Consider the following 67976-nt stretch of genomic DNA (forward strand, 5'->3'; position numbering starts at 1 on the left):
TGCAGATCTGTAGCCCCCATCTACCTAAGAAGCCCACTGGAGCCCACAAGCTTCAGCTACCCTGGGCAACACAGCAAAATTGCATCTAAAGCCAAGGCAAAATGAACAAAACCAACCCCATGGTTCCCCAATAAAGACACTGTAGCTTTGGTAGAATGGCCAAGGTGGGCTGTCCTGTTGCAGCTACACCAACAATGTTTAGGCAACCAGGCTCCCACAGGCTTCCTTTGCCTACTGAACCATCTCCCTGACCCCTTCCCACCTTCTTTGGAAACAGCACTTGTCAAAAGAGCCCTCTTTGGTTCAGTCTGTTGCCTTTGCCCCTCTCCTGGTCTTTTTAGGCACTGTCCCTGGTAGCCAAGGGTAGCCTCAAGTGTGCTGTGTAAACAAGGTTACCTTGCACTCATTTTTTATGTGTTTGCTTCTTTGAGACAGGGTCGCTGGATGTAACCCTGATTGTCTGGAAACTCCCTACATAGACCAGGCCGGCTTCAAACACACAGAGATCTGCCTGTGTCTTCTTCTCAAGTGCTGGGAATAAAGGCTTGGAGTCCTTTGAACTTCTCCCTACCTCACCATTGACAGATTTTTCTCTATGTACCCCTAGTACCCTGGAACTTGGTCCAATAAATCATGTGGCCTCTGCCTCATTGAGTGACAGTATTAAAGGCAGTTATCCACTAAATTGTTGATCCAACTGACTCCCTCTCCTGAATGCTCATTGAGCCTCTATGGCTCCTCTGTGTGTGTGTTTGTTTATCTGTCTCTCTCTGTCTGTCTCTGCCTGTCTCTGTCTCTCTGCCTCTGTCTCTACCTCTGTCTTTCTCTGTGTGTGCCTGTACTTTTATATGTGTGTGTGTCTCTCTCTCTGTCTATGTCTCTGTCTCTCTGTCTCTGTCTCTTTCCCTCTGTATGTGCATGTGTATGTGTGTGTGCATTTGCATGTGAGTGTGTATGTGTGTGTGTGTATTCACGTGTGTGGATAGAAGCTTGTCTGTATAATAATATTTACATGGAAGCCAGAGCAACTTAGGGTGACAAGATACAGGTTGGGCTCTCTTTGGGGTTTTTCCAGGTTGGACACCAGGCTCACTCTTTTGTTAGCTTCAGGGGATTTTCCTGTTTCTGGCTCTCATTTTCTCCAGGAACGCTGGGATTCATGCACTTATGCCAAGTGTATGGTTATGACATTGGTTCTGAGTCCTGAAGCTCAGTTCCCCATGCTTGCACAGCAAGTGCTTCTACACACTAAGTCATCTCCTCAGCCCTGTGCTGGCTTTCCTGGAAAGGGCATCCTTAGTGTGCACCCAAGACTGGCCCCAAACCTGACATTCTCCTGCCTCAGGCTCCAGTCCAGAGTGCTGGGATTACAGGGGTGTGACAGAAGAGCTGAAATGCTCTGTCACTGTCATATTTACTCCAAAACCCGTGATATGGGGGATCACAGGGATTGCAGAGGGTGAGAAGTACAATTATACATAATATACATAGATACATGTACACATGTATGAACACATACACATATAATACACATATGTACACATATGCACAAACACATATACACAGATATACACATACACACATACATATGCACATATGTGCATATATATTACACTTGGTGTGGCAGAAGGAGGAAGACAAAAATAATTTAAAAGTCCTAAAAGCTTTTTCTGTTTGGAGAGAGAAATGAAGTACCCTCAAACTATGCCCCAAACCAGAAGTCATGCTATTCCTGAAATTTGTACTTCTTAGGAATATTTTACCTTTTTTGGACATAAAGCCATGGTGGTGCAGTATACTTTTACTCCCAAGACTTGTGAGACTTCAAAACACAGAAGTTGGAAGGCAGTCTGGAGTTCATAATGGGTATCAGAACAGTCAGGGTTGCAGACCAAGGCCATGTCTCAAAAAAACCCAAACTCTCTCAGTTAGGGTTTTACTGCTGTGGACAGACACCATGACCAAGGCAACTATCATAAAGAACAACATGTCGTTGGAGCTGCCATACAGGTTCAGAGGTTCAGTCCAGTATCATCAAGGTAGAAGCAGGGAAGCATCCAGGCAGGCATGGTGCAGGAGAAGCTGTGAGTTCTACACCTTCATCTGAAGGCTGCTAGTGGAAGAATGGACTCTAGGCAGCTAGCATGAGGGTCTTAAGCCCCTGCCTACAGTGACAATCCTACTCCAACAAGGCCACACCTCCTAATAGTGCCACTCCCTGGACCAAGCATATACAAACATCACACAAACAAACCAACAAAGCCCCCCAAAATAAACAAAAGCAAAACCTTCAGGGTAAGCACATATAATTTAAAAACAGAACATTCACATCAAAGGGTGTGTATGCCATCCTATTGTTTATGAGAAAGCAATTTTGAAAATGGTCTTCCTGAGCAGAGATACTGACAGGTTCAAACTGGTAAATGTTTCCCTGTACTGTATTTTAGACAATAGTGTCTAGAGTATATCTTTTTTTTTTTTTTTTTTTTTTTGGGGCTGGCACAACTGGGTGGTTTTTTTTTTTTTTTTTTTTTTTTTTTTTTTTTTTTTCCATTTTTTATTAGGTATTTAGCTCATTTACATTTCCAATGCTATACCAAAAGTCCCCCTTACCCACCCACCCCCACTCCCCTACCCACCCACTCCCCCCCTTTGGCCCTGGCGTTCCCCTGTACCGGGGCACACAAAGTCTGCGTGTCCAATGGGCCTCTCTTTCCAGTGATGGCCGACTAGGCCATCTTTTGATACATATGCAGCTAGAGTCAAGAGCTCAGGGGTACTGGTTAGTTCATAATGTTGTTCCACCTATAGGGTTGAAGATCCCTTTAGCTCCTTGGGTACTTTCTCTAGCTCCTCCATTGGGAGCCCTGTGATCCATCCATTAGCTGACTGTGAGCATCCACTTCTGTGTTTGCTAGGCCCCGGCATAGTCTCACAAGAGACAGCTACATCTGGGTCCTTTCGATAAAATCTTGCTAGTATATGCAATGGTGTCAGCGTTTGGATGCTGATTATGGGGTGGATCCCTGGATATGGCAGTCTCTACATGGTCCATCCTTTCATCTCAGCTCCAAACTTTGTTTCTGTAACTCCTTCCATGGGTGTTTTGTTCCCACTTCTAAGGAGGGGCATAGTGTCCACACTTCAGTCTTCATTTTTCTTGAGTTTCATGTGTTTAGGAAATTGTATCTTATATCTTGGGTATCCTAGGTTTTGGGCTAGTATCCACTTATCAGTGAGTACATATTGTGTGAGTTCCTTTGGGATTGTGTTACCTCACTCAGGATGATGCTCTCCAGGTCCAACCATTTGGCTAGGAATTTCATAAATTCATTCTTTTTAATAGCTGAGTAGTACTCCATTGTGTAGATGTACCACATTTTCTGTATCCATTCCTCTGTTGAGGGGCATCTGGGTTCTTTCCAGTTTCTGGCTATTATAAATAAGGCTGCTATGAACATAGTGGAGCATGTGTCCTTCTTACCAGTTGGGGCTTCTTCTGGATATATGCCCAGGAGAGGTATTGCTGGATCCTCCGGTAGTACTATGTCCAATTTTCTGAGGAACCGCCAGACTGATTTCCAGAGTGGTTGTACAAGCCTGCAATTCCACCAACAATGGAGGAGTGTTCCTCTTTCTCCACATCCTCGCCAGCATCTGCTGTCACCTGAATTTTTGATCTTAGCCATTCTCACTGGTGTGAGGTGGAATCTCAGGGTTGTTTTGATTTGCATTTCCCTGATGATTAAGGATGTTGAACATTTTTTCAGGTGCTTCTCTGCCATTCGGTATTCCTCAGGTGAGAATTCTTTGTTCAGTTCTGAGCCCCATTTTTTAAGGGGGTTATTTGATTTTCTGAGGTCCACCTTCTTGAGTTCTTTATATATGTTGGATATTAGTCCCCTATCTGATTTAGGATAGGTAAAGATCCTTTCCCAGTCTGTTGGTGGTCTTTTTGTCTTATAGACAGTGTCTTTTGCCTTGCAGAAACTTTGGAGTTTCATTAGGTCCCATTTGTCAATTCTCGATCTTACAGCACAAGCCATTGCTGTTCTGTTCAGGAATTTTTCCCCTGTGCCCATATCTTCAAGGCTTTTCCCCACTTTCTCCTCTATAAGTTTCAGTGTCTCTGGTTTTATGTGAAGTTCCTTGATCCACTTAGATTTGACCTTAGTACAAGGAGATAAGTATGGATCGATTCGCATTCTTCTACATGATAACAACCAGTTGTGCCAGCACCAATTGTTGAAAATGCTGTCTTTCTTCCACTGGATGGTTTTGGCTCCCTTGTCGAAGATCAAGTGACCATAGGTGTGTGGGTTCATTTCTGGGTCTTCAATTCTATTCCATTGGTCCACTTGTCTGTCTCTATACCAGTACCATGCAGTTTTTATCACAATTGCTCTGTAGTAAAGCTTTAGGTCAGGCATGGTGATTCCACCAGAGGTTCTTTTATCCTTGAGAAGAGTTTTTGCTATCCTCGGTTTTTTGTTATTCCAGATGAATTTGCAAATTGCTCCTTCTAATTCGTTGAAGAATTGAGTTGGAATTTTAATGGGGATTGCATTGAATCTGTAGATTGCTTTTGGCAAGATAGCCATTTTTACAATGTTGGTCCTGCCAATCCATGAGCATGGGAGATCTTTCCATCTTCTGAGATCTTCTTTAATTTCTTTCTTCAGGGACTTGAAGTTTTTATCATACAGATCTTTCACTTCCTTCGTTAGAGTCACGCCGAGATATTTTATATTATTTGTGGCTATTGAGAAGGGTGTTGTTTCCCTAATTTCTTTCTCAGCCTGTTTATTCTTTGTGTAGAGAAAGGCCATTGACTTGTTTGAGTTAATTTTATATCCAGCTACTTCACCGAAGCTGTTTATCAGGTTTAGGAGTTCTCTGTTGGAATTTTTAGGGTCACTTATATATACTATCATATCATCTGCAAAAAGTGATATTTTGACTTCCTCTTTTCCAATTTGTATCCCCTTGATCTCCTTTTGTTGTCGAATTGCTCTGGCTAATACTTCAAGTACTATGTTGAAAAGGTAGGGAGAAAGTGGGCAGCCTTGTCTAGTCCCTGATTTTAGTGGGATTGCTTCCAGCTTCTCTCCATTTACTTTGATGTTGGCTACTGGTTTGCTGTAGATTGCTTTTATCATGTTTAGGTATTGGCCTTGAATTCCTGATCTTTCCAGAACTTTTATCATGAATGGGTGTTGGATCTTGTCAAATGCTTTTTCTGCATCTAACGAGATGATCATGTGGTTTTTGTCTTTGAGTTTGTTTATATAATGGATTACATTGATGGATTTTCGTATATTAAACCATCCCTGCATCCCTGGAATAAAACCTACTTGGTCAGGATGGATGATTGCTTTAATGTGTTCTTGGATTCGGTTAGCGAGAATTTTATTAAGGATTTTTGCATCGATGTTCATAAGAGAAATTGGTCTGAAGTTCTCTATCTTTGTTGGATCTTTCTGTGGTTTAGGTATCAGAGTAATAGTGGCTTCATAAAATGAGTTGGGTAGAATACCTTCTACTTCTATCTTGTGAAAAAGTTTGTGCAGAACTGGAGTTAGATCTTCTTTGAAGGTCTGATAGAACTCTGCACTAAACCCGTCTGGTCCTGGGCTTTTTTTGGCTGGGAGACTATTAATAACTGCTTCTATTTCTTTAGGGGATATGGGACTGTTTAGAAGGTCAACTTGATCCTGATTCAACTTTGGTACCTGGTATCTGTCCAGAAATTTGTCCATTTCGTCCAGGTTTTCCAGTTTTGTTGAGTATAGCCTTTTGTAGAAGGATCTGATGGTGTTTTGGATTTCTTCAGGATCTGTTGTTATGTCTCCCTTTTCATTTCTGATTTTGTTAATTAGGATTTTGTCCCTGTGCCCTTTAGTGAGTCTAGCTAAGGGTTTATCTATCTTGTTGATTTTCTCAAAGAACCAACTCCTCGTTTGGTTAATTCTTTGAATAGTTCTTCTTGTTTCCACTTGGTTGATTTCACCTCTGAGTTTGATTATTTCCTGCCGTCTACTCCTCTTGGGTGAATTTGCTTCCTTTTTTTCTAGAGCTTTTAGATGTGTTGTCAAGCTGCTAGTATGTGCTCTCTCCCGTTTTTTCTTGAAGGCACTCATAGCTATGAGTTTCCCTCTTAGAAATGCTTTCATTGTGTCCCAAAGGTTTGGGTACGTTGTGGCTTCATTTTCATTAAACTCTAAAAAGTCTTTAATTTCTTTCTTTATTCCTTCCTTGACCAAGGTATCATTGAGAAGAGTGTTGTTCAGTTTCCATGTGAATGTTGGCTTTCTGTTATTTATTTTGTTATTGAAGATCAGCCTTAGTGCATGGTGATCTGATAGGATACATGGGACAATTTCAATATTTTTGAATCTGTTGAGGGCTGATTTGTGACCTATTATGTGGTCAATTTTGGAGAAGGTACCATGAGGTGCTGAGAAGAAGGTATATCCTTTTGTTTTAGGAAAAAATGTTCTGTAGATATCTGTCAGATCCATTTGTTTCATCACTTCTGTTAGTTTCAGTGTGTCCCTGTTTAGTTTCTGTTTCCATGATCTGTCCATTGGTGAAAGTGGTGTGTTGAAGTCTCCCACTATTATTGTGTGAGGCGCAATGTGTGCTTTGAGCTTTACTAAAGTTTCTTTAGTGAATGTGGCTGCTCTTGTATTTGGAGCATAGATATTCAGAATTGAGAGTTCCTCTTGGAGGATTTTACCTTTGATGAGAATGAAGTGTCCCTCCTTGTCTTTTTTGATGACTTTGGGTTGGAAGTCAATCTTATCAGATATTAGGATGGCTACTCCTGCTTGTTTCTTCATACCATTTGCTTGGAAAATTGTTTTCCAGCCTTTCATTCTGAGGTAGTGTCTATCTTTTTCTCTGAGATGAGTTTCCTGTAAGCAGCAAAATGTTGGGTCTTGTTTGTGTAGCCAGTTTGTTAGTCTATGTCTTTTTATTGGCGAGTTGAGACCATTGATGTTAAGAGATATTAAGGAAAAGTAATTGTTGCTTCCTGTTATTTTAGTTGTTAAAGGTGGCATTCTGTTCTTGTGGCTGTCTTCTTTTAGGTTTGTTGAGGGATTACCTTCTTGTTTTTTCTAGGGCGTTGTTCCCGTTCTTGTATTGGTTTTTTTCTGTTATTATCCTTTGAAGGGCTGGATTCGTGGAGAGATAATGCGTGAATTTGGTTTTGTCGTGGAATACTTTGGTTTCTCCCTCTATGATAATTGAGAGTTTGGCTGGGTATAGTAGCCTGGGCTGCAGTTTGTGTTCTCTTAGTGTCTGTATAACATCTGTCCAGGCTCTTCTTGCTTTCATAGTCTCTGGTGAAAAATCTGGTGTAATTCTGATAGGCTTGCCTTTATATGTTACTTGACCTTTTTCCCTTACTGCTTTTAGTATTCTATCTTTATTTAATGCATTTGATGTTCTGATTATTATGTGTCGGGAGGAATTTCTTTTCTGGTCCAGTCTATTTGGAGTTCTGTAGGCTTCTTGTATGTTCATATGCATCTCATTCTTTAGATTTGGGAAGTTTTCTTCAATAATTTTGTTGAAGATGTTTGCTGGACCTTTGAGTTGAAAATCTTCATTCTCATCCACTCCTATTATCCGTACGTTTGGTCTTCTTATTGTGTCCTGGATTTCCTGGATATTTTGAGTTAGGATCTTTTTGCATTTTCCATTTTCTTTGATTGTTGTGCCGATGTTCTCTATGGAATCTTCTGCACCTGAGATTCTCTCTTCCATCTCTTGTATTCTGTTGCTGATGCTCAAATCTATGGTTCCAGATTTCTTTCCTAGGGTTTCTATCTCTAGTGTTGCCTCGCTTTGAGTTTTCTTTATTGTGTCTACTTCCCTTTTTAGGTCTAGTATGGTTTTGTTCATTTCCATCACCTGTTTGTATGTTTTTTCCTCTTTTTCTGTAAGGACTTCTACCTGTTTGATTGTGTTTTCCTGTTTTTCTTTAAGGACTTGTAACTCTTTAGCAGTGTTCTCCTGTATTTCTTTAAGTGATTTATTAAAGTCCTTCTTGATGTCCTCTACCATCATCATGAGATATGCTTTTAAATCTAGGTCTAGGTTCTCAGGTGTGTTGGGGTTCCCTGGACTGGGCGAAGTGGGTGTGCTGGGTTCTGGTGATGGTGAGTGGACTTGGTTCCTGTTAGTAAGATTCCTCCGTTTACCTTTCGCCATCTGGTAATCTCTGGAGTTAGTAGTTATAGTTGACTCTGTTTAGAGATTGTTCTTCTGGTGATTCTGTTACCGTCTATCAGCAGACCTGGGAGACAGATTCTCTCCTCTGAGTTTCAGTGCTCAGAGCACTCTCTGCTGGCAAGCTCTCTTACAGGGAAGGTGCGCAGATATCTTGTATTTGGACCTCCTCCTGGCCGAAGAAGAAGGCCCAAAACAGGACCTTTCTCAGACACTGTGTTGCTTTGGCAGTTCCCAGGTAGTACAGACTCTCACCTAAGCAGACTAAATTCCTAAGTTCCTTGGAGTCCCGGGACCAAGATGGCGACCGCTGCTGCTGTGGCTTAGGTCGCCTCCCCAGCCGGGCGGGCACCTGTCCTCTGGTCCGGAAGGTGGCTGGCTGTCCCCGGCCCACGCAGGGTGCTGCCTCAGCGCCTCTGTGCTTCCGCCTGTTCCAGAAGCTGTCAGGTTCTCTGGCGCACCCTCTCACCTGTTCAGACTAATTTCCTAAGTTCGGCGGGTCCCGGACCAAGATGGCGACCGCTGCTGCTGTGGCTTAGGTCGCCTCCCCAGCCGGGCGGGCACCTGTCCTCCGGTCCGGCAGGTGGCCGGCTGTCCCCGGCCCACGCAGGGTGCTGCCTCAGCCCCTCCGCGCTTCTGCCTGTTCCAGAGGCTGTCAGGTTCTCTGGCGCACCCTCTCACCTGTTCAGACTAATTTCCTAAGTTCGGCGGGTCCCGGACCAAGATGGCGACCGCTGCTGCTGTGGCTTCGAGTATATCTTAAGAATGTGCTTTTGTGGCTGGTTTGATGGCTCTGCTCAGATAAAGGCAGGCTCCAAGCCTGGTGACATGCTGTCAATTCCTGGAACTTACCTGGTGGAAGGAGTGAACCGACTGTCCCAAGCTCTCCTCTGATCTCCACATAAGCAGTTTGTCTTCTACACTCAACCACAGAAGAACAAATGAATGCAGAAAGGAATAATTCAACTGATGCTCAGAAGTACATAACGTAAGGTTGTCTGCATACACTGTTGATTTATTATATTCCTGTAATTATTCATTTATCTTCATGCTTGTGTGTATGCCTGTGTGTGTGTATGTGTATGTGTGTGTGTGTTTTGGGGTTGTGTACATGCCCAGCACACACGGATTTCAGAGAACAACTTTCAGGAGTCCGTTCTCTCCTCTCTATCACAAGGCCTCCCCAGATCAAACTCAGGGTGTCAGGCTTGGTGGCAAGAGCCCTTGTGCACTGCGCCATCTGACAGGCTGTGATCTGTTCTGATCATCTGCTTCTCGTGCCCATCCTTCTTCTTGTTCCTCAGTCAACTCTCATCTACATGCAGGCCTCATGTATTTCCCTAAGATGTATTACTTTCTTTCTGCTGGGATTATATGTTCCTCTGCTAAGGCTGCAGCCCCAAATCCACAGTTGTCTGTAGCCCAAATCACGAGTTGACAGACTCACCATCTGCTTATTCAACAGGCTTGTGAGAATCTGGCAGGCTTCCTTCTAATCAGGGGGAAACCTGCTGTAATGACAGAGAAACAAGCACAGCAGGCTGAGCATAAGAGCCTCCAGGCTCCTTTGGGCCTTGTGCTGTAGAGGGCAGGGGTTGTGACTGAGGAAGGCACCTGGGCATTGAGCAGAGGTCTGGCCTTGCAGTGAGACTGTTGAGCAGCCTGTGTCTGTTGACCCTGAGAGGGAGTAAGAGCTTGCACAGCAAGAGGAAGACAGAGTGAGAGAATGCAGTCACCATCTGGGAACAAAGTGTGCAGGACAGGACCCTAGTGACAGTCCAGGAGATCAGTGCTCACAGCAGCCATTCTCTTGTCCACCACACTGTCTGCTACAAGTCAGGCTTTTCTCTCCTCCCCCAAAGCCAAACCCAAGCACTTGCAGGGGCCCTGATTACTTGCCTTGGCCTCTCTGTTTATGGGCCACCATTGTTCTCACAATGATTTTACTATTTCCCCTGTTCCTACTCTTCCTTCCCTCTTTGGCGTGGCCACTTCCCAAGCTGTAAAGTATTTTGGGACCACACTAGGCTTCCATTTGACTCATTTCCTACCACTGGGTGTGTGTGAGTGCTGCTGATGTTTGTCCTTCCAGTTCCTGCATCTCTTACCTTTCACTTTAAGCTCAGGGGAGCTTAGAATGTCTAGTTGCAGTAGGTGGTCTCCAAGTCTCCTACACTAGAAAACACAGCTGTAAATCAAATACCCCTAGAGGCACCATGAGGTCATGAGATCTGTGTGCTCTCAGGGGTGGGTGTGGGGGGTGAGTGAGAGTGTGGGAGGAGGGTCTTTGTATGCAATCTCTGTCTCTGTCTCTCTGCCTCTCTCTCTTTCTCTGTGTGTTTGTTTCTCCCTCCCCTTCTCAGTCTCCCTCTCTGACTCAGTTTCTCTGTCTGGCTCTGGCTCTTTTCTGCTCTGTCCCTGCCTGCCTCTCTTGGTCTGCCTTCTCACAGGCTCCTAGGCACAAGCAGATGGTGTCCTTGTAAAGGAATGCCCTGACTTACTCAATCCCAGCCCTGAGGCTGACATTACAGGAAGAGCTGACTTTAGGCAACTGGGACTAAGGGCAGAGTTAAGCCTTTCCACAGTGTTTTTGTAGGAGTCTCCCAAGAAAAACAGGACCTAGAGAGACTGAATCATCATCAGAGCCTGCTTTGCTCCACTCTTTAAACTTCTGAGGATTTGAGGATCACACAACTTGCCTGAAAGTTTCATCAATTATAGGCCCCAGGTCACTACTTCCCTTAACCCCCAAATAGAAAATATGTTAAATTTGTTTCTGTCTTACTCTATCATCCTCCTTCCAGGTCTCACGTTTCCCTAAGCTTGTGAAGCAAGGATCCAGGTTAAAGCTTGGGTGTCTTATAGAACATAAAAGCCAAGGAAAACTGAGTGTAACAAGTACAGTAGAGACTGGATTCGTGGCTTTTCCTTTAAGAACAAGTAACCTCTGAGGACAACTGCTGCTTTTCAGGAGGAAAAGGGTTAATTCCCAGAACCCGGGTGGTATCTGTCAACCCTTTCCAACTTCAATGCCCTCTTCAGACAATAGGGACCTGTTGGAATGTGTTGAAGCCATGCAGGCAAAAATACTTGCTCACTTAAAACCACAAAGAATAGAAAGGCGTGAGGATAAGACTCTGTATCAAAGGGCAGAAAGATGTTTCTAATTATAAAAACATAATTTTTATATTGTAGAAACCTAGATTAGCAGGTAAAAGCACCCACTCCTTTCCTAAAGCAACCTGGTTCCTTCTGAGTACACACTTTGTTGCTCATAGGGGCTGTAATCCCAATTTTAGGGTGTCTGGTCCCATCCCCTGGGCTTAATGCATATTGCATGCCTATGGCTCACAGCCACACATGTTAGCAAAACACATAAAGCTTCTTAAAGTTATTCTTTGTTTGTTCCCTATTTATTGAATCGTGCTCACCTGCACCTGAATGGTTGGTGTGGAGTGTGACTCAATGCAGGATATGTTCAGAATGAGAGAAGGTTTTGGAAGAAGGGGCCAGTGTAGACTAGAACATTCTCTGACTCAGTCATTCAGGCCTAAGGAAGGGCACTCACCGCACAACTGTTGCTTCAGCTGTATTGCTGCTGAAGAGGATAGGATTGCCCAAAGGGTAGATCTGAGCCACCCCACTCAGCTCTCCAGACAGCATAGCCCTTGGTAGATCACAGGGAATAAGCCAGACTCCGACAGAGGCTTCCAAACATTTCCCAAATTCTCTAGGGGTATCTATTTAAAATTAAAAGCATGATTAAAATCACTCCTTATGACTCTTCAACAAGTTGAATGCAGGCACATATTTATTCGCCCTTGACCTGACTTAGGTTTCAGTGTTTTAGGATGCTGTATACTAGTATGTATACTAGTGCTCCACACTCTGATATTTCTAACAAGCCTGCTTTTCAAACAGCAAACAACCAACCAAACCCAGATCTTAAGAATCTGGCACAGCATAGGGTCCATTTCATGAAACACTTTGAATTCTCCATTTAATTTGAATAATACTATGTTTTATGTACATTTGAGGCAAATTTGCCAGTGGTAGCACTTCTGAGATAAATATGACATATTCTAATATAGAGTTGATGGAGATATACACCACTGCATGTGAGAATGGCCAAAGTTTCCCTGTTCCAAGGAAGGAAAGGAATAAAAAGGAAGAGATACACTACAGTATTGTGCAATCATACAGGTTCAGGAGAACCACCAAGTATATTAGAAAGAAGCAGAATACATATGATGCTGAAAGGTGACTCAAGGATTATCTGGTTGTATTGGGATACCAATTTTTTCTAGTAATATAGGAGATAGTAGATTTGTTTCAACATAATAGATTTCAAGAGTTAGCAAGGAAATATGAACAGTAGTTGCCCCTTCCCACTGGATAAAACGCCTTGTATTACACTGTGCGTAATCAATCAGATCTGGATCTAAATGAATAAGCAGTCTGGCATTCAAGTTTTCATGCCCCATAGAAGCATGTTAGCATGTATGTCCATGGTTTTATTAACACACCAGTTCAATTCAGGTGGATCTGTGAACGATGGATAACATACATTTTTAGACTTCAGTGACAAATTCGGTGGTGCTTGGTTTGACAATTAGCTATTATTATTCCTGTGTCTTCAGTATTGTTCCTATAAGGAACCATTTCAACCCAGAGATACCTTTATGACTTTTAGCCTGCAATGGGGAAAACTAGATGAAGGTCCATCTCCTGAAGGGCATAAAGGTCCACCATCTGTGACTGCCTAGTAGTAAGGCTTCCACCAGTGTGGCTACCAGGTGAATCTCATATCTGCAGTATGCTGTGAGATCGAACATCAGGCCATGAACATGTCTTTATCTAGACATCGATCCCATGTGCAGACACCTGCAGGGGTAAGGTTGTGGGGAGGGGTGGTAGGATGCTATACTAAGTAAGACTCCATTTCCTTTTAAATAGCATCTGATGTTTATTCAACGTGAGGAAAAGGCTTCTGTACAGGTAGAACAGACAAGAAGGAAAGAGCACAGGGGCTACTGTGTTGGAAAAGGCATACACATCAGAGAAAGAGCTGCAAGCTGGTTTCTCAGGAAAACCAGCTAGTCCACAAGACAAAATGGGAGACAGCAGGTTTCTGGGAGCAGGGAGGGGAAGGGTCCCGCTGAAGGTGAATCAATGTCCATGGGCCTTGGGCAGCCCAGGTACCTCCCAGGTGAGTCCAGATCATTTAAGGGCAGCAGCCAGTCCACAGATGGGTTGTGCAGGGGCTTGAAATGGCAGCGTCAGCACAGGCCTTATGGGCAGAAGCTTGCAGTCTGTCCACCAGATAGAAAGCAGTGGACAGCATGACATGTCCATCAGGTGGCAGTTGATCTGTCCATTAGGTGACAGGAGCCCATCTTGCAGCTGGAGCCTGGGACAGTGTCCAAACCTGCCAGGGATGGGCTGAGCTGTCAACAGTGGGAGGCCTTGTGCTCTCCAGAGCCAGGCCCAGCAGGGACAGCAGCAGGGGCCTGGGGAGCTATTCCTGGAACAAAGGCTAGGACACAGGAGGAGACAGGGGCGCGCGCATGCGAGATCTCCAGGCAGGGCGGGCGCGGGAGGTGGGGGAGTTCTCGGGGTAGGAGGGGGGCCCGGGGGGAGGGCGCACTCGGCGACCCCGGCTGCAGCCACAGGACAACACAGCAGCAGCCCACCCTCCCGGAGCCCCAACCCCAGGCCAGGCTTGCCAGAGGCCTAGAAGTCCTCATCCTCCTCCCACCCGAACACCCGCTTCATCTCATTCAGGAAGCCGTTGTAATCATTGAGCAGGGGGCTGTCGATCTTGATGTAGGGGATCACCCACTGCAGGGCCCGGCCCTTGAGGCGGGTGATGAGGAACGTCACCTTGAGCTCGTCGGTGTCGAAGGTCCTGTCGTCCACCAACATGTAGGAGCCGGTCTGCACGATGAACTCCGGGAGCTTGTCCATCTCGCCATCAAACAGCTCTGGAAACGGGATGGGGTTCCGCCGACGGCGCCGCCTGTTGTGCCTGAGCATGTAGGCCTTCGGCCTCTTTACCTTGCCTTGGCCTTCCATGACGCTGCGCTCTCTGGGCTGATCTAGTCGCTTGGTGGCCGGGCTGGCTGGAGGCTCTCCGGACTCTTGATGGGGTCAGCTGTGCTTTGCTGGATCCGCAGAGCACAGAGATTGTCAATTACAAGGCGTCGCCGGAAGTGCGTGGGAGAAGAGGAGGGACTTGTGCTAGGATGATTGTGGGTTGGACCCCAGTTTTTCTGTGGTGCTGCTGCTGCTGGGTCAACAATCCTTAGTGCTACCCAATGCGCAGGCGTGTTTCTGGGGCGAACCAGGAGAATGTTTAAGGGGTGGTTTGAATTGTTTTGTTTTCACATAAGCACAGCCAGGATGCAAAGCACAGGAAAGAGTCCTGATTGTACCTATGCGCTCGTGAGGAAGGCTCAGAGAGTCTAGGAGGATGCTGGACTCCTAGCGGTTTTTTTTTTTTTTTTTTTTTTTTTTTGTGCTGGTGCAATTCCCTGTCACTGCAGAATAAGAGAGAGATTATGGAGTTCGCCCATCCAAACCCCTTCCCTCTCCAGCTGCTTTCTTTTCCTTCCCAGATCCTAGGATGTGGACACCCTAGAGAGCTAGCTGCTCAGTGGCCACAGTTGCCTGCCTCTCACTGTCTGTGTGAGAAGGACTAGCTCTCATGTTGAGAGGCTGTTTTTGTAGTCAATAGCAACCCCTGATATACTAAGGAGAAGACTACAGAGCTGCCCTTTCAGAGAAGGATGCACAGTGAACGCGCAGTATCTGGAGAGTTACAGGTCAAAGAACCCCTAACTGTGATGCATTAGGGTACCAAGAGATGGAAATTTATGTAGAATGTCTACAAAGACTGGTGGGAAGAGCTTACACAGAGCTACATGATACAAGGCAGTGTACAAAAATAGAAGGGGAAAAAAGATTTTTCCAAATTTGGAGAGAAGGGGAGGTTATGTGACTGTATGCCTTTTGTATGATCCCAGTTGTCAGGGAGAATACATAATTAATATTAATTCCCCAGCGTCTTCCTTTGTACAGAAAATTACGTGGTACATGCCGTGATTTACTTAAAACCCTATCTGCCAGGCTATTGAAGCAGGGCATAGGTAGAAACCATAAGAATCATAAACTGGGAATTAATTTTGAATGCTTAAGGTCAGAGAAGATAAGAGCAGTCAAACAGATGGAAAGAGACCCCTCTGCTGAAAGAGGATGGCTCAGCCTCACAAGCCTGGTCATTTCCCTGAGGTAAGGAGAATATGGGGTTGTGAATTTCCTGACCACCTGCAGAGTTGCAAATGATACCCCAGCAGCTAATGTCCCATACCAACCAGGTGACTGCAGAAATCTTCTTCTCTCTGTAGGTGTTTCCTCCTTAGCCAGGGCCACAGTGACCTTTTAAATGCTAATGGGAAACTTCTCCTCTGCCCCTGACTCTGTCCTCTGAAGGCAAATATTTCACAGGCCATAGTAATGTGCAGTGCTCTAGATACTGCAATGCAACCTTCACCACTCTGTAGTTCAAAGGAAGCTGGCCTTTGTGCTTGTGCTTGGCTGCTTTCATGTCAGCAGGACACTCCTGGTGCTTAAAGCTCTGCTCAGTGGGAGGCAGTTAGAGGAGGACAGGAAAGTGCTACCTCAGGGTGAGCTAAGGTTCTGCCTTTATCCTAAGGAACAGCAGGGACCTTGCTCTCCTCAGAACCCTGTGAAGACATACCCTGTGACAGGGCAGGGGGTAGGGGAGTGCAAGGCAGGAAGAGGGTGTGCAGAACAACCTAGCTACCCTGGCAGGCTCCTCTCAGACATGCAGCATCAACAACTGTGAAGAATAACATCTCAGCTACCCTGTCTGGGCTAGTTTCTAGTGGCAGCCCAAGCCTACTAACACACTGTGGTTGTTTATGAGCATTTCTATTAAAATATACAAAGAGGTTGCAGGGTCTCCCTTCTGTGATTCCTGCACTGGGAATCAGAGGAGGAGCCATTGGAGGAATGAGGGCAAGGCAGGCTCCACACTCAATTCTATGGTACCTCCGGCTACATATAAAGATACTGTCAAGGGATAATACTAGTCATATTACTAACTGACCTGAGACAAACCATGTTGAGCCAGTAAGGGATCCATGGCAGGGACAGTTACAAGGAGTTCCAAGAACGAATAAGCACCCAGAGAAAGGCGAGCACATTAGTAGTATTCACTAGTAAGGTAAAACTACATGAGGGACTTGTTCAGATGACAGAGACAGTGCTTCAGTTACTGTGTAGTCCATGAGAACAGTCTGGCCCTGCTGCTGGAAGGAGGCAGAGGCAGGCAGATCTCAGAGTTCCAGGCCTTCCTCCCTGATCTACAGAATAAGTTCCAGGTCAGCCAGGGCCACTAAACAAACAAGCTCTGTTTCAAGAAGCCAAGGGGAGTGGGAAGGGAGAGAGGGAGAAGGGAGGGGAGAGAGACAGACAGACAGACAGACAGACAGACAGACACACACACACAGAGAGAGAGAGAGAGGGAGAGAGAGAGAGAGAGAGAGAGAGAGAGAGAGAGAGAGAGAGAGAGAGAGAGAGACTTGCACTCTTAGACTGGCATTGCAGGCACATATCCTAACTCCCCGGATTTGGAATCACAGACCTGTAGATCTCTGAGTTCCCACCCAGACTGTTCTACAGAACGAGTTCCAGGAGACTCAAGGCTACACAGAGAAACCTGTCTCAAAACCCAAAGGGGATTTGGGGAGTAAAGCACTCTGTAAGGACATTGTGCATCAGTCTCATAATGGTGGCTTGGCATGATCCATCATTCATTCTCATATTCTTGGGTACTAGCTGTACAAGGTCCCATGGCTATGCCAGGATCTATAATGTCTATTTGCAAAGCCTGTCAGACAGGCCACACCTGGGTGTTGCAGCCCCAAAGATTCTGATGGTATAACCTGCTTGGCCACTAAAGTGGTACATTCTGGCCACTTTTCTGTGTGTATGTATGTATGTATGTATGTATGTATGTATGTATGTATGTATGTGTGTATGAATGTTATATATGTATCCAGCGACTGTTCTATAGCATAGAATCCAACAGAACATTCTACAGCTTATACTGTAAGCCCAACGAAGTTTGTCACTGGAAGGCAGCATGTCCATCATAAAGATCAAAACAGACATGTACCAATCTAGAGGCACATACATTCTTATAATTCATGAAGAACATGCTACAGCGCAAGGGAGATAGTTTTGAAGGAGATAGTCTTGTAGGTCGGTGCCTGCTGTGCCATCAGGAGGATCTGAATCTGTCCATTTTTAACAAAATAAAGAGTGGGTTGTAGTGGTGCTCACTTGTAAGCTTCACTCTGGATAGGCAGAGATCAAGGAGGCTCAGGTAACTGGAGAGGGGTTGCCTCATGAAAAACAAAAGCTCTCATGGAATGCCTAATGAGGCACCTCATGAGAGCCACAGTTCTGTCCCCTGTATCCTCCTTAGTGTGTGACTTAAGGACTGACATCCAGGGATGGTGACAGCCTGCAGAAACAAGCACTTCCTTCCTTCTTTTGGTCCTCCCCTGCTTCCACACCACCCCAGGCAAGGGCACCTTCTGTCTGTGTTTAGAGTTCTAGATTAAAGGACTACTCTTTTAGGTTCCTTAGTTGTGTTCCCAAAAGGCTGCATCCCAGCCTCTCTCCTTCCTTCCCCAAACCACACCCCTAGTCCCCAGAGGACAGTTGCCACACCATCCTCTTTGGTAGTAGTATGAATGTGTGCCTCTAAGTTAAAAGGAAAAACGGTAAACATTTTTTAACAAAATAAAATTTTATATGTTGTATTTAAAAGGAAAACTTATATTACATTTATATAAAATTATATGAAAACATAGTATGCTTCCAAAGGGATGACATCCTACAAGCTCCTAACACATCAACACCTGTGTGTATGCCCATGTCTGCAGGCACCCAAGTACACACACAAACACACACACACACACACACACACACACACACACACACACACACACACACACATGGTACACATATACATGGTACCTACATGTAAGTGACATACCCTGGAATCACATGTAAATAAAATGATAATACATAGTTCTACAGTCTGTTTTATTACATGACTATGGTTGTAAGAGAACCTCAACTTAGAATTTCCCACTGGACCTTAGGAAAGATCCATGGGTCCCCATTGCTGCCCAGCCAATTAATGAAGACTTCACCAGAACCATTCCTCAATATGTGTCTAATTGCTGTTGCAATAATTTGCCCTCAACAATTTCATAAAAAGCTTATGAAAGAAAGAGAAGGGGGTCACTTCTCCTGTGGGTGTGGGAGGACCCAAGAGCGCTGGCATCAAAAACTCCATTCTAGTGTGTCATTTCTGGTCTCTCAGTAGCTAAGGCTCACTTTGGGTCTTACCATGGCAAATGCCACTCAGTGTAATCTTTCATTGGAAATAGACACATATGGAAATTGTTCCTACCATCTGTCTGTATATGCAAGAAAATCAATGTGACAGTGCTCCTCCACCATTCCTGGTAAGAATTCCCATGTTCACAGACCTTTTGTATTCCCAAAGGGCAGCTATGAAAATCTCTAAAGAACAAGATAAATTATGGGGAAACTCTGGAGATGTTTCCGAGGGGATGACAAACGTGTTTACTGGCCAGGAAGGGTTGTAGTTAAGCCATAGGGAGGGGTAAAATAACTCTAGAGACAGAAATGGAGTTAGAAGCCTCAGGAGGGAGGAAGATGTGACTATCTATCTACACCCAACAAAGTGCTCTATGCAGAAGAACAAAGACGATCTTCAACTGTGCTGCTTGCTGCAAAATGCAGACAAGTCAGGTGTTTGTGTGCAACCCAGAGTTGGGCATCTGAGGCAGGAGGTTCTCTGCAAGTTTGAGGTCAGCCTGGTCTCCAGGGCATGTGCCAGTGCTCAAGAATAATGACTTCAAAAGTTCATGGTCACATAAAAAATAAAGTAGAAATAAACTGAGACCTTCCAGTTTGCATTAGGCCAAAGACTAAAAAGAGTGATCTTGGACTGGAAAAATATGTAGCAAACAAGGGCAGGAAAATATATTTACAAACTCACATCAATACTAAATACCTGCCAAAATATTGCACAGCAGAAATATACAATCTCAAAATTCAATGATCTACAATAAGGCAGAGAGGTCTGTTCTTTCTACTGATAAGAAGTTGAGTTTAACAATATGAACTAACCAGTACTCTCCGGAGCTCGTGTCTCTAGTTGCATATGTATCAGAAGATGGCCTAGTCGGCCATCAGTGGAAAGAGAGGCCAATTGGTCATGCAAACTTTATATGCCCCAGTACAGGGGAACGCCAGGGCCAAGAAGTGGGAGTGGGTGGGTGGGGGAGTAGTGGGTGGGGGAGTGGGTAGGGGAGTGTGTGGGGGACTTTTGGGATAGCACTGGAAATGTAAATGAAATAAATACCTAATTTAAAAAATAAGAAGTTATGTTTAGTGTAGTGGGCAATGGTCATTAGGATAAAGACCAGGCACACAGCTTTGGGACCAGGGTCCAGGAAAGGGTTAATTAGGCAGGGTCAGGAACCAGAAAAACCAACTCTGGACCAGCATGGAGGTGCACATCTCCTGTACTTTGTGTGCACCTGCAAGCATTTTGTATGCAGCATTTTGACCATGGGAAACCCACATGACTTCTGCAATAGTTCACCCTCCCATTGTCACTTTGGGGAGTTTTCAGGCTGCCAGCATTGGAGGACACTTCAGTAAAGCCTGGGGCTGGGCAGGCGTCACCCTAATCCAGGCCACGTCAGAGCTTCCCCTGGTTAGCTAGTATCCTCTATTTCATGTCAAGCAGCCTACTAGTGGACAGGACCACTAGCACTATCATGACTGGATGGAACCCTGCCACGCATTCACTGGGCCCTACCCAAGGGCCACAGCACCCACAATTCAGGTGTAGAGAAATGTTTGGTTTCCAAGGCAGCATTTACCAGAGAGCAGCAAATGATGCCCCCCAAAGTGAGTATTCATATGACGGTAAGGGAACCCCAGTCTAGCTCACCCCACACAAGGGTAAGTTCCAGGGACCACTGCTGATCTTAGTGTAAGTAACAGAGTAGTCTAGTTCATGGCTTAAAACACATTCATGATCTGGGAATGGGATGAAGCCTTATGTAACTGTATACAACCATTATCTCCTGAAGTGTTGAGCACTGTGCCAAGGGCCTTGACGAAGCTTGTCAAGTACCACACCTGCCTGCCAAGTACAGCTCCAGCCCTAAAATGTTTTTGATGTGTTAAAAGAAAGTATTAACAACAAATGACCCCCAAAGGGTAAGAATTTGTGTTTGCTGAAAGTTATTTAAAACGAAATTTAGATGTTACTGTGAGTGCAAGTCCATGAATCTGAGAACAGAGTGGGAGACTGGGCCAAGCCAGTCACAAGTCCTGCAAGTACAGGGGGATGAAACGGAAACTAAATCTGCATTGGAAGCCACCAACAGAGATACCTATGAACAGCTTCTGCATGCTCTCCCTCATATATGAAGACGTTTCAAAGGAGAAAAGGAAAAGAACCAAACACAGCAGTAGAAGAGGCTGCAACAGTGAAGAGGATGAGAGTGAAGGTAGGAGAGAGGAGAACAACCTGGAGGCTAGCAAGCTGTAGTCACCCCATGAGCATGTGTGGAATACCTCTCACCCTTATGGCTCATCTCGATAAATCAATACAATTTAAACCCAGAAACCAATCAATGAGGAAAAGATCAAACTTAATAGAAGCAAAGAAAGGGCTCACAGAGGGCCAGAATTTGCCTCCCAGTACCAATAATACCACCAAATCAGGTGGCTTTCAGAACTACCTCCTATTAACCAGTCTAACACAGTGCATCCTCTGCCCTCTTCTGGCCATGTCCGGTACTGCACCTATGAGCTCAAAAGGAAACAAAACTGCACATCAAAGAAAGAAATCTTAACAATAAAATAGGCCAAACACTTGAAGGGGCAGCTTAAAAATCATGAAACTCAACTCCACAATGGAACTATATAAGGGATTTAGCAGCTTTTGTCTGAGAAAGATGTGAGGCAAAACCAAAATGAAGTATGTTTTTGCATACCTATCAAGACTGGCTAAAATTTAAAAATATTGACAACACAGGTGAGCAAATAAATGAGGCATTTGAAAACGTCTTTAAGATAGGACTGGGAATGTTAATAATATATGCCAAAATGTATACCCATGTCAGAAAACTGTGACTGGACTCAGGGTGTAGCCCAGATGAAGGAATGTTTGCCTCAAGCCCTGGGGTCAAGCTCAGCACAATATTGACTTCAGGCTCAATGGTCTGCACCCGTGGTTACAGCACTCAGAAGGAGAAGGAGAGGGAACCACAAGTGCCAAGTCCTCCTTGGCGCTGTGTGACAAATCTTTTTTGCCGGAGAGGCAACACGCATGCACACACACACACACACACACAAGCACACACACAAGCACACACACACACACACACACACACACACACACACACACACACACACACACCTAGTCACCTTAGATAGGAAACCCAAGGCAGACTAGAGTACAGAAACCACCAAAGTCCAGCCTAGAAAACTCAGTTTTACTGGGGTTACTTACAGGAATATGGGTGAGGTGTTACTAGCTGTAACAGAATGACGCAAAGACAGCTGCTTCACCAAAGCCCACCCCAGCATGGTGAGACAGAGCTCCCAAGGCTGGGAACCTGGAGCACACAGCCTGCAGGCAGCTCAACAGGTTGGATGGAGTTCTGGCCTAAGTGGGTCACAATGCCTTCCAGGCAGCTCAGCTGAGCTCTGCTTCTTCCAGGCAGCTGGTCTGATCTCAGAGCAGCCTTTGCAGCCTGCCTTGTCTGTGAAGGACTCTCAGCCTTTATTGCTTACTCTGACGGGGGGGGGGGGGGGAGGGGGGGGCTCATGAATCTTTTCAGTTTCAGGGACTTCCCGAAGGTCTTTTGACTTCTTTACCTTCCTGCTTAAAGGGGATTCCCTGCATGTTGGAAAGGTTCAGTCTCATGTATGTGTTATAAAACCCTTTGGTTTTGTGGTGAGTTTGCATTCGGCCTTAGCTTCTGGAGACTGTCTTAAAGGAGACTTGGAAACTAGGAGAACAACCAACAGCCCAGAAATTCTGTTAGTGTTTTATGCCTCCATAAACTGAAGGACAGCTCAAATGCTGGACTGTTTCTTCAGAGTCAGGCAATCTGCATATGCTGCCCAAATTGATACAGAAGTGGCCAGGAGACCACTGTGACCTCCATTTGTGGTGAAAATTTTTGTCAACCACACCCTCGTGGTAAAAAGTTTTAAATGTGCATTAATAAGTAGTTGTCCAAGCAAGGTGAGGCTCATGTGTATATTCAGCTTATACCCAAATAATTTAGGAGTAGATCTTTTGAACTGCAGGGTTCCAACACAAGAGTAGAAGGATCATAGTCCTTCTCTTGTTGGAATCAGGGTTTATTTGGGGACAGGTTAACGTGAAGGAACCCTAGACCAGGCTTGCATGGTCTAGGTAGGCTATGGAAGAGCTTCCTGCTCCTCCAATTCAAAGGAGCTGATGTTGGGAAAAGGTACCAAAATGCCTCATGAATGAGTCTGTTTGCAATTGATGGAGTTTTGTCTATACCTATTGTTAAGGTTACATATATCAGGTATCTCCAAGGCTACAAATGGGCTGCTGGGATGGCTGGGTCTAGGGTGAGGTTTTTGGATGCCTGAGTACACAAAACCTCCCCAGACTCTCACCAATGGAGCAATCTTTGCCACAAGCTTTGGGGACTAACGCAGACTCTGCTAGGGATTATGATGCTGCCTGTGAGGTTTTCACAGCATCCTGACGCTGCTGCAGGGAGCCTCTGGCATGTTCCCAGGTGGTCTGCTTCCTGAAATACACTAGTGTTCTGGAGGTAGCCCTGCTCTCCTCATGTTTTCAGGCTGTCCCTTCTATTGGTGCTCGTCACTGATTCTCAAGAGGCAGGACATTCACTGTTAGGTTAGAGGAATCCCCAATGTTCTGGCATCACTAACAGTTGGAGAAGCTGACATATTTACCAGGGACAAAAGGTTGCAGTCATCTTAGCAGCTTCCCAGGAAAAGTGATGCTTCTGTCCACTGCACGACGGCTACAACTGAACATTCCAAACAGCAGAGGTGTTATAGGAAATTCTCAGGCTTTAGCAATGGTAAGACAGAAAACGCAGCAGCAGAGATGCAGCCAAGGTTTTCTTCTTGACAGGAGTCCCTCATCCCCAGGGGACCGGCAAAGAAATCGGAGTGTGTGACCTGCTGCAGAACATACAGGAACCCATGGCAAGACACAAGTGGACCCATGTGGAGCTGGGGAGTGACAACTGCATAGTGATTGTCAGGGGACTGAAACACTCCCTTCTGTAATGAGACTTCAGGAGTAAATAAAGCAAGCCTCACAAGGTGGACACTTCTAGTATGCACAAGGCTACTTCACAGGGTTATACAATATGTGGAGCACTTCAGGGTGGAAGAGCCTCTCTAGCCAACTTGCTGAGTTGCCTGCAAGTCATGCAGGAGGACACAGGGTTGTAGCCCTCTGACCTGTCACTCGTGTTTAGGGGGCCTTGCGGGGAGGGAACAGCTGCTTTTGAGTCATTTATGCTCCTAGCAGTATCACGTTGCCTATGGACCTGGGTGGACCCAAACACAATCACTGGTTAACTCAGCTGGACTTGTACTGAATGTGTTTGTGGACGATGGCTGGTGTCTAGACATCTGTTTACATCTCTGGAGGAAAGGTCATACAATTTCTGGTGACTGCCAGGGGCCACTTGGGCCATGAATGTGACCCCATGCTTGCATAAAGGGCTGTTCGACCTTGAAGACAGAATTGTGGGCTCTTCCTGATAGAGAGAAATATTGGGGGCAAGGAGACATGCTTTGTTGAGCTGCATGTAAATCCATGATGCTTTAGGGTCTAGGTCAGGAAGTTTGAGAGTTCAAGCCTGCCCTGGCAAATTAATGAGACACTTTTGTTAATATAAAACAAAATAAAAAGTTGTTGGATGCATTTCCCCCCAGACCATGGTGTTAGGTCTCAAAAGGGGGGCAGATGCCTTAATGAGAGGCTTTCTGATATATCTAATCTGACTCTGGATGCCACCTTCTCCCTGCATCTCCCAGTTACTGCCTCTTACAGAGTCCTTATGGCTGCCGAACCCAGCCCCCTGTCCTAAGTTTCTTCAGAGCAGGGATTTTGCTGGCCTCCTCTTAGCCAGCTTCTCTTCCCTGTATATCCCAGACATCTTGTCTATGACTGCCTTTCTTGCCTATTGGGGCCCTTGACCTCCCGGATCATCCCTCAGTCCTCTCCTCATGGGTCCCAACTCAGTCTGATGTTCATGTCCATCCTGGGCGCTCCCAGTTGTGTCAACCTCTGGCTGTTATCCCTCATATCTACAAAAATCCTTCCCCTCTACAGCACCTGGGAAAAGTAAGGTCCTTGTCTTTTCTTTTTGTCAATTATCTGGGACAAATCCTCAGGCTGGATGTCTGCCTTTTTGAACCAAGCTGCTGGCCTGACTCTCTTAAGGTACCAAGCTGCTGAGCTGACTCTCTTAATGTACATAAGCATCACTTGTTTTTACTTGCTTCTGCCATCCATCAAATTTGACACCAGACCCCTTTTTTAAGGACTCCTTTGTTTGCTTTTGTCCTATGTACTTTGGTGTTTTGCCTGAATGTTTATTTGAGGGTGTCAGGTCTGCTGAAACTGGAAGTACAGATGGTTGTGTGCTGTTATGTGGGTACGGGGACTTGAACTCAGATCCTCTGAAAGGGCAGCCAGTATTCTTTACCACCAAGCCATCGTTTCAGCCTCCTGGCCCCAGTCTCTAAAGGCTGCCTTCTTGGCTACTTCTCCCCTCCATGTGCTCTGATCTTCCTCCCATAGACATGTCTGTTTTTACAATCTAATCTATTCCTTTGTGTGTGTGAGTCTTTTACTCTGCATTCCTGGCTGTGCATCATATGAATGCAACACATTTCAAGGCCAGGAGAGGGTGGCAGATCATCTGAGTTTGGAGTTACTGTGTGTTCTGAGGATTCCTGGTGAGTGCTAAAGTCCCACCCAGGTTTGCAGGATGAGCAGTCTGTACTCTTAAAAGCTGAGGTCTCTCTCTATTACCCACAGTCCCTTCTCATGGGGCCAAGCTGCTCTGTTTGATAGTGACCCTCACTCTCTGGAGCCCTATCATAGCGCTTCCTTTGGTTATCCTTGTGCCTCAGGGAGAAGAACCCCAAAGAAGGCTGATAACTAACTAAACAGGGTAAGATCTGTTCACTGATCACACTGTGTGACAGGCCCTGGACTTCTTGGAACAGCATCCCACAGACTGTGACAGTGTGTAAAAGTAATATAAGACCTCACTTGGAAGTAAGGTCCTTGGAAGTGTAATTTAAGTGAAAAGGAAACAACAGTGGATTAGAGAAGGTCCTAAATCTGATGAGTCGAAGTCTCAGGAAAGTCTCCAAAGTCAGGGGCTGTGGATATGGCTGAGCAATTCAGAGCACCCTGGCTCTGTCTGAGGCCAGGAATCTGGGTCCCAGTGCTCACATTCAGCAGGATAACACACACAGTGACTTCAGCTCCAGGGCTACCTATCCCCACTTCTGGCCTCAGAGAGCAAGCCCAAAACAAAGGCATACTACCCCTCCCAACCTTGGCAAGAAAAGCCTTAAGAGTGGGGAGAGATTAGCAAATTCAGAATGCTGCCAAAGTGGGAAATCCTGAGAGGCCAGACAGAACATGACTAGGCCCACTAGAAGGTAGAAGAGGCAAGTGGGGATCGCCTCCTAGAGCTTTGCAGCAAGGTGATATAAGTCGCTCCACCTTGGAGCCAGCAGAGCTTGGAGCATATCACCTGCCCATTTTCTCAGTCATCTGCTTAGAGGGAGTTTCTTTCTAGAGCCCTGAATCCTAGAGCAGCAGGGCTGGGCTGAAGGGTTTTTACAAACATGCATCACTTTCCAGACACAGGAAGGAAAGCCCACAGAGCGTCCAGGTCATCCCGCTCATTACGAAGCAGGGAAGGTCATGCTTTCCCAACATCCTCTCCAAGGTCTTTCAGCCTGCACCGCACTCTTCACAGTAAGGCCTGGGCTACAGAGTAACCTGGCCATGTCCAAACATTCAGGGCTATTCTGGACACCCTTTGGGGACTATGCAGCACATAAATGTCCCTCACTGTTTTGTCTAAACATTCTGTGGTTCAGGCTTCATTGGGAATCAGAAGGACACAGGCATCTCTTGGTATCTTTTTTTGGTAAAATCCCAGCTCTGCCTATTTGTTTCAAAACACAAAACTCTATATCTTGTTGTTTGTGACTATGAAGAAATGAGATTTGGTGAAAGCTGTTTGGATAGCTGCTCTTTGTCCCACTCCTCAAGATTCCTTCCCTAGTCCCAACACTGACATCAGCAGTCACTCCCTGAAGGTCTCAGATCACAGCACAGGAATGAAAATGAGGCAAACAGGCAGTGGAAGGTCTGGGGCAACAGCTTCCCTGCTGTGCTGCGCAGTCATGTGTCCTGTGACAGCTTGTTACAACTGAGAGCCCTGGATACAGTGGACTCAGCAATGAATACTGCTTTGATCAGCTGTGGGAATGCCAGAGAGTGGAGGACCAAGTAGTCTGTGCTTTAAGCCTGGAGCCGAGTAGTGGCCTCTGCTGTGCTCACTAAAGTGTTCACAACCTGGGGATAAGTTAGACTGACTGGGCCAGAGCGCTCAGGGCCTCCCCACAATGCTCCAACATCATGTGAGCAGGAGTCCCTGTCCACCCTTGTTGCTCCCAGGACCTTGCTCTGCCCTGAGCACAGGCAAAGCCTGGAGCACAGGGAAGTAGAAAGAGGGACCAGAGGCTGGAGTCAGGGTTGGGGTGCCTTTCTGAGGGAGACTGATTTCACAGTGATCAGAGAGGCATTAAACTTCTCCAGGTTCCAGGGTTGTAAGATGACACTATGCAAACTTCTGCTTCACTGTGGATAGCCTCCTAGCCTTGACTGGCACTATCCACTGGGGTCCTTGCTACACATCTCCTGACGTCTCCTCTTATCCTGTGGGACTTGAAAAAGACACATCTCTGTCCAATGGACTCTGTACACACTTCTGCAGTTGTGGCCTGTCTGGTTCTTCTGGAGTTGTTTTCCCCTGAGGCAGCCATTCTTCCCATAGCAGTCCCTGCCTCACGGGGTAGATCTGAGCTCACACTGCTCCATACCAGTTCTCACGGCCCCAGCTACCCTCTCCAGTTTTGTGTGCTTCCCGACTTGCTGCTCCTTCAGCGGGGCCATTGGAGTATCTGGGCCCCAGATCCTACCTCAGGGTCACCTGTTGAGAGTCACCTAGAAGAGGATGTGAGCCACCTTCAGGGTGACCTGGGGCTTGCAGCATTTCTGAGTTTGACTTGGTGAATTGACAGAATTACAACATATAGGGGTGCAGGAGAAGGCCCTGCAAGTGGCCAGCAGCTGGTTCCTGGGTAAGATGAACTTAGGATCAAAATGGCATTGTTGGTCACATAGACAGCATCTTAGGGCCACGTACAGTGGGTCTGCTCGTGGTCAGCTTCAATGGATCCTTCTGCTTAAGTTTGGGTGGTACTTCTTGGGTCAATTCCATGTCAGGGACTTAGGGACTCCTGGGCAGAACTTGGAGAGGCCCGGAGGACCAGGACAGAGGGTAGAAGTCAAAGAAGTAGCAACACTGCCACTAACGTAGCCAGCATGCCACCCTGATGCATGAGTAACACTCAGCAAGGCAGTAGCATGGAGGCAGTCTTCTCCATGAAGCACACAGAACCATGAACATGCCATGCCAGATCTTTGAGAAGGCATGCCTCTGTTAATCTCAGTGCAGAGACCCAATCTGCTTCCTGTAAGAGGGACTATGCCAGAGTGGAGACTGTCCACCACCAAAAATTGTTCTCATCGTGGGGTGGCTTATCCTCCATGAAAACCAATTTCTTTTTGTCTGCACTCCAAGGGAACTGGACCCAGAGGGACATCTCTGTGTCTTCAACCTTATACAGGGATGGCAGATCTCAGGCAACACAGATTCCAGGATAGATACGCCCTGAGTGAATAACATGCCTCTGTACAAAGTAAACAAGTGGCCCACAGTGAAGGTGGGACAGAGGATGCAGGCTGCCTGACAGGTCCCGTGTTTTCCCCCCAAGCTGACCGTCCTCTTCACATGAAGCTGCCAGACTCTTGACCTTGCCTTTCCCACTTTGTGTGCTCTGACATCAACAGAGGATTTTTCAAGTGTGTTCTTTAGTTTAGTGTTGTGCAACAGGCTTCTGTGTGCATATGGGTCAAGGGGAAAGCGACCATATTTTCTGGGATAAACATTAGAGATGATTCTAAAACGTCTTAACATGACGAGCTAGTGATAGTGGCTCACACAGCTCCCATAAAATCCAGAACTGTGCCCTTAGCAGCAGACTGTGGGACAGGCAGTTTTGACTGTAACAGTGTTTGGCTACTGTCTGCTGGGCATTCAAGGGAGCTAGTCTAATGTTAGTTCCTGGTTCTAAAGGTCAGTCTCTCCTGGTGAACGTTGCCCTAAGGCTCTGGTAGAACTTGGACCTCCACATTTCCTCCAGATCCCATGGCCTAAATCAGGCCGCACTTCCTGCAGCTCTCTGTGCCAGAGTCAAAAGGCAGTAGAGTACAGGATGGGACTGGGAGCTCTCAGTCTATGGTACCAGGCTTCCCTACACTTCCTGTCACATAAGCCACCCTGAACTAAGTCATGTGAGGTGAAACATGCTTGCCACCATTACCTGGTTATGAACGGTCGGACCTTGTATTCCTTCTTAGGATTGGTCTGAGATTCCTCAGGGAGACTCTTAGTGGATTTCACTGGAGACGAAGAAGGCTGCTGTGGGAAACGCTCTTCTGACTGCCCACCTCCCCTGCCATCTCTCTCCTGTTGGCACTCTCTCATGAGCTTCCCTTTTCTATCTCATTTTCGGTCATTCTCTCTGCTTGTTGAGACGTGGTCTGACTACACAGGCTTGGCTGACCTGGAATTCACTGTGAAGACCATGTGGGCCACAAACTCCTAGAGACCATTCTGTTCCTGTGTTGATAGTGCTGGCATGGCAGGCATTTACCCCCACATCCAGCATCTTCTCACACTTACGCAGGTCCAGCACATTCTCGTGCTCGATGAAGCTGTTCTCTGGGCGTGACAGGGTAGCCTCCACACTGTTTATCGTTCTCCATGGATTCCTTTTCCCACCTGTCTAATGCTCTCCATTCCACATCACAACTCAGTCATGACCTTTAAGTCCAGTTGTTCTATCAAACCTCATTTCTGAAGGGAATTTATGGTCAGCTTTGAGGACTTAGCACTGTGGGCCTTCTCTTCTTTTAGTCACCCTTAGATTCCAGTGGGCTTTCTTTGGGCTCTAAGGAAGTTAAAGTCACAGGGCCAAGACTATCGCCTATTTAATTCACTGTTTACATGTTAGAGCCTTGGAATTAGTGGCCCACAGGGAGTCAGTTGATAAAGGAATGGGTAAGGATACATCAGGTGTCTTGCATACAATGCAAAAGGTGAATTGTGGTAGCAATGAAGATTAGGAGTTTCTATGATAATACAGGTCTACTCTCCATCGAAGGAGCTCTAGTATGAACACTGAGTGTTGAAGACGATTGTGACCTACTAACTGGACCCCAATCCCAGTCATGGTGAAGGACCCCAATGTGAACTACATCCAGGATCCACACACTCTTCAAGAACAACACTACCTTGCCAAACACTCCCTGGCTTACTCACAGGAACCCCACCACCATTGTTGCTACCATCGACACTACCACAGAACCCCCCTGTTGAACATTGTCCAAACACTGTTCAACCAGTTTTTATTCTGAACACATATTGGATTTTGTTTGTCAACACAGAGACACATTGCTTCCACATAGCCTAAGCCAGAGCTCTAGTGTCTCCCCCCCCCCAAAAAAATCATTCCAATAATCTCTTTCCAGCATTCAGAGAACATTCCAGGCATCATCGGACAGCACATTTATATGTTCTTGCTGTGCTAGGGACAAAATGCATAGGAAGATCCATGTTTCTCCTCCTGATGCTTGCCATTGGCTAGATGGCATTGTGAACGCATGCTGAGCTCTCATTGTTTGGTTTGTGGAACAATGCCTACTGGTTACCAAGCTCTCAGGAGAGGCTGTGTGAGGGACTCCTGCTGAGCTGCTGGGGTGGCAAGATGAGCCTGGCTGTCCTGAGGGCTGCCAAGTAGTCATCTGGTACCACTTCCCAGGAGTGAGGCAGGTCTTCAAAAGGTGGCACCATGGGGGTCACGACATCCCGGCCTTCATGCTCCTGCTGCAGCTGTTTCTCCGAATTGTGGTGGCAGATGTTTACTCAGGCTGATACTTGGGGTAGTGTACTACTTTCAATGGGATGTGCCATCCGTGGAAAGAGACCAGATACACCAGGAAGGTACTCCTCAGGTCACTGGTCTTCTTTGCATGAAACACCCCAGAAAAGCCCTTTCTTAGCTCTGAGCACAAGGTGGTGTGTGTGTGTGTGTGTGTGTGTGTGTGTGTGTGTGTGTGATCATGGCCTGCAGATGTCCTCCATGGCCGCTGTACTGGAGGGTTTCACCAGGTACCCATGAGTTGGGTGAAATTGAACCTCTGCCAAATTCTCTTGATAGTAGGCCAATGTGGGAAGGGACTTTTTCCAGTTCCCACCATCAGGGATACAAAGTCTTGAAAGTCTTTCTTCTCCTTCCAGGAGCAGGGAAGCACTCTTCGTCTGGATACAGATTGCCCCTTGCTTCCACTCCCAGCTTGTATTTGGAGGCAAGAATGGATTCAGTCCAAGTTCCAAGTTGTTTGCCATGGGTGGATGTTCAGGGGCCATGATTTTACCCAACTCCCTTTGTTCCCTTTAAGTCAGGTCTCAGATTTAGTCAGCCCTCAAGAAGAATGAGTAGAAGGCCTGTTGGTGGGTGGGAGTCTAGGGCAATGTAAGGTGTCCTGAGGTGAATGGAATCCAAGCTCTGAAGTCCTTCTAACTTGTGTCTGGTGATTGCTTGTGTCAAGCATGTGGTTAATATCCATTAGCTGTCCTTCCAGAGAAGGCCTAGTCTTGCCATGTCAATCCTACAGCCATTTGGCTGTGAAGGGGGGAGGGTCCCAAGTTTGATGCCAACCTATGCTGCCTAAGAAACAAGTCCTGATCCTGTCTAGTGCTACAGTGCGAGCCTTGGCCTCTTGAATACAAATTTGTTTCATGAACTATCTGGTTGTCATGCTTGAGATGGAACCTATGGTCTCCTGCATGCCAGGCAACCAGTGTACACCTCAGCGCCAATTCGGGTCCTTTCCTCTCATTGGGAGTTAGACTCAAGAACTCACTCTGTTGCCCAGGATGGCCTCAGGCTTGATCTGAAGCTTAAGAAGGTCTGGAACACTTGCTCCTTCTCTCTCATTCTCCCTAGTAGCAGGGTTGAAATCCCTGTCCTCACAAGCCTGTCTCTGATGAGTCCTTAAAATCTCTACCTGCTGCTTCTCATCGTGCTAACTTGTTAAGCAACACTTTACAGTGACTGTGGTCTCTTAAAGAATGTCCACCCTCAGACACAGTGACAGCCATAGCATTTGAACTCTAAAGTGTACGAGACACTCAAGGTTGCCAAGGAGTTGTCACGTATGTGCTGGTTAATGTGCACAAGAGAAATCAGGAGACACCGATTGCAAAAGTGGTCATAGACTCTAAGAAATGTACTTGGGGTTATGCAGAGCACCAAGCAAGGACACTGGGGTGGTAACTGAGGCTCTCTGGGTCTCAGCCCTTGCTCTTCACTGGGATCCTTCTGTGAGGAGCATGGCAAACCTAAGACTGAACCTTGACATTTTCCCTCCGGGATCCTGCCGACATAGACCCCATAGTGCTTCCAGTCTTTGCCATGTGCTATTTGCCTTGGAGATTAATTCATGGCACCTGTGGTGTTCCCTCTTCACAGGTGAACTGAATACTAAAATTGTGATGGGCACCGTGACAAGTTTTGGGAATGATTATGGCTGGATCGAAGACTGTATCTTCTTCAGCACTGATGCTATAATTGGTTCTATTCCCCTGCGTGCTGGAGACAAGGTCCTTGCATTTGTGGAGGAAGACCCACTCTCCCATGAATTGAAAGCAACAGAAGTAAGCTTTGCATAGCTTTGGGAAAACTTGCTTTCCAAGGGGTTTTGTGTGGTCTTGTGGTGCCCTGGCCCAGACAAGCCTGAAGTGCAATGGATCATGCCCTGGGGAGTACTGGGATTGGCAGTAGACAGGCAAGTGCCTCGCACTTCATGCCTCAAGGAAGATCAGTTTGAGAGAAATGACCATGGAATTCATGTTAGCAGGTAGAAAAGCCCCAGAGGAGAAAGAATTCCCAATAAACCAAGCTGTTTTGCAACAAAGACTGATGACATAAACCTGGAAGGTTGGGTTTCCAAGGGGTCTTTCCTAGCACAGTCCTTCTATGGGCAGTGTTTTAGACACACAGATTTACATTTTATTTATGATCAGGTTTTTACAGCTGCAAACTTCTCTTCTAGGTTTGTGTTTCCTCAGAAGAGGGTGTGTCTAAGGACGCTGACTCCAAGGTCAAAGATTTATCTGTTTGTGTTTCCCAAGTGAAGAAAAATTTTATCTATATTGGTGATGAATACTACTTCTATCTAGACAGCATTTTTAAAGGTTTGTTTCAAATATTAAATGTGTAGTAGTTAAGAGCACATACTTCTCTGGCAGAAAAACTTGAGTCTGGGTTCCTAATGTGTGTGTGTGTGTGTGTGTGTGTGTGTGTGTGTAGAACTGGGGACAGAGAGAGACCTGCATATAGGCAGAGGATGCAGAGCATACAGGGACAGAGGCAAGAGAACAAGAGAGAGGAAGGGAGAATGCAGTGGGAGAGATGGAGTGTGTGAGGGAAAGAGAGCAATGGAGAGAGAGAAGAGAGAGGTATGGAGAGAGGGGATGGGCTGGAAGGGAGGAAGAGAAAAGGCAGGTAAAATGAATGTGATTGAGGGGGAGAGGGAGAGAAGGAAGAAAGGGAGAGAGGGAGTTGATAAGGAGAGAGGAGGAGATGAGATAGAAGGGGAAGGATAGAGAGAGGAGACATAGATTAGTAGAGAACAAAAGAGAGGAGAGGGGGAGAGAGGGAGAGAGGGATGTAAAGACAGAAGAAGGGGAGAGGATAGATAGGGAAGGAGACCGCAGAGGAGAGAGGAGGGAAGAGGAGAGTTTGCTAGCTTGAAGTCAACCTGGGACCCTGAGACCCTGTCTCCAGAAAAGGACTCTGAATGTGATCAATTAAGCAGTAAGTCCTCAGGGTTCTCGAAGAAACAGCTGTGATACCATTTTCCATTTGCCCAGTTGACAGTTGACTTTGCCAAGGGAGTGGAGGAAAACCAATGTCTAAGAAAGATAAGTTTCCATTCTGGTCAGGAAGTCTCCTGAACTTTACACACCTAATGCTTCCGTGATCCCAGTCTTGCAAGTCAATGTAGCCAGTGCAAGTCTACTTGAGAAAAGATAACATAATTGCTTATATCCAGAACTATGCAAAGATGAGACTGGAGTCAATGTACAATTTTCAACTCGATTTTCTTTTAGCCATCTTAGGTTTTATGCCTCGTGAAGGGGACTGGTTAGATATTGAATACTCTGTGGAGCAAGGATCCCCCAAGATCACAGTGCACTCAGTGAAGGCCACACAACGTAGGCAACTGGAAGAGGTAATCGGTTTCCACATCGTTTGGTTGCTGACAAACTTCTTGTGTTGATATAAATGACTAGCTATCCGTTGGGTGTGCTGGCATATGGAACTATGGAAGCATGCATCCTTGGGCCATTTGCTTCAAGGGTAGACTTTGTAAGGGAGTAACTAGGGGCAGCAGAGAACATACATGGACATCCTTCAGTTCTGAGGCACAGGGATTCCTCTCTTGACTGTTACTTGGGATATTCTAAAAACAACAAGAAACAGGAGCAGTCCTGAGAACATTGCCAAGAAGGCTGGAATGCCAAGGGGGCAGAAGGTAGGGGTGGGACAGTGGCCAAGCTAACCTGAAAATAAGTTTCCACAAAGGTACAGACGAAATCACAAGCTTGAAGAGCGTCCCGGGTTGTGGGGGGGGGGGGGAGAAATAGTCTTCTTTATGTTGTCTTTCTATTTCAATCAATCCTTGATCTGACAATATTCAGCTACTGGGGCTAATGGCCACAGACGATTAACATTTAGGACAAGGTCTCTCATGAGCAGGACAGCTCGACCAGAGAGCCTCCTCTTTAATTGGTGTGAGGTTGGATCTGGGGAGGGTAGTGGGGGGGGGGTTCACAGCAAGCCAGTGTTGTCAGTATAGCAGGCAGGACAGGAAAGCAGAGTGGGGTCAACAGGAGGTTCCTGCCATCGTGGACGGGCAGGGGATAAGCTAGAACTCACACTCACCTCCACCCTTTCTCCGACAGGTGTGCATGACCAGTATCCACAAGAGAAAAGGAATGTTGAATCACACAATCTTTTTCACCTTGGACTCCCTGAATCTTCCTTGGGATACACCCCTATTCTAGGCCACATGGTTAACGTGGTGATAATTCAGAGCACCCAGCAAAATTACAAGTGGAGAGCAATCTCCATGACCCCAATTTCAGGAGCAGTAGTGGGCATAGGCCCTGGGAATTCCTCCTCATTGTTATTTTTATACCAATAGAGGGCCTCATTTAGTGCAAATGCTTAGATTAGGAACTCTAAAGAAAATGTCAAACATGAACTTTCAGGACAACAGAGTGCCTAGATCCATCTCCAGAGGGTTTGCCTCATTGTGAGCAGGGGGCAATCATCCCATGCTAGACTCTGAACTTACTAATCATCGTCTTCTGGGGAAAGAATCCCAGACAACCCTCTGCCTGCAGTGACAGATAACAAGGGCAGAGTTCATGTTATTAATTTTAATAAATGAAGTTTTGGCGCAGCCACAATGCTTATCCACGGCCATGTCTAACTGCCCATCCAGTCCCCAGGAATGGAGTTGTTCAGCATCCCAGTAGAGCCGAGCTTACTTTTCACAGGAAGTCGTCCATAGGTCTGGCATCTGGTTTGCAGGGACTGTGTGGTCCTGTTAAAATCGGAGGGACATTGGGGACCTGGCCTGATGATTGGGACAGAGCCAGCAGAGCTCAGGGACTTGGGTATATGCTTGTCCTGGCAGATGGTACAAGAACCACCACCAAGGCTGCTGGGAACGCTTTCTTATCACTGTCTCCTGATCCCCAGGGAGCTCTTGGGGACAAGCAAGTGTCACTTGAACACAGAAATCCAGGCTGTTTTTTGAAAGCCAGGGTCTACCTGAGTCCCCCAGGAAGCCCCCTACTTGGGAAGTATTGGCCCCTCTTTTCACATCCTCCCATTTCTTCATGGACTCTGGCCTTTCTCACACATGAAACCGACTCATCTATCTACCCATTCTTCAACCTTTACCCTCAGCCTTCTGGATTCTTCCACACCCTTGTGCTCTGTTCCCTGGGAACCTAGCTTCCTCTCAAACCCTCTGCCCTCCTATCCAGCCATCTTCTCATCTCCACACTGTTTCCTGAACTCCCTTACCCTCCTTGGCACCTTCTTGCCCTGCTGGTCTTCAGCCTTATGCCCTCTTCCCCTAGTCTCCTACCTGCTTTCTACCCCAGGTCCTACTGCCCCTCTCCCAAGTCTTTTATTTCCTTCAGATGCCCTGTTCTGCCCTGCCCTGCTCTGCCCATCTAGCCTGTGCTGTGGCCCTCACTTGAGTTCCCAACTTTTGAAGCCTCCAATAACTCCTCCTAGCTTCCTCTCCCTTGCTCTCTCCAGAATCCTCTTCCCCTACCCTGAGCCTGCTGCCCTTTGTCACTATTCCCCTCCCCTCGGCATTCCTCCTAAGCCTGTATATTCCTCACACACCCAGGACATCCTGAAGCCTCCTACACTCACCCTGGACCTGCTTCACTGCTTCCCATACCTTCCCAGGGGGTTCCTGCATTCCTCCGAAGCACTTTGACCTCCTCTTCAACCATCAAACCCCTTCCTAATGCACCCTCCCTCCTCCACCTCTGACTCCTATACCCTCCCCAGCCCACCTGGCACCCTAATCACCCTTCTGCCCTCTTAATACTGCTGTCACTATTCAGACCCATTCCTCCCCATGGGGCCTTGTTTCCCCAGCCTTGAGACTCTTGCCTTACTCCTTGCTTTTATGCCTGTACTCACACATCATATGTCTGTCTGCTTTCCTACAGACTTCTCCCATGCCCAATCCTTCTCACATCTATCTTAGCCTTGTGTCTCATCCAAGCCTCTTACTGTCTCTTTAACCACTGGCCCTTCCCCAGTGTCTTGCACTCCTCCTGAGCCTTAGACCCTGCCCTAGCTTCTCCCAATCCCAGTGCCTGTTGCTAGCATACACACTCCTAGGGTCTCCCTGAACTGGTGCCCAGATTCCCACTCTCCTACCCTTCCTTGAATAGCTTCCTTGAGCTGCACTCATAATCTTCATAATCTTCAGACTCCTAACACCTAGATGGACCACCTCTCCTGAACCCAGCCTCTATTCCTCCTCAGAGACTTCTGCCCTCCCCAATAAATTTGTACTATACCTCCACTCTAGCCTCATGAGCCTCTGCCTCTCCAACTTACTTTCTTCCCCCAGGCACCCACCGTCAGGCTGAGACTCCTGCCCTACTCTGAGACCATCTACTCTGAGGCTCACATCATCCCCTAAGGCTCATGCTCTATCTCTTTAGTCAACTTCCGGCATCCTGCACAGGTTCATGTACAGCCAGAGTCGTCTGCCCTCTGCCAGACACAGGCTTACCACAGAAACCTGTTACTTAGGCCTTCTGGTTCCACCCAACACAAGGCTCCCAGCTCCTGTCCTTCCTGGGCTCCCACACCAAAGCTATCTACGGCCCTCTAAGACTTCCACATCATCTTTCTGCCTTCCTCCTAGCCTTCTGTCCTCTTTCACTTCCTGTTCACTATGGCTGGCTGGGCTCACACTAATCCTCCTGCTCTCTCTTCCAATCTCCTCACTTTGTGGAACCTGCAGCCTTCATCCACAGCCTTCTCACTTCCTATTCTAGATCCTGTGGTAGTCTCCAGTCTTCTGCCATTCACTAGCCTCCTAACATCCCCTTGAACTTCCTGATCTCCACCTCAGAGCTCTCTGCCTTTCCCATATCCTCTGGTCTTCGTCAGCCTCCAGCTCTCCTACTTAGGCTATGTCCTCCGTCACATCAGGAATCTCTGATCCTCCCGAGGGCCTATCTAGCCATCAATGGTTTACTCGCTTTCTCCTCCAGCCTCCAGCCACATGCCTAATCCTTACAACAGATTCTGCCCTCCAACTGAGTTTGCACCCAAATTCATGTTCATTTGCCCTCTGAGACTTCTGGCCCCTTCTCCAGTATCTTTTATTTTTCTCTCAGACTGGTCTCTCTCTCTCTCTCTCTCTTTTTGTTTTTTGTGACAGGTTTTCTCTGTATAGCTCTGGCTGTCCTGGAACTCACTTTGTAGACCAGGCTGGCCTTGAACTCAGAAATCCGCCTGTCTCTGTCTCCCAAGTGCTGGGATTAAAGGCGTGTGCCATCACGCCTGGCCAGACTGGTCTCTTGAGCTGTACCACTTTGTAAGCACTTTGCATTCCTCCTTGGGTTTATCTTCTCTCACAGCTTCCAAAGTTCCCCTGAACTTCCTGCCCCCTCCAACTCCAACCTCCCCAATAAGCCTCTTCCCTGCTCTTCCTAGTTCCTAGTATCCCATGCTACAACTGAACTTCCTTGAGAACTTCACGTTCCAACCAACAGGACAGTAAACAAGACTGTTCCCAAGCTTCCTATCCAAAGTTCCCACCTTGTGTCATGGGTCAGGCTCCTCCAGCCTCCTGAACCTCGTGTTGTAATCAGCATGGTCTTAGACAACCATCAACCGTTCTGGCAACTGCTTCTAGTTTCCAACACTCCCTTGACCTCCTGTCCCTCCTCCCCAGCCTGCTATCACCTTCTTCATCCTGCCCCATTCTCCAGACTTCTGCCCACGCTGGCCTCCCACCATTCCAAAGCCTGCTGTCTTCTTCACCAAATCCTTTCCTACTCCATGTCCCTTCTGCATGTTCCAAGCTTCCATGTGCAGTCCATTTCCTCTTCAAGGTACACATCTCCCCCAAGCGGCTTCTTACTCATCGGCTCATTACCTCATCGACACCTTTGTTCTGTTTACCATACTCCTTCCTGAACTTTGGCCCTGTGTGAAAGGCCTATGTGAATGTTCTGACAACCTGCTCCTAAGGGAGGCCAGAAGAAGGCAGAGTGTTTGATCTCCGGGCCTTTGGGAAGGACTTGGAACTGACCCTCGGTTCTGTAGAGAAGCAGACAATTGTCCTAACCACTGAGGCATTTCTCTGGCCCCAGACTGTTCCTGTTCAGCAGACTGTTCTTGTTTTGGCACCATACTGCATCCTTCTTTCTTCTTGGGCTCCAAACCTTTCTACAAGTCTTCTGTCCTTCCATTTGTCTTCTACTCACCCATTTCTCATTTCCTAGCCAGCCTCCTGCAACACTCAATCTTGTCAAGTATCTCACCACCACTGCCACCACTGCCACCACCACCCCCACCACCCCCTGCCTGTTGCTATGATGCCCTAATGCATCCCTAATCCTGCCTTCCCCTAGACTATGTAAATACTTGAGAACGCCACTGGCCACCATCTTTCTGAACTCCTTGATCATCCTCTTTGCTGTTGCCCTGTCTTCCTGATGAACTGCCAAATATGCATCCCTCCTCTACAGTACTGTACCCCCTTACTGTAGTCTACTCTACCACAGCCTCCCCTTCTCCTTCCTGGCCTCTGTCTTCTTCCTGACCTTCAATGCTCCTAGTCATCTCAAGTGTCCTTAAGCTTCATGTCTTATCCCCCGTCTTTTGTTCTTATGTTGTGTGTCAACTATGTATGCCCTCAGATAGCCTTGAAACTTCACCCAGGCTTTAAAGTTCCTGTGAACATCCTGCTCTTCCATAGACTCCTAAACTCTCAAACACTTATCTTCCACTCCAGAAACCTGAACTCAGCCTGTGATCCTTCTAGCCTGCTACCATGCCCCTCTAAATCCCGACTTACTCTGTCCTTTTAGGCACACTCTAGCCAATGTCCGCCTAAGCAGACATTCCCATCCTCCCAAGATGTCTCCCCTCCTTTATAGTCTTCATGGTCTTTCCCCAGGAACCTTCTACCTGTGTCTGCCAGTTCCACCCAACACAAGGCTTCCAGGTTCTATCCTACCAGGGCTGCTACAACCAAGCTGGCTTCTGCGCCCCCAAGACTCCTGCATCCACCCTCATCTTCCTGCCATCCTCCTACACCTACTGTCCTCTTTCACTTCCTGTTCACCTATGGCTCTGTGGCTCTTCGCAACAACAACCCTAATACCTAGATTCTGAGCTTGTCTCTGACCTAAGAGTCCCTTTCCTCATCTTCTCTTCCTCTCCTGCAGTTTGTTCTCTTGCCCCAGGAGCCTCCTGTATTTCAAAACAGGAATTGGTCTTCACCCAGTCACCTACATTGTCCTAAGTCAATCTCTCGGCATCTTCCTTCTGCTTGCTTAGACTCTAATGGACCCTCCCTGGTTGATGCCCAGATTCTTAAGCATTCTGAGACTACTTCTAGAACACAGCGTCCCGATCTCTTGCAGAAATTTCCTTTCCTTGTCCCACCCTGCTCATATGATCCAAACAAACTATCCCATCGTGAGCACTCTTCACCCACACCCAGCATTTTTAGCCTTCCAGACCTCTGCGATCACTTTTGAACTCCTGCTCCTCCCGTGAATTCTGTTCAGTCACTGATCTCTTGCATTCTTAGTTTCTTGTAATTCCACTGTGTCTTCTCCCTCCTCACACTTTCCTCACCTGTTTCCCAGGACTCTGGTTTTCCGGACTTTTTCTCCTCTTTTGTAGAACTCTTCACTTACCTTCCTTCTGCTTTCCCAGGGAAATGTATCACCCTTTCGAACACTGAGCCCTCAGACCTGGCCTCCGACACCCCTGATAACCTTCCTAGTCTACTCACTTCCTAATGTCCCTGGGGAGCTACGAGGCCTATCACTTTCATTCCAAGCCTTCTGCCCTCCTGTGTAGACCTTGTACCCCTCCAGAGATTCTGGACTCAACTATGGGGCTGTTATCCTCCTCCACAGATATCTTTTCCCACAGAAGAGCCTCAAATCCCAGCTTTGATCCTCAAATCTTTCTCCATAGGCACCTACCCGCCTTCCACCGTAGTCTAAGATCATTACCTCAACATTGACTTCACACTGCCCTTGACCTCTTCCCTTCTCTCCAAGTCTCCTACCTCCCTAGATACTCCTCTATCCTTTATTTAGAATCCTCCCTCACCAGATGCTTCTTTCAGTACTCAGTTCTCTAACCATCACATGTGTAGACACTCTCCCAAAAGGATTAAAAATAATTGCCTCTCTGAAGCATCATTACACAGTTTTTTTGTTTTTGGTTTTGGTTTTTTTTTTTTTTTTTTTTTTTTTTTTTTTATGAACGGCTGTTTTGCCCGAGTGTGTGTTCTAAGCAGCAACTGCATTCCTGGTCCCAGAATAGGGCAGAAGGGTGCCTTGGGTGCCCCGGAAATGGAGTTGTGGGCCACTGTGCATCCTACGTGGGTATTTGGCATCAAGTTCTGGGCCTGTGGAAGAGCAGACAGATGTCCTGAGTGCTAAGACACATGACTAGCTCCAGAGTCTCCCAGCCTAACCGAACTTGTGTCCCTACTCTCCAGCCCACTTTTCTACAGCAAGCTTCCATTTTCCCATGAGCCTTTTCCCCTCCCTCTTACACCTGTCTTCTCCATGATCCCCTCATCATCCTGCCAAACCCGGGCCTCCTATCACTCCCTCATCTTCTGTCTTTATCCCTCCCCAAATTGTCTTTTGTTCATCTGCAAATATTCCTGTCCTCCTGCATAGCTTTGTCTCTTCCAGCCACCTTACCATATACACAAACCACTTCCCCTCCTGCAGAGAGCATAGCAGAACTCCTGCTCATCCCAGGTTTTGATGGTTCCTGCACACTGGAGCTCTTGTCTCTACCCCTCATTTTCAACACTCGTACCTAACCCAGCATAGTGCCTACATCCCCTGGTTCATGATCCTCTCTGCAGCATACATCTTACCTTCCTCTCAGACTACCTCCCCGCCTCGCCTTGTACAACAATGGAACTCCCCTGGCTTTTGTCTTTCATCCCTCGACTACCTCGTTTCTGAAGCCCTGTTCTGCTGTCCTGCCAAGCATGTGGCCCTCTGTCCTGTACTCTGTCCCATCTTAGCCTCCTACTGTCTCACAGTCTTCTCTTCTTAACAGACTCTGACCACTTCCCTGTCTTTTGCTAACTGATGTCCTCTCTTCCTTTCTACCCTATATTTTAAAGCCTCCACTGAATTTCTGAACATTTTGTTTGCTTTCTAAAACCTCCAGAATTGCTTCTGAAGCCCAGTGTCCTTATCCCCCACAAGAACTTCTAGCCTTCTCACCTACCAAAACCCCCTCCACTCTCTTGACCATCGTTCTCCTAGATACAGCATTTCTAGACCTTTGCCATCACTTCCAACCTCCCCCACATGACATTTCCCCACCCTGTCTGTCCTGCATTCCCCTGTTTCCTGCTTTCCCACTTTCCTCCTACCCTGTTCCCCTCTTCCATTCCATATTTTCCTATCCGTCTCCTCTCTTCTAGCCAAATATCCTCAACATTCTTCTGCTTTCTCATAGCCTTCTACCCTCAGGAGCATTCATCCTTCATATCTAGTATGGAACACTCCAGACATTCTCCATATAGTCTATTCATCTCCCCCATGGCTCTCTTACCTTCACCCTGAAACACTTTTCTTCTTGCCTAGACTTAGTATCCCTCTACAGCTTTTGGATCTACCAATGAGCATCTTGCCCTCCTCCAGATACCTTGCCTACCCCTGAGCATCTAATTCATGCTCTGATCCTAAAACCCTCAGAGTTATGCTTTGCCCTTCTGTTTTCTTCTTTGCCAATCCAATCTAGTTTCTTGTCTTCTGGTTAGTAACCCTTTCTGTAGGATGCATCTTGCCTTTCCTAACATCTTCCTACAACATTCAAAATCACCTGGTCTTAGTCTCCCCATTCCCTGATCCTCCTCTCTACTGCAACCCTATTCCCTCCCTATCTTGCTAAGCATGAACCACTTTCTCCAAGACTTCTGCAAGCAAAATACCCATGGCTTCCTATTTTCACGTCTTCTCCCACGCCTCTGCACTACTCTCTGACCTTCTAGTCCCTGAAGCCTCTCATGTCTCCCTAGATACCCGGCCTTAAAGTCCAGTCTTTTGTCCTCCCTGTGCAATCCTGCCCCACCCCGACCCCTGAGTAGGTCTGTGCCCTTGAACAGTCTTTTAAGTTCCAACACCAGCTTCTACACGACAGGCTTATGCTTCCCACAGCCTCCTAAGCCTGAAGACATTTATCCTACAGTGTGGGAACATACACTGACCCTGGCCATGACCCTCCCTCCCAGGTTCCTGAGTTCCTCTGTTCTCCCAGGCACACTCCTCTCCTCCCATCCTCCTCAACAGACTTTAGTTATCTTCCACAGACTTCTGCCCTCCTTTCCCATCTCCCTATCCAGCCCTGCATGACACATCAATTTCTACTTTACCTCAGCCTCCAGCCCAGGACTCCGGAGACTCCTACTCTTTCCCCCAGCTATTTGCTCTCTTGCCCCCAAGCCTCCAGTGTTCCATGCAGACGTTGGCCTTTACCCAGTCACATACTCTGTCCCTAGTCAAGTGATCTCTTCCTTTCTGCCTTGAATCTGGTAAGGCTCCACCCAACTCCTAAGGCCTGGAGATTTCTAGACACCCTGGGGCTGCTTCTAGAACCCAGAGTCCCAATTTCGCAAGGAACTTCCTGCCCTCCTCACAGCCTTCTCAACTGCCCAAGATTCCTACCCTCTCTTAAGCATGCTCTCTTTACAGCCAATATTTATAGTCTTCTGGACATCTGCCACCACTTCCAACCTCCTACCCATCCATATCTGCGGCATCTGCTCAAATCCTCCTGTATTTCCCACTTAGTTTCTTTCAGTACCTCTGTTGTCTCCAGTCCTCCTCCCCATATCCTCCTAACTTGTTCCCTAGGATTCTGTTTCCCCCCTCCTCCCTCATTATTTATCATCCTTCTGCCTTCCTAGGGCCTCATACCCTCCTCAAAAGCATGAGTTCCTCGTGCCCAGACTGCAACTGTCCTGATATCTTTCTCAGTCTCCTCACTTCCTCATGTCTCAGGACTTCCTGGAGCGTCCTACCTTCACCCCAAGCCTCTTTTCCTCTTTCATTGACTTTCCCCCCTTCCATAGCTTCTGGACCTACCAGTGGGCATCTTAACTGCATCCAGAGTCCCGTGCTGACACAGTGAGCCTCCAATTCTGGCTCTACCAGTGTAATCTTGCTTCCCAGGCACCTGTTCTCTTCTCTAGTTTGGTCCATTACCCTAACATTCTACCCTAAGGCTTCCCTTGACTACTTCTCTTAAGACTCCTATCTTCCCCAGATGCCCCTCGAAACCCGATTTAGAATCCCACCCTCACCAGAGCCTCTTTGCAGTATTCAGTTCTCCAAACACCATACACAGAATCTCTATTCTTTTCTATTAGTATAAACAACCCACTCTTAAACATCATTACACTTCTCTGGGAGTGGCTCTTTGGCCTATGTGTATATTCAAAGCAGCAAGTGTCCTGCTGGTCCCAGATAGGTCAGAAGAAAGCATCGGATCCACTGGGATTGTAGTTGTCAATTGTTGTGAGATGATGTGGATGCATCAATTCAAATTTCCAGCCTGTGCAGGGTCAGGCAGTTGTCCTGAGTTTTGAGACAGATGTCCAGCCCCGGATTATCTCAGTCTATCTCACTCTCTCTGAACTTGTGGTCCTGTACTAGAGCCCGTTTTCCTCCCAGCAAGCTCCTACTTTTCTGTGAGCTTCTGCCTCCTTCGACCCTGTCTTCTCTTCCACAGTTGATCCAGATTCCCTCATCCTCCTGCCAACCCCTGGCACCTCTTACTCTCCTGCCTACATCCTCACTCTCCTTATCTCCCACAGCATCTCCTGCTCACCTCCACATACTCCCGCCCCCTCCCTTGGGCTCTGCTCTGTCCCTCCTGCCATCCTGCCGTACCTCAGAGCCTCTTCCCATCTTGCGGAGAGCCTCTTGGCCTCTCATCTGGCTCCTTGCCTCCTGACCACCTGTGATTCCCCTTGAGCTTTTCCAGGCACCTGTGCTTTTCCCGAGTCTCTGACCCATGCCTTGATACTGACATCCTGACTTGCCTGATACTGACATGCATTGAGAGACACCTGCCCTCTTCTCTAGGCTAGTCTTCTTTCCCTTACATAGTATCCTAAGCTGCCCTTGATTTCCTGTCCTCATTGCCAGCTTGCTCCCTTCCTCTATCCCATAATTCATACCTCCCCTATATCCTCTACTACTCCCTAATTAGTATCCCACCTTTATCAGATCTGTCTCCTGCACTCTTGTGTTTCCATCATGACTGGAGTAAACAACTTCTTCCCTATTGTTAACAATTCCCCATGTTCAACATTTTACAAAATATTTTTCTATGAATGGATGCTTTGCCTGTATGTGTTCCGAACACCAAATGCATCCATGGTCTCAGGGGAAACCAGGAGATGACACTGGATCCCTGGGACTGGAGTCACGGATGGTTGTGAGCCTCCATGTGGGTGCTTTGAATAAAACCTGTTTCCTCTGGAGGAGCAGAAAGCTGTTATAACTGCTGAGCCATGTCTCCAGCCCCAACTCACCCAGTTGACCTGAACCTTTGGCCCTATTCTGCAGCCTTTTCCTGCAGCTGGAACCCACCTTTTCATGAGCTCACTGTCCCCCGCTCCCCATCCCTGGGTGAGCGCCTCAGCCTGTCCACTAGGGCTGACTAATAAAACCTCCTTCTCCACCCCACACCCTTCCCCTTCCTATTGTGCCTTGTGCTCACCTTCACACCCTTCTGCCCTCTCCACTAGCCTTCTTTCTGTCTCTCCTGCCATGTGCCATCCATCTGGGCCTTCCCCTATCCTTCAGAGAGCCTTCTGTCATTTTCCCTGGCTTCCTGACTTCTTCCTCGGCCTTAACTCTCTCCCCAGCTGCCACCCTTTCCTCCTCTGCACTCCAGCCTGGCAGTTAATGTCTCTGCTTCAGTATCCTGTGAGAATTCAATCCTGCTTTTTGCTTCTGACTCTTCACCCCCTGGTATAACACATGACCTTCCCTGCCCTTGTGTCCTGTCCACTTGCTATTCTGCCAAAAATGCTGCCCCATTCTCTAGCACTCTGCCTTCTCTTGGGCTTTTACCCCTTAGCCTTCTCTTCTCCTCCCTGCCCGCACTGCCATCTTCTCTGCCTTTCTTCCCTCCTAGGCTTTTAATGTCTCCCTGAACTTCCTAGCTTACTCACCAGTCTTGTATCCTCCCCATGAGAAGAGTTCTGCCCTCTTTAGCAGCACTGTGCTCGCAGCGACTCTATGACTCTCTGCCCAGGCTTCTGCCCTCCCAGGAACTCCCTCCACTTTCTGAAGCCACCACTGCCTTCAGCCTCTCCCCTCCAAGGTGGGGACTTACCCTCACTTTAGCTATTCTGTCATCTTCCAGTCTACCACCCTCTCTCTCAGCATGCTGACCTCCTCTCGCCTCACAGGCTCACCATGAACTTCATGTTCTCTTGGGTAGAAACTTGCCAGACTGCTCAGACATTTGCCCTCCTGTGCACCTTCCACAGGTAGTCCGGGTACCTAGACATCTGCCTGATCAGTGTCCGCCCCAGCAGCCCTGCCTCCTCCCCAGCCATTTCCACTCTTGCCCATCATCAGCCTGCTCAAAGCTCACACTGGGTTTGCCTTTTCATCAGCTAGTTAGTTATGTGTGCTGTCACTTGACCTCCAGTCTAGACTTTTTGCTTCCCTCTCCCAACCCTCCACTGGCTCCTCCAGACTCCACACACTCAGATTCATATACACCTTGGGACTACACCCAATGTCCTGTCCTCGCCAGTCCTTCCTGATCTCTTTCCCGTCATCATTCCCACCTGTCCCATCCCCTACTGTTCCCAGCACAGCCATTTCTGATCCTCCAGATGTGCCATCACTTCCAGCCTCTTGCCCCTCCTCATGACAACTGTTCACACTCTGCCACTCCTGCATCCTTCCCCCTCAGCCTCTTGCCCTGCTACTGTGTCTCAGGCCCTCTTCCCCTTAATCCTCCTGATTTTCATATTCCCCTTCGACCCTCCCTTTGCCCCCTGACCTCATCATCCTTCCACCTTCCCATAGCCTCCTATTCTCCCCCTGGTCATGTGGCCCCCATCACTAACCTTCAACCCTCCTGAGAGCCTCCTCAGCCTATTTGATGTTCTACTGCTGACCCTTGGAACTTGGGGCCACCTGGTACCCTCCCCAGGAACTTCCTGTCTTCTTCTTTCCAGACTTTGTACCTTTCCCAAGTCTCAGGACCTACCAGTGTGTCTTGCCCTCCTCCCTAGACGCATTGCTCACGGGGGCCTCCAACCCACACTCTGACACTGAAATCCTCCTCAGCAGGTCCCTTTCTGCCTCCCTAATCTGGGCTCCTCTTACAACATTCTAAGCTGCCCTTGCCTTCCTGCTCTCCCAAGGCCCCTACCATCCCCATAGCCTTTTATTCTCTATTTATTCTCCTGCCCCATCCCAGAACACCCCTCCAGTACTCATGTTCCAACTCTCACTGCAGTAAAATAACCTCTTTACTGCTATTAAAGAGATTGACCATTCTTTAAAACATTTAAAAGTGTTTTGTGGCTAGCTCTTCAAGGGCCTGTGTTGTAAGTAATAGGTGCACTGCTAGTCTCAGGGGAGGCTGGAAGAGAACACTGGATCCCCTGGTACTGGAGATGCCAGTGCATTTGAGACTCCATGTAGGGGTATGGAATTGAACCTTGGAACTCTGAAAGAGTAGACAGCTGTCCTGACTTCGGAGTCACGTTTCTAGCATGAGACTCTCCTAGTCTGTGTGTACTTTTGTGCAGTCTTCTTTCCTATCTTCAGTTGGCTTCAAACGTTTTATGAGGCTTTTCCTTCAGTCTTGGCTTTTTTCCTTCCTTCCTTCCTTCCTTCCTTCCTTCCTTCCTTCCTTCCTTCCTTCCTTCCTTCCTTCCTTCCTTCCTTCCTTCCTTCCTCTCTTTCTTTTCTTTTTTTTTTTTTTTTTGCCTTTTCAAGACAGGGTTTCTCTGTATAGCCCTGGCTGTCCTGGAACTCACTCTGTAGACCAGGCTAGCCTCTAACTCAGAAATCCACTGGCCTCTACCTCCCAAGTGCTGGAATTAAAGGCATTGGCCACCACTGCCCGGCTAGTCTTGGCTCTTTTAACCTCTTGTGTTCCCCAACCTCGTCATCAGCCTCCTGCCAAATGCCAGACCTTCTACCATGTTGTATATCACCCTGTCTGTATCCTCACCATCCTTTGCTCCTGCAGTGGCTCATGCTCACTTCCACAACCTCCTGTCCTCCTTTCTAGCTTCTCCGTCTTTCCTGCTGTGCTACCATCCATCCAAGCCACCCCCTCCCACTGGCCTTTCCCCTGGCTTCCTGATCATCTCTCTCTCCCCTAAGACTAGGACTCTCCCCTACAGCCCTCATTCCTATCCTTCCTTTCTAGCCCACCCTGCTGGAAAACTTCCTGGGCTGTTTCTAGATTATAGGCAATCCAACCTACCACCTTCGATTCTCTATCTCCCTAAGACTCCTAACCTCCATGTAAACATGTAAATACTACATGTAACTCCTAACCTCCATGTAAATACTACATGTAAATACTACATGTAACTCCTAACCTCCATGTAAACATGTAAATACTACATGTAAACATGTAAATACTCCCCTGGTATTCAGTATTCTCTCTGCACCCCTGTAAGCAGCTGCCCTCTGCCCTGCCCTCCTCTCCAGCATTCTGTTCTCCCTTAGCCATCTACTTTTCCATTAGCCTCCTCGTCTCTTCCCTGACCCTTGCCTTCCTTCCCTCCAAGCCTTCCAGTGTCTCAGTCTCCAGCCTTCCTCCCCAGTCTTCTGTCCTAGGAGTGACTGCTGTGCTCTCAGCAGCATTGCTCCCTCAGACAGTCTGCCTTTCCCTCAGGGTTCTACACTCCCACAGTCACTGCACAACTTCACAGCCTCTACAGCCCCTACCCTCTTCCTCTCCAGTCTGGTAATCTACACTCCCAACAAGCCATACTGTTATCCACCTAGTGCTCCGATCTCTCTCTAAACCCTGACTTCCTCTGTCCTCTCAGACATACCCTGAGAGGACCTCCTTGTCCCCCCTGAGTAGAGTCTTGCCATCCTCCCCAGACACCGGCCCTCCTCTAAGTCTCTCTACACAGAGCTCATTCTTACACTTCTGACTCCTCTGAGCCTCTGGCTAACAAGTCCTGAGACCTTAACCTTCGACCCCAGCCATTTGCACTTGTACTACTGAACCTCTGACATTTCAACCCAGACATTGGTCTTCACCCAGGCTACTGTAGCCACCTTCCTGCCCTCTGCCTCCCAAGCTGAATTTGGATTCTCAGGCTGATATCCAGAACCCTGGGACACCCTGGGACTGCTTCTTCCTCTTCTCATGAACCTCTTTCCCTCCTCACAGCTTGCTTGCTTGATTTCCTCCTTTCTCTCTCTCTCTCTCTCTCTCTCTCTCTCTCTCTCTCTCTCTCTCTCTCTCTTTCTTCCTTTCTCTCATTTTTCGAGACAGGGTTTCTCTGTATAGCCCTGGCTGTCCTGGAACTCACTTTGTAGACTAGGCTGGCCTCGAACTCAGAAATCCGCCTGCCTCTGCCTCCCGAGTGCTGGGATTAAAGGCGTGCGCCACCACGCCTGGCTCCCTCACAGCTTTCTTAACTGCCCTAGATTCCTACCCTTGATCAAACCTCCCACCCTGACACTGAACATCTCCAATCTCCCAAAATCTCGTCATCACTTGCAACCTCCCAATCCTATAACTCATGTGGGTCATGTCCTGCCCTCGTATATTCCCCCCCTGCCTTGGTTTCTTGCAATTCATGTTTCTTCTGTCCCCCTCCCCATCCACCTACTAACATATTCCCCAGGCTTCTGTTTCTCTCTTTTCAGATTCTTCTCTTTTCTCACCATCCTTCTGCCTTCCCATAGCTTCATACAATCCCCAGGAACATTCCCTCCTCATCCCCAGCCTGCAATTTCTGGATATCCGCTCCAGTCCACTTACTTCCCCTGACCCTAGGGACCCCTTGGAGCTTGCTACCCTTACCTCGATTCCCCTGCCCTCCTGCTCACACTTTGCATCTTGCCTTCCTCATAAGATTTCTTTGCCCAAACCCAAACCTCCACTTCATGCTCTGTCCCACCTTCATAAGCAACTTCCCTCCAGTCTCCTCCAGGCTTCTTAGGTTCCCATAGCATCCCAAGCTGCCCATGGCGGCCCTTCCCCTTCCCTACATCCTCCTCTAGCTGCTCTTCAAAATACCACCATACTCACTCCAGTACTCTGTGTTTCAAGCTTCCTAGGCATAAACTACACTCTCCATTATTAGTAACACTTCCTCACGCTTCAAAATCATGAAGTTTCCTTCAATAGCCATTTTGCCTGTGTGCATGATTTTAGCGAAGAGTACACCATTGGTCCCAGGATAGTGTAGAAGACATCGCTGGCTCCTCTGGGACTGACGTTGCACAGTGTTGTGAGCCCCATGTGCATCCTTGGGATCAAACTTCGGGCCTGTGGAAGGGCAGAGAGTGGTCCTGAGTGCTGAGCCAGAAGTCCAGCCCCAGATCCTCCTTGTCTATCTGGAATTGTATCCCTATTCTTAAGCCAACGTCTCTACAACAGGCTCCCTTTTTCTGTGAACCTCGACCTTCTCTGCTACGTGTCTTTTCCCTCTGCTCTTCACCCTGATTCACTCAGCCTCCAGGCTAAATCCTTCTGCCTGTCATTGCTTCCTGCGTACTTGTACACAATCCAGTCCTGCCTAGGCCTCTGCTTCTAGCCATCTTACCATCTATGTGAGCCTCCTAGTCCCCTGCAGAGAGCTTCCTGGTCTCTCCCCAGGCTTCCTGCCCCTACCAGCTTTTGACACTTCTTCTAGACTGGACCACTTCTCAGCATTCCTCACCTTCATCCTTTTTGTAAATCCAGCCTAGTGTGTACTCTCTGTAGTTCATGGTCCCCTCGGAGACATGCAGCATGCTTTCCCCTCAGGCCTCCAAATTACATGAAGAACATTGAACTTCACTGGACTGATTTCTCTCTATCTCCTTGAGTCTCCTCTCTGCTGCAGCCCTGTCCTCCTGATATCCTGCGACATCTCTAAACTTCCATTCTCCTACGGCCTTCTCATCTCTTCCTTGGCCCTTGTGTACTACCCTGTCCTCCTGACCACCTAGGCTTCCAACTTCCTGTCTTATTCTCCAGTCTTTTGTATTCCCTGTGAGTACCCTGCACTCCTCAACAGCACCGTGTTCCCTCCACGAAAGCCTGGTCTTCCTTACAGATTGTTCAGTAACCTGAATCTGGTCTTCCACCCTAGGGACCTATGCTCAGCCTATCCATCCTCTTCCTCCTAGCCCCCTCCCCTTCCTCTTAAACTCCTGGCTTCCTCTGAACTCCAAGGCACTCCCCGAGCCTCCCATTCTCCTGAGACATCATGCTGTAATCCCCACACTTCTCCCCGCGCTTAGAACTCTGCCTTACCTTCACCTCGGAACCTCTACTCTGGAGACCAATCCCTCCTTCCCAGACATTTGCTCTATTACTCACAAGCCTCCAACACTTCAAACCAAATGTTGCCCATTACCCAGCCAGCTACCAAGCCCTTAGCCACATTACCACCTCTCTACATGTCTACCCTCCACTGCCAAGCCACCACTGGAGTTTGCTGGCCTAGACACCTGGAAACCAGTGTCCTAGTCTCTTTGGGAACTTCAGGTTTCTCCCGTCTTTCCCACTTGTCCAAGACTCCTACCTTTTCTTGAGAATCCTATCCTACCCCAAGACAGAATATTTCTAATTTTCCCGACCTCTCCCATCACTTCCAACCTCCCGCCCCTCCCCATGACATCTGCCCACCCTGCCTCTTCTTGCATTTTGCCTTCATTTCTTACAATCCCTATCTCCTGCCCTCCTCCCTATGATTCCACTAACACACTCCCCAAGATTCTAGTTTTTTCTAACCCATTCCTCGCTAGTCTAGCCCTATATCCTCAACATCTTTATGTCTTCCTGGATGCTCTTAAGCTACTCAGGACTATTTAGCTCTCCTTCCCAGCCTACAACTCTCTGGATATCTTCCCAAGACTAGCCCTCTGCTCATGGCCCTTGGGACCTCTTGGAATCTTGATACCATCAATCATAGTGTTCTATCCTCCTGCTCAGATTTTCTGTCCCTCTGCTGCTTATAGTAAAATAATAGAAATTATTATTATTGTTGTTGTTGCTATTATTTTGCTTGTTTTTATTTTCTTATCTTTTTTTTTTTTTAACTACAGGGTTTCTTGGCATAGTCCTGGTTATTCTGAAATTTCTCTGTAGACCAGGTTGTCCTCAAACACAAAGATCCACCTGCCTCTGCCTTCCATTTGCTGAGCCTAAAGACATGCACCACCAACCAAGCCTGCCTTCCTCCACTGGGTCTTGTGTCCACTTGGGACCCTCTGAATCTCCTGATCTATTATAAAGTCCACCCATCCTCCCAGACTTCTCCAGCTGTTTCCAGTCTCTGTATGTGGCCCTGACACCTAGATTCCTATCTTACCTCAGCTTCTGATCCACACTTCCTAAGACTCTTGCCTTAATCTCCAGCCATTACTCTCTTTCCCAAGTTTTTGACATCTTAACCCAGGCATTGGCCTTTACCCAGTCACCTACACTGTCATATACCCTTCTGACAAGCTACTTTTCTGTTCTCCCTTTTTGGTTTTTTGTTTTTGTTTGTTTGTTTGTTTGTTTGTTTGTTTTTCTGAGACAGGGTTTCTTTTTATAGCCCTGGCTGTCTTGGAACTCACTCTGTAGACCAGGCTGGCCTCGAACTCAGAAATCTGCCTGCCTCTGCCTCCCAAGTGCTGGGATTAAAGGCATGGGCCACCACTGCCCATCTTGTTCTCCATCTTCACAGTTTCATCTGGACCGTCTTGGTCTGGTACTCAGATTCTTAGAAACCCTGGGACTGCTTCTGGTCCTTGGTTTCTTGCTCCCTGGGAATGCACTTCCCTCCTATCAAACTTGACAGCTGCAGAAGGCTCCTACTCCTATCCACAAAGCTGGCACTTCCAGTATTCTAGACTTTGGCCATCTGTTTCCTACCTCTGGCTTCTACCCATGCCATGTGCTCCACCATCCCTCCTGCTTCCCCTCTTAGTTCCCAGCAACCCCACTGTGTTCCCTGCTCTCTTCTCCATCATCCTCATAACCTCCTCTCCAGGCTTGGTCTCCAGATCGTCCTCCCCTTCTCCTTTAAGCCCCTATCCTCAGTACCCTTCTGCAGTCCCAGAGCCTCACACTATCAAGAACTGTTGAACCCCATTCTCAGTCTCCATCCCTCATGACACCATCCCCACATGCTTCTGTCTCTGGGGACCACCTGAAGCTTGACATCCTCACCCTGCACCTCCTTAGCTTCCTGTGCAGACTTGGTGTCCCTCCACAACCCTTAAGACATTACCTTGAGCCTCTCTTCCCCAGACTTCTCCATTTCCAGAGCCCATGGCCCCCATTCACTAGTCCAACATAACAAACAATTCACCTCTTCCTAGGTCTCCTCTAGTCTAGGATACGCTCCTACTCTCCTTCTCTAGTCTAGGATACTCTCCTACTCTCCTTACCAATGGCCGCCTGCTGTGTCTCCTGACATCTCCACTTATCTCATGTCCACAGTATTCTGTCACCTCCAAGATCGTGGCCTCAGCTCCATCTTCTGTCTGCCCATAATCCTCTAACTCTGCATAGCTACCTGTACTCCTTACCCCCTCCAGTGTCTGCCTTCTTGCCTGCACCTCTGCCTTCTCCCTGAGCTTCCTGCTCTCTTCCCCAACCTCTAACCTCTAGCTGCTCACCATTCTCCCCCTGTGTGTATTCCTTCTCTCCTTTTATTCACATGTCCTCTCTTGTACCTCTCTCTAGTGAGCCACCAGCATCCTCACCATCCCCCGCCCCTCCAGTATACTGTACTTCTCTGTAACCTCCACTCTCGCCTCCAGGCTCCATTTTGTTTTCTCACCAGGAATCTATCCATCTGCAGAGATTCTTGGAGTCTTCCTAAGACTTATACCCTTTGAAGGCCTTTGACCTCCTCTTCATCCTGCAATGTTTGCCCTGAGTTTTCTGCCCTGCTCCCTCACGTTCCCTTTCTACTTCCTACTTGCTCCCCTACCATCCTCTGTAGACACTGCTCTCTACTTCCTCCCCTTATGCTGAGTCTCTGACCCCCTCCTCAGGCTCCTACAACCCTTGAGTGCTCATTCTCAGGCATTCTGACCTCTAGACCCCATTTCCCTCCTCAGATTCCCCATTCTCCCTGAATTCTTACCCTCACACCAGCCTCCTGCCCTCTGCCTGGATAATAGTGCCCCTTGAGCCCTCTCATTTCCTAGTGTGCCTCAGCTCTCCCATAGCTTCCTGCCCCTCCTGCAACTTTCTACCCCATCCTGATCCTCCTACCTTCCTCTCCAGATTCTTACCCTCCACTTCCCATGTCACCTCAGACTCTTCTCATTTCCATGTCGGCACTATAGCCTTGGACTTCTTCCCTACCCGTTGCTTAGCCTCTCCCTCTTGCCTTGCAACCCTTGCTCCTAGTCCTCACAGCTTCTGGTCCTTGTCCTCCTTGTCCTACTTCCTTCTTCTACCAGCTTCATGCCCTCCCCTGAGACGCTTGCTCTTTTCACTATGCATGCCCTCTGACCCTGCCCTTGCCTCCCTTCTTTCCTCTTTCATGCCTTCCTGTAGTCCTCTGTGTCGGTCACCTCAGGTCCATCCTCTGCTCTCTTCTACACAGCCCTGTCAAGCCAGCTCTCTCTGTTTCTTCTTCCTTTCCCATGAGCCTCTTGCACTCCTCCTCATTCCTGGACTCTCCTTTAGTCTCCTACCATGCCATATGCCTTAGCTGCTGTCCTATCAGCAGCTTCTTCCAAGGCTGCTGACATATACATCTTCTGGATCACCCACTCAGCCTTCTTCCCTTTCTGTGCTTTGACCCCTCCTCCTAAGCTCCTGCCTTCCTCCTCACCATCCTGTCCTTCTGTCAACCTCCTTATCCCAGTCAGCATCAGACCTGTGTCCCCAGACTATTGCCCTGCTCTGCCCACATATCTCCTCATATAGTGACCCCCTCAATTCTACCAGAACATCCATTCTAGCCTACCACCTTATCTCGTGAGCTATCTGCCTACTGTAGCACCTGTCTTTATGTGACCTGCTTGCTATCTCCCTGATCTCTACCCTGCTTTTCCAGCTTTGGTCTTAAACAGCCTATTGTTCCCTGCCAGAGTCTCCTGCTAGTCTACCTAGGTCCTGCTCCATCCTACCCATGCTTTGTGCCTTTCCAGAGCCTCCTAAGCTCTCCTAAGCCTCCTCGCCAGCCTTAGCTCGTCATCCTAGGTCTGGGCATTCCTCTAGCCTCCTCCTACCTCCTGAGTTTCCTGCCATCCCCCCATCCTCTATGAGCCCTCTTCCCCTCTACCCCGTAGCCTCCCGTCCTCCCCCTCAGCAGCTTGCTTTCTCCCAGCCTCTGGCATCCCTCAAGCTTCCTCTCCAGCCTTCTACCTACTTCAAGAATACCTTGAATCTCCTGAACCTCCATCCTCAGCCCCTCATCCTCTTATTGCCCCACCTTGTGCCAAGCTCCCGAGTTCCCTACTGTTTCCTGGGCATCCGGCCTTTCTCATCAGCTTCCTAGCCTACAAGTGCACATCTGAGCTCCTTTAGTGTCCTGCCCTCCTCTCAAGGCTTGCTGTCCTTGTCCTCCTAGAATGTCTGCCCTCCCTGAAGCCTCGTCTCCTGCATGTGCTTTTCCTTCTCTGATGTGAACCATCCTATCCTCCCCCCTTTGTCTCCCATCTTGCTCCCCGGCTTTCTGTTCCTTGTCCCCATATCTCTTGCCTCCTCAAGCCACCTATGTTCCCCTAAACTCCCATCTTCCTTTGCCATGTATTTTCTTTCTGCCTTCCTCCTGAGCCTGCTGCCCTCTTCCTCTGCCTTCTGGGTCACACAGACCCTTTTGTTTATGCCTCTGGCCACAAGTCACCTTTCTACTCTGTCCCTGCCCCTCTGCAGCCTTCTGTTCCCCTTTAGGCACCTCCCCCTTGCTCCTGGCTACCTCAGACTCCAATCCCACTCCCTAGCCTCAGGCACACTGCCTCAGCCTTCTGCCCTTCCACATCTGTTGCCCTCCCCCATGACTCTCCTGCTCTTCTCAGTAGAGAGCTACCCTCCCATAGTGTCATTACTTTCCCACACCCTCCTGCCCTCCTCACCTCCTTCTTGTCCTTCTCCTGCCACCTAGGGACTGTCCTCACCAGCCTCAGGCCTTACCTCCTCTGTCTGCCTGAGTCTCCTCCTCTCCTGCCTAGCCTTCTGCCTCTCACATTCTTCCTGTGTGTTGCCCTCCTCACCCCTGTGCCCTTCTCCACAGCTTTCCGTTCTCCCCGGCCTTTGGCCACCTCTCCTTGGGTGCTCCCTGGGTCCTGTTGTCTTTCTAGCTAACTCCTCAGTTTTATCGTTCTTCCCTCCGTGCTCCAGCCCTCTTGCTCTTAACCCCAACCACCCTCACAACCCCCATGACACTCTGCCTACCTCTTCAGCTGGCTCCCTTCACAAGCCTGGGCCATTCCCAACCCAGATCAGCTTAGAGCAACGCCTGCCATCCCTTGGGCCTCTCCCAGCTCATGCCTTGTTAGCAGATTTCTGCTCTCTTCTGATCCTCTGTCCCACTGAGGAGCTATTCTTCCTGAGCGGCCTGCACTCTTGCTCAGTCTGGGCCTCCTCTAAACCTATCCTTTCCAGTTATCCCTCTCATCCCAGACTTCCACCTGAGTCTGAGGCCTCTCTAGCCTCCCACTCTGCTCTATGAGCCTCATGCCAGCTTCACAATCGAGCGTCTCCCCAAGGCTGCTGCCCCTTTAGAGTTTTTTGCACCCACACCCTCCAGTTATCCCCACGTTCTACCATGTTCCCAGCCTGCTCCCACCCTCCCAGAACCTGAGGTTTCCCTTGAGCTTCCTGCCTTCTTCTCCTTTCCTCTACCTTCCTCTGCAGCCTTTCCTCCCCACCCTCCCACCCCCCACCCCCTGACCCCTACCCCAGCCTTCTATTGTCCCCCAAGAAGCTCATGGCAATCTCTTCAGGTTTTTGTCTGTTCTCCGTGAGACCTCTCCCTTCCATGGGGTTTACATTTCCCCTAGCCTCCTGCCCTGCTCTACAGTGAGCCCTGGCCTCCTGCCTTGCTCCTCATGTCTACCCTCCCAGAAAAATCTCCTGACTCCCTCCTGTCTTCCACAATGAATTTGTGTGCCATGCCCTCCTTGATGGATTTCTGTACTTCTTGAATTTTTTCTCCCTTCCTTCCCAGTCTGCTGCCTTATTTACTTCCTGTTTCCCTGCTGAGGGGACTCTCTTTACAGCCTTGCTGTCTGACTTCCTCTGGCCTCCTCCCACTGAGCCTCCTGCCCTCTTACTAAGCCACACCTCACCTCAGCCCTAGAGTTCTGGATTTTCTGGTAATCTCTCCTAAGGGAGCTCTGAGTGCCCAGAGGTAAGGCCAGCATCCAGCTGCAGCACCTGGTGGGTGCCTTATCTCCTCAGCAGTCTCTAGCAAGCTCTGCCAAAAGGCACTGAGGACTTTACCACTTACTACTGCAGCGAGGACTCTGGGCTGCAGCAGTGGCCTGTAGAGATGGTTTCATTTCCCCTTACTCTTGAGGTTCAACATGGATTCAACACCTTGACTCCAGACCTAGAAGGATAGAGAAGCCTTTGACTCAGTGATTCAGTTTCTGTCTCTGAAAAGTGTGAATAAGACCAAGGGGGAGCCTTCGGAGCCTGGGATGCCCATTTAGTGTGTGTGTGTGTGTGTGTGTGTGTGTGTGTGTGTGTGTGTGTGTGTGTTTAGGGGGGACCCATACCCCACCCACTTCCCTACCCGGGATAAGGTATGGCACTCAGCAGAAACAGGAGGGAGCCAGGCAGTGCTCTATGTAGAGAACTCTAGGATTTTCCTTTACCTTTGGGAGAAAACAACATGTGACAACTTCAGAAACCACATCTCTGACCGGACAGCGCTGACCATGCAGAGTCCCATCGCACATGGAAATGTAAACATGAGGATGTCAGGTCATCCAGGTTAAGTCTGAATTTGTTGAAGCTCCGCTGCCTGCCTGCAGTATAGACTGCAAATAGAGTGCACCATGATATCATACAGCGAGGGCACCATGGAAGACCAAAAGTAGCTGAGGGGATGGGAAAGCAGAAGTCACAGACTAATCAGGGCCAGAATGGGACATGAACTCACTGCTGAGTCCTAGCTCTGCCCTGTCCTGGCTGACACCACTGGCCCCAAAGTCTACCTAATATCAGTGCCTCTGATCTCACACCATAGCCCATGCCTGAGCATGGCCAGGGATGGGCTTCCCTGTAGTGTGAGGTCTAAGAGGAAGGGGCCTCAGACCTCACACTCATTTCTCCCAGTAGTCCATGTGATCCTTCCTGTACTTGGAACACAGGGGATTCTCAGGAGCTTCTCTCCCTACCCAATGGATCCACCCCCATCACACACATTTATATACAAGCCCGTGCGCACACACATTCCAATATACATACGTGGACTACTAGTGAAACTTGGGAGAAGGAAGCCATCAGTCCTGCCCTATGGTGAGTAGCAGAGGCCATGTGGCAGCCACCTTTCAGCTTATGCCCTTTGGGGGAGACAAACTGAGATCTTCATCTGGGTCCATGACTCGGAGTGGGCAGTTGGGCCACTCTGTCCCTGGGGCTGGCTGGCATGCTGAAGGTTTCCATATCAGGAATGGAATGCATAGACCTTGAGATACCAGTGCCAGAGGAGCTGGGGGAGTGTGGGATAAGAAGTAAAAGTATCCCTTGAGCTGTCCTTGGTCATTTAGAGATCACAACTTCTAGCCTACAGAGGGCCTCCTGGACAGGCTGTCCCCAGCTTAACAGGATGAGGTTTCCCATGTGATGCCAGGGACAGGCCTGCAAGCCTGGAAACAGGGCTATAGCATGGGTCTCAGCCCACATCTCCTCAACCTTCCAGTGACATCATGACCCTATAAACCACAATGCTATCCTCACTGCAGTCTCCTAGCACACAAGTGCTCAGGAGCCCTCGGTCAAGCACCAGAGAAGTGGGGGTCTTCTTTCTGGTAGGGGACTAGACATTTAGGAAATTCTTGAGTCTTCCCCTTTGTTTATGAAATCAACTGTTCACCTGTTTTCCAGACCACTGCAAGGAAATGCAGATGCCTAGCTCATCTATCTCACGCCCCCTCTTTCTCCCTAGGTCCCTTGCTAGCTCTCCACTCCCTCCCAACCCCAATGTCCTGCCAGGTCATGAAGAAACTGCAGAAAGGGTGGAGGAATGCCGGTCCAGGGCAGGCTGAGCTCTCTTCTCTGTATAACAAGGGCAAACCCCAGGCACTTCCTTGAGCCCCATTGGAGTTCATGAGGTGGGAGAACACATCTCCCTCACAGTGTTGCCAGGGGATATCAGTGTCCAAGTGTCCACCCTTTTCTGTGGAGGGACCAGGTGACCTGAGCCACCTCACCCCTCTGGGCTCACCAGAAAGGCCCTTCTTCTCCTTCTAGGCAGGCTCTTCACTTAGCTGCTAGCCGTACTGCCTCAGAAACAATGGCACCTCTAGGATCCGAGTTGAAATGTTCAGTGAAGGGCTGAGCCATCCCCCAGAAGACCAATGCCTGAAAAAGAAAGAGACTTCAGAGTTGGCCTCCTGTGCATTCCCCTTCTCTACCCTATTCGGAGAGCAGCTGTCTGCTTCCAGGGTCCTTCCCACTTCTCCACATCCTGTGGCACACAGCAGCCATGCCACTCATGGCTGGTAGATGGGCTTCTGGGTCTCCAGTGTGTCACTGCAGGTCCTTCAGGGAGCCTGGGCAGTCTGGGAAGGGTGGGAGAAGCAGCTTGTGGGGGAAGAGATGGGTAGAGCCAAGTATTTCCTGTTTTTCCCTGTCTGCAGATGCAGAGCCTCAGGAATGTCCTCAGACCGGGTTAGGGGAATAAGTGGCTGAGTCCAGTCCCCTGCCCCATCCCCAACAGTGCTCCAGGCAATTTGGGAAGGGCTGTGCACAGCTGCAGAGAGTATCCTTGGGCCTCCCTGCCAAGAAGGATACAGCCTTCGGATTGGCTCAAAAAGATCTGTTCATTTTATCTGCTCACCTGACTTAGGTAGAGATGGATGGATAATCTTTACTGTCTAGGGCCTTCCTGAGACCTCACTGGCCCAGTCCTCTCCCATTTAGGGTTCAGGTGACATCTCAGGAGTCCTCTGCATAAAAAGGGGTTGGATGTCTGGAAGGTGTGTGTGTGTGTGGGGGGGGGATGTCTCTGACAGTGTGCTGGTGATGAGCTGACTCTCCAAGATGCCCCTCTGCCCCATCAGGAATCACACTACCAGGCAGCAGGTGTCCCAAGCTGCATAAACCAGTCTGGGTATTAAGATGCTGTGGCCACATACCCACCTGCCCCCCCCCCCCATTCCAACCTGTGGTCGCCAACCTTCAGGCACAGTGCCTGGTAAATCATCCCTTTTTGGGGGCTCCCCTGCTTTCGGCCAATGGGGAGGCAACAGGTTTGCCAGACTCTGGTGATTCTCTGGATGCAGAGGAAAAGGACTGGGCTGTGAAGGATTTGCGGTTTGGGATGCGGTTTCTCAGGCCTTTCGCAGAGACCTAAAATGGAGGGGCCCTGGCTGTGCCGCTTGCTCTCCCCGCCGCAGTCTGGAGGCACTGTGCGCCCCGCTGTCCTTCCTGCGGCCGCCAGGATGGCGCGGAAGGCGCGGATGGCCCTCTCCGCCGTGGCGGAGGGCGTTTGCTCACTCGATCCGCACTGCAGGCGGACGTTGAGCATCACCGAGGCCACCATGTAGAAGTAGGGGAAGTTCACGCGCAGGCGCCAGGCTAGGTCGAAGAAGGTGAGTAGCGTGCGCGTGAGCCCCTTGCAGAACGCACCGTAGGAGCTGCGTGTCTCCGCCCCACGTGACAGTCGCACTGCCAGGCCAGACAGGGCCGCCGCCGCTGCCACAGTTGGGAGGGCTGAGGTCACTGCCTTTGGCCTGGCTCACATGCTCACGTGCTGCTGAAACAGCGCAATCAGCCATATGGCGTCAGCTTAGGTCGCCTGAAGCTAGGCCCTAATTGCTCCTGGGTCCCTGAAGCCTCCACTGCTCCTCCCCTGACCGCTGCCTCAGTTGCTGCCCGCCCCTCAGCTCCCCCACCAAGCCTGTGGCGCCAGACCTGCAGCTGTTCAGCTCTGCCCTTTTGCTTCAGGCTTTGGGAAGAATGAGATGGCCACCCCCAACCCCCCGCTGAGTACTTGAGAACAGACAAGTCTCAAAGGTCTTGTAAAGAGCTAAATCCGGTCCCCTCTCTAACCCCCTTGCACTTTGAGACCATGGCCTGGAGCTGCTCCTTTAAAGGTTTAAGGGTCAAACTTCAAAGGTCCGGTAAAGGAGACCCCCTTTGCACTCCGAGGAGGTCATGGCCTGGAGCCTTTGGTTTAAGAGCCCCACTTCAAAGGTTGTGTTAAGAACCCCCCCACCCCCTTTGCTGTCTGAGGAGGTTGTGGCCTGGAGCTATTGGTTTTGAGGCCCTGAGCCTGGGTTTCTCATAGTAAGTCTCCTCTGAGCCTAGGCTGTCACTATACCAGCATTACCCAGTAGCACACATTTTGAGTTAATCTCCACTGCCTTCCTGGCTTCACAGAGCCTAGGCCCAAGGACGGTTTAGAAGGTGTTAGTTTGCTCTTATGAATCCTCTAGGATAGTGGAGGGTTGGCAGGTACTGACCATTTTACTGACACTGTACAGAAATCCTATCCAGAAAACCTGGTCTATGGATAGCTCCACCCTTCTTCCACAGTCCCCTCAGGAAATGTGGCCACCCAACGCACTGGATCTTTCTTGAATTCACATAGAATTTAAAAATTGTACCATGGAGTACTATCAAAGATATTTTTATACAGGGATTTTTTTTTCTAGTATATTTATTGGAAGCCTGGGCAGTGGTGGCGGCACACCTTTAATCCCAGCACTGGGAAGGCAGAGGCAGGCAGATTTCAGAGTTCGAGGCCAACCGGTTTACAGAGTGAGTTCCAGGACAACTAGGGCTACACAGAGAAACCCTGTGTCAAAATAAAAAAAAAGGGGGGGGGTATTTATTGGAGCTGTTCTTTCCTTGTTGGCAAATTTCCACACGGTTCCTGGATTTCTAAGATGCTTCTTTTAATCTGTTTATTCTGGTTGCTAAATACAGTTGCCTTGAATTTACATTTGTGCCATGTTTATGAACCCCTACACACTAGTGTGCTTAAATGGCCTCATGCTTTTTCATCTACTTGTATGTTTTATAAACTAAACTAAACCCAACACAGTGAAAGCCCTATGTATTTTATAAAACAATATATCCTCATGCTTCTGTATAGTTATGTTAAAAGCAGTCACCCTGGTGCCTTTACAAGGAGGTTCTACTTGAGTATTTAGGTCCTCTCAAAAGGCCTGCTTACCAGCACGTTTTATCTGTTCTATGACGTCCTCTCCAACTGCTTACAGGGACCAGAACATTCTCATATACATGGATAATAGTCCTGCGTACATGGTAGAGATTCTGTTTGGTTGTTTCCTTTTTTTTAAGGGGAAACCTGAAACATTGAGAAAACATAAAGAGTTGATACCGATCATACATTAATTAATACATCCTTTCAGAACTAAGGAGAAATTTTGAACAGCAGATACACTCTTTAAAATGTCAAAAGAAGGGCTGGTGAAATGGCTCAGTGGTTAAGAACACTGACTGCTCTTCCGAAGGTCATAAGTTCAAATCCCAGCAACCACATGGTGGCTCACAACCATCTATAATGAAAAACAAATAAAAAAAAACCCTATGGGCCACAGCTAATGCTCAGGTCAGCTGAGTGGGAGAATTGGCCCCTTTGGGGTCACTCACAATAACCAGCGATAATTTGAAAGAACCTGGTAGTAAAAGTTATGGCAAAGACCTTTCAGAAAATTTGTCTTGATTTATAATTTGGTAAATGTAATAGTACTAGAAACCTACAATATACTATTAGTATAAAATAAGAAAATATTCTTTAAAACAAAAACAAAAAAAACCTATGGGGCGGAGCGAGCAGGGCCCAAGCAAGAGGGAGAAGGGAAGGGGGAAAAATGTCAAAAGAATAATGTCATTCTATGATGAAAAATGAAAGGTTTGTATGCTATTATTATTACTATTATTATCCTGATTTTTTTTGAGACAGGGTTTCTCTATCCAGCCTGACTTTATATAGATAGGAACTTACTCACCAGGCTGGCTTCAGACTCATAGAGATTCACCTGTTTCTGCTTCCTGAATGCTGGGATTAAAGGCGTTCACCACCAGACCCAGTCGGCTTAATTTTTATTTATGCATATGTATGCACATCTGTGTGAGTTTATTGTGCCCCATGTGTGTGCCTACTGCCCATCGAGGTACAATAAGGGAGATCAGAACTGAGCCTGAGTCCTCATGAAGATCAGGAAGTAGTTAACTGCGGAGCCATCCCTCCAACCTCTTCATGTGTTTTTCAAATTTTGTTTGAGAGTTGAAACCTCAAAAAGTAAATGCCATCTAACATGATGCTCTCCTTTTGCAGCTGAGACATTAAAAAAAAAGTATGTACAAAAGGAAGTTAAGCAGGCCTCAAAGAAGGAAGAATTCTATACCACTGGTCATAATCTAAAATGCCAATGTCAGCAGAGTGTGAGACAATAGTGTGCATATTGTATTTGACTGCATTAAATTTATTATATTGTAGGGATACAGATAAATCACAGTGAAATTTTCAAAGTTTTCATGCAATCTACAAGTTGGGAAGAAAATAGGAACAAGAAAATACACAGATTTAAAAGACAAAAATAGGTTAACATGTCCTACCCAGGGTCTCACTATGTGGTCCTGGCTGGCAAGTAATTCTCTATATAGATCACCCTGGTCTCTCACACAAAACAATCCACCTTGCCTCTGCCTCCTGAGTGCTGGGATAAAAGACATACACCATCATGCCCAATATTCTTTTAAATTTAAGTGATCTGAATAGATCAATTAGAAGACAGACATTGTCAGAATAGATCAAAAGCTCACTTCAACATTTATTAATTTAAAATATTTAGTTAGAACAACACAGGAAACAATTAGCCAAGAAGTATAAAACAAGCAAACAAACAAACCCAAAATAATGAAGTGTTTATCAACTGATGGATGGATAAAGAAAATGTGGTCCACATACACCATAGAGTAGTATTCAGCCATTAAAAAACAAACCAGACCCCCTACATATTTGGAGTAGCTGTGCAGCTTGGTCTTCATGTGGGTCCCCTAACAAATAGAGTAGGTACTACCTCTGACTCTGTTCCCTGCCACTGGATCTCCTTCCCCTACCTGGACTGCCTGGTTGGGCCTCAGTAGGAGAGGATGTGCTTACTCCTACTGGGACTTGATGTCACAGGGTGTGGTGGTACCCCAGGGATACTTCAGCGAAGAGGAGGGGACAATAGGACGAGGGACTTATAAGGGTGGGGTGGGAGGGCGAGAGAAGGGAAGGGGGCTGTGGTCAGGATATAAAATGAATAAAAAAATAAAAACAAATAAACAAACATGGATATAACTGGTGGTTATTTTATAAGGACAAGTGCAGTACAACTTCAATAAATAAATCTTTTTAAAAAACCTACCTCAACTACAGTAAAACCTCAAATATTTTGAAATATGTTCCACTTCAAAGAAAACAGCCATGAGGTTCCATGAGGTTTTTAACCCCACTGTCCCCAAGTTTTACTGCCCTGTCTTAAACAAAGTCTGTTAAAAGAAAGCCAACAACTTGGGAGTTGATGTTTAGTAAAATTCAGTTTGACCTATGTCATCAGGTTCAAGGGAAAGCAAAGGTAAGGCACATCTGCAGGCACATCTAGAGGGCTGCAGCAACCAACAGTCTACAAACACACACTTTGTCACTAAATACGAAAAAAAAACCAGTAATGAAAAACATGACAACTGTAAAGTATCATACTTTGTTCTGTGAAATAATACCTTATAGTTCATCTTGCAAGAGTCAGGCTAATCAAAGAAATTAAAGCAGCTAACATTTAAAACAAAGGCCTCAACCAGTGTGCGATTCAGTTTCCTTGCTGTTTGTATCTTATTTTCTCCTTCTCAGACACTACAAACACTAATTTGTATTTCTAAAGCATTTTTGTTGTTATAAGATTTTTCTTAATACACTAACAATCAAATCATAAGGGAACATGCTATTAAAACACTAATCTATTTTTAAAACTATTGTACAACAGGACACGTTGGAACACATCTTTAATCTCAGTAGTCAGGAGCCAGAGGCAGGCAGACCTCTGTGATTTCCAAGCCAAGATAGTCTGTGCAGACTCTGTCTGAAAAAAAAATTAAACAAAAATAAAAATAAAAATAGTGATTAGATGGTTTGGCCGTTGAAGGAATTTGGGGTTTTCTTTCATCTCTTTCCTCAGAGTATTCTTTTGTTTGTAGTCCAAAATTTTTACCTTTTTGCCACCCTTAACTGCCAAATCTAATGAGCTAACTTCAATCCTCAGGACCTTCATGATGGAGAAAATCAAGTCCTCAGGTCAGATCATCCTCTGACTTCCATAGGCACTCTATGTACACACGTATATGTTCATGAACATTAAATAAATAAATAAATAAATAAATAAGTAAATAAATAAATGTATAAATAAATAAATAAATGAGTAAATATAAGATTGAGAAGTTCCTGATGGCCTGATTGCCTTCATATCCTTGCTGTCAAAAAGGCAAAACTGAGCAGAGTCCCACTAATACTCCCTGCGAAGCTGTCTGTGATGCTGGCAGCTATGGGACCTGTTAGGCCGTGTGCCGGCATGGCATGACCCGAAGCCTACGGCACCGGACTTCTGGCAGCAACTAGAAGCCTAAGTGCCAAGAGCTCAGATAGGACATGATTTTCTTTGAATTATTATTTATTCATTCATTTATTTGTGTGTTTCTCTGTGTGTGTGTGACTATCCATATGAGCACATGTGTGTGAAAGGACACACACACACATGTGCTTGCTCATGTGAACAGTCACACACATGTGGAGGTAAAAAGACAGTTTGGAGAAGCTGCTTCTCTCCTTCCACTGTGTGGGCTCAGGGGTGAAAATCAGGTCTCCAGGCTTGGTGGCAAACACCTTTTACCCACTGATTTTTCCCTTCAGTACCAGTGACTGAACCTAGGATCTAGTGTGGGCTAGCCGGGCTCCCTACCGCTGAGTTACATGCCTTAGTTCAGTTTGCTTATTCTTGGATTTATAGTGTACTTCCTCCAAACAAAAATGTCTTACCAAAGCCTACATGTAACTTTATAATGACAACAAACTTTAGAACTTGAAGATGGAGCCACCAACGTCTGAAACTGGACAGGATGCTTCCGATCATAGAGTGAAATTTCTCCTATCATGCATACCTTACTCTCATGAGGTTCCTAACCAGTTGGTGCTAGAATGATTGACAAGAACTGAATCGTCTCTCACTATAGGCCTGATGTTGAAAAGTAGCAGTTTTATTTCGTTTTCTTAGATATTTTTAATTCTATTATTCTGCACATGTGCATTCACATTCGAGAGTCCATTCTCTTAACAACTTCTCCAGGAATCCATGCCTGCTGGCTGCCATGCTCCCCACCATGATGATAATGGACTAAACCTCTGAACCTGTAAGCCAGCCCCAATAAGTGATCTCTAAGTTGCCTTGGTCATGGTGTCTCTTCACAGTAATAGAACAGTTACTAAGACACCATGTTATTCTCATAGTGCAAAGTTCATCTTTTTAAACCATAGAACTGAAACTGGACCTGGTAGCTTGCTTCTGTTATCCCAGTACTGGGAGAGTACTCAAAAAAAAGAAAGAAAGAAAGAAAGAAAGAAAGAAAGAAAGAAAGAAAGAAAGAAAGAAAAGAAAAGAAAAGAAAAGAAAAGAAAAGAAAAGAAAAGAAAAGAAAAGAAATGAAAAGTAAGTTACTAAGAAAGAAAAGAAGAAAAACATCTGTCTGTCTCTCCCTCCCTCTCTGTGAACTGGTCATATATTGCAGGCTACCCTGAGGCACTCAGCAATCTTTTATCAGCAATCTTTTTGTCTCTACCTCTTAAGTACTGGGACAACAAGAACGTTCCATCATGCCTGATTTAGTATTTGGTATTTTTGACTGACTTCTTTCACGTAGAACAAAATGATCAAAGTTCAGTTTGTTTGTAACTGTCATATAGTCTCATTCCTTTGGAAACACATCTAGCAGTGAGACCATCAGGGCATGTGGTCATTCTGCTTTTAGCTTTCTGACGAACAGCCCAGCCCAGGGGAAAGGTTGTTTTAGCTGCTCTGCCATTCAAATGGGGCTCATTCACAATGCATGTGTGTTATAACTGTTTTATACCCTTGCCAACACTTGTTAATGCTTGTCTTTTTTAAAAATTGAAAACATTTAAGTAGATATGATGCAGCATTTCACTCACTGTAGTTTAGATTTTATTCTTCCTCCTTTTTTTTTTTGTTTTTGTTTTTTTTTTTTTTTTGTTTCGTGAGACAGGGTTTCTCTATGTAGCCCTGGCTGTCCTGGAACTTGCTCTGTAGACCAGGCTAGCCTTGAACTCAGAGATCTGCCTGCCTCTGCCTCCTAAATGCCGGGATTAAAGGGGTGTGCCACCACTCCTCATGTTTTATTAATTTTTATGGCTAATATTCCATTGTTAGACACACATGTCATTTTTGGAGTGAATTTTTTTTTTTAATTATACTTATGTACAGGAAATTCAAGCCAGTCGGTGGTGGTGCAGGACTTGAATCCCAGCACTCAGGCGGCAGAGGCAGGTAGATTGCTGAGTTCAAGGCCAGCCTAGTCTACAGTGCAAGTTCCAGGCCAGCCAGGGCTACACAGAGAAACCCTGTCTTGATCATACCCACACTACACATACATACACAACAAAATTGGCACTGTATATTTAAGTCTGTTTAGTGGTAAGCTCGTTAGCCTCAGTCTTCTGCAGCTTAGCACTGTGAGCCACAGATTTGGGACCCAGGATGGTAGATCTCCCTGCATTCCTTGTCATCAGTTCTCAAAACTTCCACCAGCTTAACCAGGGCACCTTTGTAAAGACAAATTTAATCTGTGTGGTCATTTGTGAGCTGACATGTCCTTGCCAGTGAGCTTGAGCAGCC

General features: G+C 47.5%; 1 protein-coding gene and 2 long non-coding RNA genes across 3 annotated transcripts; 1 reads left to right on the forward strand and 2 right to left on the reverse strand.

Annotated features, from left to right (window-relative positions):
• Positions 1-13179: 13179 nt before the first annotated feature.
• Rtl8b (retrotransposon Gag like 8B) lies at positions 13180-14452 on the reverse strand. The gene has a single exon (NM_001018063.2). It carries the CDS (start codon positions 14311-14313, stop codon positions 13972-13974), a length of 342 nt encoding a protein of 113 aa, NP_001018073.1. The 5' UTR covers positions 14314-14452; the 3' UTR covers positions 13180-13971.
• A 16089-nt stretch (positions 14453-30541) lies between these two features.
• On the forward strand, positions 30542-35340 carry LOC100504039 (uncharacterized). The gene is made up of 5 exons (NR_102724.1): positions 30542-30803; positions 32335-32519; positions 32918-33059; positions 33978-34099; positions 34833-35340. It is a non-coding gene; the product is annotated as an uncharacterized LOC100504039 (long non-coding RNA).
• A 5596-nt stretch (positions 35341-40936) lies between these two features.
• AW822252 (expressed sequence AW822252) lies at positions 40937-60593 on the reverse strand. Its single transcript, NR_110489.1, has 7 exons — positions 60236-60593; positions 59897-60005; positions 59282-59418; positions 57708-57764; positions 57338-57439; positions 50044-50214; positions 40937-41083 (listed from the first exon to the last, which is right to left on the reverse strand). It is a non-coding gene; the product is annotated as an expressed sequence AW822252 (long non-coding RNA).
• Between the last annotated feature and the right edge of the window lie 7383 nt (positions 60594-67976).

This window comes from Mus musculus, chromosome X, assembly GCF_000001635.26.
Source record: "Mus musculus strain C57BL/6J chromosome X, GRCm38.p6 C57BL/6J".
Lineage (NCBI taxonomy): Eukaryota > Metazoa > Chordata > Mammalia > Rodentia > Muridae > Mus > Mus musculus.

Bases quoted from the DNA above. Each gene is read 5' to 3' on its own strand.
- Rtl8b (NM_001018063.2), bottom strand. From the start codon at position 14,313: ATGGAAGGCCAAGGCAAGGTAAAGAGGCCGAAGGCCTACATGCTCAGG.